This window comes from Nicotiana sylvestris, chromosome 5 (assembly GCF_000393655.2).
Source record: "Nicotiana sylvestris chromosome 5, ASM39365v2, whole genome shotgun sequence".
Lineage (NCBI taxonomy): Eukaryota > Viridiplantae > Streptophyta > Magnoliopsida > Solanales > Solanaceae > Nicotiana > Nicotiana sylvestris.
In genome coordinates this window covers 170,312,645-170,384,733 of record NC_091061.1, presented here as the reverse complement: position 1 = coordinate 170,384,733, position 72,089 = coordinate 170,312,645, and the positions used below count along the sequence as shown (strand labels likewise).

Here is a 72,089-nt window from a genome sequence, read left to right as displayed (position 1 = left end):
TGTTGTGGTCGAATCTTATGGAGATTGCCTACGTATCATGACCCCGCATGAATCAGACCTTGCGTAGTTCGGACAATAAAAGATAAACAATACTAAACACACATTTTTTTTTAAAAAAAAAAAAAAAAAATTTGAACAAACTGGGTTTCAAGGATTTAAAGATTACCCACAAGCTTGAAAATTAAACAACCTGCATGTTCTAATCGAAAGATTGGTAGACTTAAAAACAAAATTCCAGCTCCCTTTCTCTGTTCGACAAATGCAACCAAATGGCTATTTTTTGCAAATGTGGCCCCTTCCAATTTTCACATGAATTTGAGGCCGGGGAGGATTATTTTGACACTTTAAAACTTGTCCATTCTTTTACGAAAATAACCTTTCGACAACTGAAAGATACTCTAAGGCTATTTCGGCAAGAACGGTTTAAGACGCGGCCGAAGCTGGCTCGGCTTATTATGACAAAATTCAAACGGTATTCACCTGACCGTCGACTCCTTTTTTCAAATTATAATAAAAACTTTGTATTGCAAACACGGCCTTTCGACGTCTCGGGGACGAAGCTTTTTAAGGCTGTGTGGGTCCATATCTCAAAATGACCCAAAGGTGGCTGTTTATGCCAAGTCAGCCTTCCGGCGTCCCTTTCGGGAACATTCGGCTATTTATGACAAAACAGCATCACCTGACTTATTTATAACTCTTTTTCATCGTTTTTCAAATTAGAAAAGTCAATATTGCAAACACGGCCTTTCAACGTCTCGGGGACGAAGATTTTTAGGCTGTGGGGGTCAACTGGACCAAGTCTTAAAAATGACCCAAAAGTGGCTGTTTATGCAAAGTCAGCCTTCCGGCGTCCCTTTCGGGAACATTCGGCTATGTCTTGATAAAACAGCGTCACCCGACTTCTTTATGAAATTTGACATGTATTTTTTTTTATTATTATTTGTTTGTTTTTGGCTTTTTAGCAAAACGGTGGGGTTGGACCCGATGAGGGTTGCCTACGTATCTCACATCCGGTGAGAATCAAACCCGCGTAGTTCGGGCAAATAAACTGTTTTTGAGAGGACCCTTTTCCATTTTCTATATTTTATTTTTTTTTATTATTATTTTCACAACAATCAAATAGACTATTATTCTATTATTTTCATTTATAACAAACAAACGAATTAACGAAAAACATAAAACATTCCTTCTTTTTGAGAAGGTAGGGTTGGACCCGATGAGGGTTGCCTACGTATCTCACATCCGGTGAGAATCAAACCCGCATAGTTCGGTCAATCAAGGATAAGTAGATGAACTAACTTTTTTTTGAATTTGAAAGAACTACTTTAAAAGAAGAAAGGAAGTATATTTTTTTTATTTTTGATTGATTTTCTTTTTAAAAGAAACACTTCTAAGATATATTTTTGAATTTCATTTGCTTTTTTTTTATTCTAAAGAAGAAGAAGAAAATATTTTTTGGAATTTTACCTTTAATAAAAGAAATGCTTCTAAAATGTTTTTTTTTCTGAATTTTCTAAAGAAGAATCAAAATATTTTCGGATTTTTATTTATCTATTTTATCTTTTTGAATTTTGAACTTTCTTTTGATTTTTTTTTTTGGATTATATATATACTTATTTTTGGAACAAATAATAAAACTCTTTTTATTTTTATTTCTGGCATTTTCGTAGACAAACAAAATAAAATAAAATAAAACATTTTTTTTAAAAAAAAAAAAAAAACTCTTTTTCATTTTCATTTAATGGCAAAACAAACTATTTTCTTTAATATTTTTTTAAAAAACAGACAGAACAATGGTGATTTTTTTTTATTTTTCCTTTGCTTTTAATATAACAAACTAACAAGACATTTTTTCATTTTTAAAATTTCGGCTGAGTTTCGACTCTACTCGGACTTCTATGCTGTTATTTTCTCCTCTTTTTCACGATTTATTTTTAATCTGTGGAAAATAATGAAAATATACAAAATCTTTTTGAATTTTCATGCTTTGTTTTATTTGTAATTTTTTTTATTTATTTATTATTTCTTTCAAAAATGTGGCATGGGAGACATAACGATTTCCAAGACTTCTTGGATTCCGCAAATGCTCCCCATGCGCTTTTCCCAACATATGAAGCGTGGGGGACATATGGGAATTCCAAGACTTCTTGGATTCCACAAATGTTCCCCATGTGTTTTCCCAAAAAGCAAGCGTGGGGGACATAGGGAATTCCAAGGCTTCTTGGATTCCACAAATGTTCCCCATGCTTTGATTAAAATAACATCATGCTGGAAATGACCCAATGACCCATACGCCCTTGACTAAATACAACATGTAGCACATAGGATGCCGAAAGATTGTCTATTATTTTCAGGTTGCTTGTCCTAGACGGACCCAACCCCTGTGTTGAGTCCCCTAAGTCAAATGCACATGATGCAAATAAACGTTCCTACTAGGGATCCGGCATGTGGCTTTGTTATACTAGGTTCAAAAACCTGGGTCGGTGTTCTAGACAGTGTACCCGAGCGGACAACTCGAGCTGAGGAAGGAGCTCCTTTCCGGGAACCAAAAGGCCAGCCGGCTTAGAAACTTTCCGAGCCTCTTTTATTTAGGGTATGACACTAACAGAATAGGGAGTCTCAACCAGTAAGCACATCCCCGGAGGTAAGAAGAGAAAGGTTTCGGCACAGTTTATATACAGTTCAAATAATATCAAAGCGGTAAAAGCAGCATTTAGCACATTAGGCTCAAAACATGTAATAATCAGATAATAAATAAAGCCAAATAATAACAATTATTCTAAGCTCGAATTCTTAACCCTGAACCAGTGGTTCTGGGTTATATCATCCCCAGCGGAGTCGCCAGAGCTGTCACACCTCCTTTTTCCGCGCCCGCGGGGGCACAGGGGAGTTTTTTCCAATTAAAGGACAATCGAAACGGGATTTATTTATTTATTTCAGAGTCGCCACTTGGGAGATTTAGGGTGTCCCAAGTCACCAATTTTAATCCCGAAGCGAGGAAAATGATGACTCCATATTACAGTCTGCGTACCAGAAATCCGGATAAGGAATTCTGTTAACCCGGGAGAAGGTGTTAGGCATTCCCGAGTTCCGTGGTTCTAGCACGGTCGCTCAACTGTTATATTCGGCTTGATTATCTGATTTTATACAAGTCTGAACTTATGTGCAAAATTTAACTTTTAACCGCTTTTATCATTTACTGTTTTTATCAAGAATTGCAACGTTGTGAAAATGTATCTCGAACCGCGTTACAATCAATGTACCCGCGGTCGTCGACACACTTTGACTCCGTTGAGATTTGGATTTGGGTCACATCAATGTGCACCCGAGTTTAAGGAAATTAAATTGTTAAAGGCGCACCTAAAGCGACTAGCGTATTTATTTTGGGTAGGACCGTGGAATTTTACTAAATGGTCCATCCCGAAGTCTAAATAATTTTTTAAAGCAAATATTTACTGAGGGCCCCGCAATTGTATTTTATTTGGCGAGGCTCATCTCATTCTTATTTTAAAAGGATATCCTATAGCAACTACGTTTCTTGTCGTGTTCGTCTCTATCAATTGAAAACGATAGATAGTCCTAATTAATTACATGCTTGCAAGTTGTTTGTAATGGAATTCGGAAATGCTTAACAACAAGTCGGGACCGAAGCTGCGTGCACAGTCGGCCAAACAAATAATCCTGGGCCCAAATCCAGCCCACGCGCGGTTGGCCAGACCTGGGCCACTGCTCGCTCGATGCGGGCCTGCCTGATCTGTCCTCGACCTGGGCTCGACCCTTGTGAGGTTGAGGCCGTGAACTTGTTCTGGGTTCTATTGGCGTGGTTTGCCAATTATAGGAGGACAATTTATCAAAAGGACACAAAATTAACTAACATGGATAGTTCTATGTATTTAAAGACATGCTAACCTTATAAAACCTAAGATACAACCTACTGCATTGGGGACCCTTTTATCTATCAGCCTACATATACAAACTAACATTCAATCACCATATATTGATATCTACTGGGCACACAGGCTACCTTCAGTATCTAAACAAGAATGTAAACTATTATACATTAAATGAGGTTCAATATAACAGTCTATGTACGAAATAAACAACTTCAGCTCTTCTCTTTTATATTCATGCTTAAACTCTCAAGTTACATTGGCACTGTTAATCGCGTACCTGGTATAGCAAAGCAGAAGAAGAAGGAGAATTGTCAGCTGAGGGGTATGCGGCAAATACAACAACAGCAGATAAACAGCAATAACACAGCAACAATCCAACAACCACAAATGTTTTCCACAGCCCACAAACAACCAGCAATATTTCCCAGAACAAAGAAAACCAGCAAATAGTCGAGCACCAAATGAGCAATCCCAGGAAAGAGTGATGAAACAACAGCAATACCAGAGTATTCAATGCAGCAACACCAACAGTTCAACAATCACAAGCAGCTCAGTCAATGCAAACCACAGAACTTGGCCGAGACAGCTTGACCAATATGAACTCTTATACAACTTTTCAGACAGTGTTTGGTTACAGTGTTTACTGGAAATTAACTTATGTTTTCAGTCTTTTTCTTTAAACTCACAAGACCTCTCCTCAGACTAAAAAATTTCCAGCCTTTTGTTTTATCTTTTTCTGAAGACTAAAAGTCCAGCCTAAGACTCAAAACTCCCGCCCTGTTTAAGTTATCAAATGGCCTATTTATAAGCCAAATGACTCAGTGCAGCTAGGCTGCCCTCATGCTGCAACTTGCAGCCTGCCCATACTCTGTTAAAGCCATGCCTAAGCATCTTTTGTGCCAGCCCCTTTTGTTCCCCACGCCTGGTCTTTTGTTTAATCAAGAGTTATGGGCATCATTTTGTTATTCATTTCAAGCCCCATACTCTTATGTCTTGCTCCCCATTGGTATTAGTTTAATCCTAAATTAGTACCCTACTTGTCAGCTCATTTAAACTAATCATTTTTGTTCTTTTCAAACCCCAGACTACCCCTGCTAAACCCTGGTTATCACTGTCTTGGCCCTTTGCAGCATCAGGGCATTTTTGAACTGATGAAAGTTCAAATTCAAGACTGCCTAGACTGAACCTTTTCAGTCAGTTTCACAATGCAAACAAACCATTTCAAACAATGCTGGGGCATTCAGTCAATAGCAAGGTTCAATTAGTCATGCGACATTATTAGCTCATTCGACTCATTAGTTATAGAAAACTGATCGACGACATTTATCGAGTCGACTATACTAATCATAACAGGTAATAATCAGTCGTTCAAATAAACAACACATACAGGGACCTAAAGGGCATCAGACAGTTTTTGTTCAATTACTAGGGCTATATGAATTAATTCGCTTGACGACTACTCTAATCGAACATGTACATCACAGAATACATTCAAATCATACACAGAAAACAATTGACCAAATAAAAGGTCTTTACAGAGATGAAAGAAGTCCGAATGAAAAATAACAAAATAACAAACAAACACAAAGAGATATGCTGACAACTTATTTAGAAATAAAACAAAAGAAAGGAAAACTTACCAAAATGTTTAAATCAAACAGACCCAAATCTGATTCAACTTCGAACTTCTGAGGCCGAACAAACTTTAATCAGGGTGTTCTCACATGAGAACACCTTGATTAAGGTCTATTAGACCTCAAACCCATGTCCAAACCGGCCGGATTCCCCAGGTGCATGTGTTCTAAAGTCTGGATTTCCAGATCTGATTTTTAGGGAGTTGTGGGTAGATTCGGACCAAACCAAGTTTGGTTTGGTCACGAGGAAGGTCAGGGGAGTGTCTGGTATGAAGATGGGATGGTTTGGCATAGATCCGGGTTCGACTCAAATCTTCAAATGAAGATTCGAGACGAACGAAAGTGATTCGAGGCTCGTGGTTAGTGGATTCGTGTTCAGGTCAGTGAGGTGGTCCTAGGGTGTTCAGGAGGCGGTCATCGGCGTTCATGCCGCCGGCTTTTGGTGGAAGGGAAACTAGGGCGGCGTTAGGGTTTGGGGGTTTCAGGGTTCGGGGAAGGAGATGACTGAAGGGTGGGGTTGGTATAGGGGGCGTGGGGTGAAGGGTTGAGTTTATATATGGGGAGTCTGATTGGATCTGAGCCGTTAGATCAGATGATCTCAACGGCTTGGATCTGAGGATGAGACATGAGACGGGGTCGTTTGGTAGTTAAACGGGGTCGTTTGGTTTAAGTGAGGGGTTGGGTCAGGCTGGTTATTTGGGTCGGGTTTGAACATGGGTCGCTGAAAGAGGTCCTGAACCGTTGGATCGGCTGGGACGGACGGCTCAGATTGATTTGCCTGAAACGACGTCGTTTCAGGAGGTGCCTGGGCAGCCGGTTTTGGACTGGACCTGATCGAATTGGTTTGGGCCTGTTTTTGTCTTATTTTTTTGGGCCCAACCGATTTTCTTCCCTTTTTTCTTTTTTTTGTTTTTTCTAGTTTCATTTTTTCAAAAATAAAATAATGAAATTAAAACTAAACAACAATGGAACATTTTAACACAATTAACACCAAATATTCAAGTAAGTTAACTAAAAGCCTAGAACGAAGGACGCACACATATATATATTATTTTTTGAATTTTCTTTTACTGACACATATTTTTGTATTTTTGTTTGATGATGACTAGATGCAAAATGGACAGACCCACAAATGACCAACAACACATGTTACGGAAAGATCGAAAAATTGTACAGCGAAACCATTTGTCACTATTGTTATTTTCTTTTGGAGCGATCGTCCGTGAGGCAAAAATCACGTGCTTACAGTCGTTAATACATTCCGACTCCGTTGAGATTTGGATTTGGGTCACATAAATGCGCACCCGAATTTAAGAATGTAATTTAATTAAATCGCGCCTAAAGAGTATAACACGTTATTATCTTTGGGGGAAAGCCGTGAAATCCGCTAAACGGACCCTCCCAAATTCTAAGTATTTAATATATACATTTACGAGGGCCCCGCGATTTGTGCATTTTATTTGGCAAGGCTCGTCTCATTTATTTTTAAGGCTATCCTAAAGCGACTACATTTCTATTAAATTCGTTTCTAAAATAAATGAGAGAAAATCCTAACCCGTTACAGGCTTAAAAGAGGCGTAACATATTAAATGATAGATTGAGACGAACGTTAATGGAAAGGAACATTACTAGGAATTATAAACAAAATCGAGAACGATAAAATAATATATTCGAACGTGATTAATTATCCTATAGCTAGATTAACTCCTCATAATTATATGAACAAACGAATAATTGTTCGCGACTATTAGCGCTGAAATTAACCTTAATTATTAATGTTTATTCGGGAGTTTATTAGATCTAAACGCCAAACCATCTTACCAAACTCATGCCTATTAGATTAGTGTTCTTAAAATTGTTGCGTTGTTTCGTGCTTCAAAATATGTAAAAACCTGTTAATCTTATTAATAGCCACTTCGTTTAAATGATGGGCCGATGTCAATATTAATTATTAATCTACCTTATTAAACATATGTTGAAACAAGGAATCCAATAAGAGCGTTGACATACATGGCTAACCCGTTGGTACTAACATAATACAATATGAAAATTTGTTTGGGATACGTTTTTCTTGAAATCAAATTGGACCGGATATAACAAGTTTGACAGTTCAAAGATCCAAACAGGAGTACATACAGATGCTTGCCATGATTCTACGTTATACCGTCATCACTAAATCAGACTAAATTGTCATGCACATGGAGATACGTCTGATCTAACAACATACTATTTAACAGTCCATATCAGTTAGGGTACGTTCCAATTCATACAGAATAAATGCAGTCAGAATGAGCTTAAACAAATACAGGCTAACTATCATTCAACCTATTGCTATATTTTGAACACAAGTACTATGAAGCAGGCGACGTTCATTTCTTTATTTTGACTTCAACTTCAAGCTTTCAACAACACATGGTTTCAGAAGTATGTACCTGGAAGTGCTTACAATTGAAGAAGAAGAAGGGTCAGTAGAGTAAAAGTGGCAAACGAACAACAACACAACAATTTTAACCGCACAAATACCCTAGAAATACACTCAAAGGCAGCCCGGAATGTTTTGTTAAAACCCAACAGCACAATCAACACCCGAAAGACTCAACTGAACTTGAACTTAAACCAAAGCTGAACTAATAGATCGCAGAAGAAGTTTATGCAAATTGAAATCAAACTGAGATGTCGACTTCAACTACTAAACTCGAAACTGAATCGAAAAATTCAATGGAATAGTCTTTCTGTTGTTTTGGTTGTCAACTATTTTAAAACTCTTTTAATTCTCAAGTAATATCTCTATTCTATCTCCTGTCCCCAGTTCTCCCTGCATTCTCTCTATATCCTCCCTTTGTTTTAACCTCTTGGTCTCCTTCAAAACTAGTTCTTCTCCTCCCTCGTTTTTAAACTCTTCGTTGTCTGCCCTCTCAGTTCTGAAAACCCCTCCCTTTTATAGCCCATAAAATGCCTTTTATTCCACAGCCTGTTAGAACCTAATAAAACTGACCTCCCCCATGTTCCCTTTTCTGTTTTTCCACTCACAATTTAAAAGAAAGGTATTCCCCCCATGAGATTCCTCCTGACAGCCCTCTTTTCATTGTTAAAATGGTTTATCCTTTATTAAATTAAGCAAGTATGGGCAGCATGAGTATGTCCTGACAGCACATGCTGTCCATTCTACTTTAGTTCATTAAAAAAACTACAATGCACATGCTGCCCAAGGTCTAAAATGAGTAAACATGCCAGCAATTTCATATCAATTCAAAACTAAAACTCTGGGATCTATATCAAACTGCAACTATAAACCAATCCTTAAATGATTTCTGATTTAACTAAAAGACTACAAGAAATTGTAGTCGATTCTCAGCTGATTCAACAATGCCTTAGTAAGAACTAAACAGCACGAGTCAGATTACTACCATTCCAAACTGAAACTAATTGACGACATATATCGAATCGACTACGCGAATTACAACACACACAATCAATAGCAAATGATCAGAATCCAACAGTATTAACAAGTGATTCAAATTGCACTGCCCACAACAAAGAGTTGCCCTGGAAACTAATTAATTGATCAAAACTTATTTCAATCGATTATATAGTTAAACGCATACACTCGTCAATAAATAGGGAAAAAATTTGACCAAATAAAAGGTCCGAGCAAGGTGGACAGAATAGTCGACACAAAAATAAAAACAAATCAACTGACATAAACAAACATCAACAGAAAACAACATGGAACTGACAAGAAAAAGGAAAAATACCTTAAGAAAATGAAAATCAGACGAACCCGTCTTGGATTCTGACTCGGACTTCTTTTGGGGTTGAACGGACTTTAATCGAAGTGTTCTCAATTGAGAACACTTCGATTAAGGTCTATTAGACCCCAACCCTTTCATTTAATTGGACAAAACCCTCAGATTCTGGATTTCTAGTGTTCTTGGGGCTGATTTGGGACTTGGAGTTTTCTGGTTAGATTCGAACCAAACCAAGCTTGGTTTGGTCACGAGGGAGGTCAGGGGGGTAACTGGTATGGATTTGGGGTGATTTGGCATAGTTTGGGGTTTGGCTCGAATCTTCAAATGAAGATTCAAGACGATGGGGGAGGATTCAAGACCAACGGTTTGCAGATCCGTGCACTAGGGGTGTTAGTCTGGTGGTCACCAGCATCGTTGCCGTCAGGTTTATGGTGAGGGAAAAGAGGGGCGGCGCTAGGGTTCTTGAGGGGGTTTGGGAAGGAGACGATGATAGGGAAGGGGGGTCTGGCTTAGGGGGGCGTGGGGGTAAGGGATTGGGTTTATATAGTTAGGGGGAAATTTAATCCAGGCCGTTAGATCATCAAAAATCAATGGCATGGATTGATCAGCTTAAATGGAAACGACGCTGTATGGATTAAGTGAGACCGGTGGGTCTCTGGGTGAGACGGGTCGGGTTAAAACGTGGGTATGGAGATGTGATCTTGGTCGTTGATCATTCTGAGATCAACGGCCCAGATCAAGCATGATCAAAACGACGTCGTCTGGACGTCCCTGGGGTCAGCTGATCTAGACCAGGCAAGACACTGCTTTGGGCCTGATTTGGGTCCAATTTGAATGGCCCATTTCTAATTTAGTCCACTTTCAAACTCTTTTCTTTTCTATTTTTAATTAAAAAAAATCCGAATTTACAAAAACTCCTAAAAATAAATTATGAAAAATATAAAATTAAAATTATATCACAAGACATTAATTGATTTTTAGTAATGATTAACACACAATATCGTATATTAATTAAAGAAAAATCAACCTTTAAACGATAGAATGACAAAATTACCAACGATAATATTTTTTGTGATTTTTTATTCATTCAAAACCAAATACGATTTGATTAATTCCTAATAGTAGAACGAGATCCTAAACTTACACGCGACATATATTTTTGTATTTTTAATTGATAAAACTAAACAAATCACATACAAAACTACAAATAACTATCAAAAAATGCCACGCAAAAGATTCTAAAATTGTACAACAAGACAATTTATTTTATTTTTCGATTTCTTTTGGAGTAATTGTCGTGTAAACAAAAATCACGTGCTCACAATTAGTACTTGATTATCTACCAATTTATTTTAAGGAAGAATTCTACACCTATAAATAGTGGTCATTTTACCTTTTGAATGTGTGAAAAGTATTGTAATGTGCACAAAAGGAGAATTATATTTGTAAAAGAAAACACAGTTGTGAGAAAGAATTCTAAATCTTCAACTTTTTACTAGAAAATAGAATTTTACTTTGTCGAAGGAAGATGTTTATTTAGGTGGAGTTTTCGACTCAACAACTTATTCCGATGTTGTTAGACTATTATATCTTGGGGAGACAAATCAAGAGAAATAGCGTTGGACCAGTAATCTGTAGTGGCTTGAATCTCCTTGAACGAGATATTTGCGCCTCGGCCCAAAGAAGATATTTAACTTTTCTTTATTATTTTTCAATCTGGAAACAGTCTCTCTGTCCCTCGGGGTAAGGGTAAGGTCTGCGTACATATTACCCTCCCTAGACCCCACTTGTGGGATTATACTGGGATGATGTTGTTGTTTTGTTATTTTTCAACAGTACTTATATTTCCGCCAACAAGATATACTTGGTCAAAAACTCCTACTTTGTCTTGCTTGTTCCAAACAATATCCCAATACCTATTTTCATCTCAAGTATTCAAATTAAGTGAATATTATGACTAAGAAAAAAGAAAAATGAAATATAAGAAGGTGCAAAAGAATAACCCTCTATTATCTTCTTCATTTTCTTCTTGCAATAAATTATCAATCCCACAGTATTGTACTCAAAGTGATCATTCCTCTGGTAAGAGAGAAAAACGGAAAAAGAAGGAATACCAGATTTGTATCCATTCAATTTTATTTGTTTTCATTTTATTCAGATACAATTTCTCCCTTTCTAGTTAATTATTGAGGAAAAGTAAAATATATTTCAAAAAATACTGCATTGGGAAAAGACTGCTCATGCAAAACAATTTCAAAAAAATAACTTAAATTAGGAACCAAGTAGTGAATCTGGAAATGATGGAACGGAGTAAGCTCTTGATTATTTAGCAGAAATTGAAGTGTTTTTTCTTAATTCTAGAAACTAAAAGAAAAAAAAAAGAAGAAAAATATGAAATGTCCATGGAATCCTTCAACTAGGAGTCAAGAGTATTAGAGAATAGATTTTTTCTGCTCTTTTCTAATGATACCCTCAGTCTTACCCCTCTCAAAGGTCTTTACCTAAACCTCAGTTTTACACTCTTCAAATTTAGCACATTACTAATACATAAAGGAAAGCCAAGCTCCTCCCTGTGTCTCTCTTGGAATTACATTTATTTCGAGGGTACTTTTGGAATTTCATTTTCTGCTTTGTAGACCTGTACTGCATGGTGCGGTGAAAGACTTGCAGTACTTTTTGCAAGTCTCAATTTGCCCTGCTTTTGCACTTTTTTACTATAAATGCACTTGTACATTTTCGTAAATCCATCATAAATGAGCATTCTTTCCAAGCCCAAAAAGGGTATAACTAGTTTTCGGACTGGTCATTCAAAAATAGTCAGCGTTTGCAAAGTCATTGAAAAATAGCCACTATTTTGCTGCAATACGGAAAGTTCCAGCATAATATACTGGAGATCGGTGCACCTGTGTATGAACTTCCCACATATTATGTTGGGACTCCAACACGCGAAAAGTTTCAGTATAATGTGCTCCAATTTCCAGTATATTATGTTGGACCGGTATATTATACTGGAACTCCAATATATTATACTGGAATTCCAACATAAGTATACTAGAACTATAGTATACTGGAGTTCCAGTATAAGTATACTGAAACTCCAGTATATTATACTAGAGTATTTTTCTGGATTTTGAACAGTGTTTTTATTCAGATTTATCTTTACATAAAAAGTGGTTAAATTTCGATTACTTTTAAAATTATGGCTATTTTTGAATGATCACTTATAAATCTGGCTATTTTTTAATTTCTCTCCGGCTGCTGCTGATGTCACATGAAAGTGACACGCTCTCAGAAGTCCAACTTACATTTTGGTACATGTGATATAAAAATATTTCTTCTTGAATATACAAAAAAGGAGGAAGCTTATTTTGTGAGACTTAAATTTGATCTTTCTTTTTTCTTGATAAATTAAAATTAATCTAATCTCCTGTTTTGCTTATGTGGTACCTTTTTAAATTTTATGATCTTAAATATACTATGATAATTTTATAACTATAAAAGTATATTATTAAGAGTAAAATAAGACATTTAAGATTTAAAATATTTCCATTTATAAAGTGTATCACTCCTTTTAAAATGTAGTAAGAATAAAAATAATAATATTTAAAATGAACCAATTGGATAAATAATTTGTGTTTCTCTTGAGTAGTGTAATATACTCACAGAAACAAAAGTGGTGATTTTGGTGATAGCCTATCTACACTAAATACATCGATTATCTATTTTTTATTTCTAAAGCAAATCATCATTATCTCAAGTTAATATATATTTATAAGGAACCAATAAAAATAAATTTGTCAGTGCATAAACTAACTATTAGCTAGCATTTATTTGATTGAAACTTGAAAAAAGAATTTTTTAAATTTGTGCGGAAAAATATTTTTTGGAAGTTGAAGTTGTGTTTGGACATGCATTTTATTTGAAGAAAAATTAAAGTTTTGTGAGTGAAAGAAAAAATTTCACTCAAAAACTACCCTAAACCAGTTTTTGGGAACTTGAAAAATTTTGATTTTTTTTTTCACAAAACATGATTATATTCCATAAACAAATAATATTTTCAAAAAAACATTGAAATAATGTAGCCAAAATTTATGGCCCAACGGGAGCTTAAAATAATCTAATTAGAATATACAATTCTTTATATAGGCAATTGGAATAAAAAGTTAGAAGAAAGTAAATTGTTCATTATTTTAAAAAGAGAATGGATAACTTGTGTAGTTGTTTTGAGAAACTATTATCGTAATATACAAGAATTACTTTTTATCTAACAATGAAATTTAACATTTCATATTCCAATAAAATTACGACGTTCTTATCTTATTAATGATTTAAGTGATCTTTTAGTAATAAAACAAAAATTACATTTCAATATTTAACAGAGAGGGGGAACTCTTTAACCTGGCAAAATATAGATAAGGAAATAATTTTGGGGGGGGGGGGGGGGATCGCGGTCTATGTTGAATATTTTTCTTAGATAGAATGAATGGAAAATGGATGTTTGTGTTGTGATTTTCGTAGTTGCAAGAATTTTTTTTCGAGAAGAGGTCCCCTCCTTCAATATCATGACTGGATCGATTAGGCCAAATCATGAGTGAATAGAAAAGTGAGACGGAGGGAAGGCACGCTACAACCAACATAACAACCAGCTTGAAAACGTTAGCTAGCTAGCCCCTTTAAAACTACAGCAGCAGAAGGATGAAAATGGATGAAAACATATTTGACACTCAGGAAATGATAAAAACAAATATCTAGCATAACAAAAACAAAATAGTGCTAAAAGGTTTTCTCCTAGGTTAAATGTTAACCTACATTCTAGATGGACTGTTGTCCAAAGAACGTATCTCTACTGAAATCGTGAAAAAATAGAACATCATTATCGTAAAAAGAGTATAATGCTGCTCTCCATGTTTGACGTAGGCATCTCAGCGATCACCACAGTCAAACTTTCCTATCCGAGAATACCACCTTGCGACAAAAAAAAAAAAGAGGAACTTTCAGGTCCCCATCCAATCAGAGGATTGTAAAAGCCTTGATTACACCCCTTAGAAGCCACGCAGAATGGGGTCTTCAGCCTAAAACCAACATATCAATAAAACACCATAGTTTGACAAGATTTAAGTCCAATTCAAAAGCTGTTGAAGATCAAAGCAGGGGACGTGATATAAATAACCTCTGTTGCAAAGGAGATTACCCGAACCATTTGGCATTTGAAGTCACGCCTCTCAAGCTAATGCAAGATGCAACCATTAGAAGTTTTGCCAAATGACTACCAAAGAACTAGCTTTCGATATGCTCCAAGCCCTTGAGTAACAAGGAATTTCATGGCATGTGCCGCTAAGCAGATCCATATGCATCTAATCATGACCGCGTCTGTGATCACTGATTCACAATAGGGTAAAGTATGTCATTGAAACACAGAATACAACCCTTCTGATAAAAGTCCAGAACAAATTAGTTGACATTTTGTAGATGCATAGAGAAGTCTGATAGCATGGTTTTGCTTCTTGTTTGTGTTGCGGAAGCCAAATGTATATAGTGTGAATAAGTCACAACTACTATACCAAAAATTATGACAGCCACCAAATAATAAATAAGACAATAAAACAACAATAAAGGGAACACCAGAATTTACGAGGTTCGGCTAATTTTGCCTACTCCTCGGACACAACCAATATTTTATTTCACTCCAAAAATACAAGTGAAATAATACTAAAGAGAGAAGATACAAATGCCTTAAACAGATGAGAAGGCAAATGAGAGGTGTGTTTAAATCCTAAACATTAAGCCTTCTTTTATAGGGGGAAAATCCCCCCAACTATTGCTAACCCACCGATGTGGGAAGCTGAAATATTTGACATTTCAACAAATCTCCACCTTGGCAAAAATTCCACGTCTTCAATTTTCTCTCTATAACAAATTTTGGTTGTGTCTTCATCTTCAATCTTCAGTGTTCAACAATGTTGATCAAATCCAAACAATGTTGAAACTTGACCGCAGTCACCACCTTTGTCAGCATATCAGCAGGATTCTCCGTAGTATGAATTTTCTTCACCGTGACTCCACCTTCTTCTATGATTTCTCGTACGAAATGATACCGAACATCAATGTGCTTCGTCCTTGCATGATAAACTTGGTTCTTCGCTAATTGAATAGCACTTTGACTATCACAAAAAATTGTGATACCTTTTTGTTCAACACCAAGCTCCTTTAGCAATCCTTGAAGCCAAATTGCCTCTTTCACAGCCTCTGTAATAGCCATGTACTCTGCCTCTGTTGTAGACAAAGCAACTGTTGACTGCAAAGTAGACTTCCAACTAACTGGTGCCTTTGCAAAAGTAAACACATAACCAGTAGTTGATCTTCGTTTGTCCATATCACCCGCAAAATCTGAGTCACAATATCCAATTACAGACTGATTGTCTTCCTGCTCAAAAACTAACCCGACATCTACAGTATTATGAATATACCGTAGAATCCACTTCACAGCTTGCCAATGCTCCTTCCCTGGATTGTGCATATATCTGCTAATAACTCCAACAGCTTGTGAAATGTCAGGCCTTGTGCAAACCATTGCATACATCAAGCTACCAACAGCATTTGCGTATGGTACCTTTGACATATACTCTCGTTCAGCTTCATCCATTGGCGACATAATAGTACTTAGCTTAAAATGGGAAGCAAGTGGAGTACTAACTGGCTTAGTCTTGTCATCTATGCCAAAACGTTGAAGTACTCTCTTCAAATATTCCTTTTGAGATAAACAGAGTTTCTTTGAACGTCTATCTCTAATTATCTCCATGCCAAGAATTTTCTTTGCCTCACCCAAATCCTTCATCTCGAACTCCTTCTTCAGTTGAATCTTCAACTTATCAATTTCTTCCGAATTCTTGGAAGCTATCAACATATCATCAACATATAGGAGAAGATATACAAAGGAACCATCTTTAAGCTTGTGCAAATACACACAATGATCGTATTTGCTTCTCTTGTACCCTTGCCGCAACATAAACTCGTCAAATCGCTTGTACCATTGTCTAGAAGATTGTTTCAATCCGTACAACGATTTTTCAAGTTTGCACACCATATTTTCTTTTCCAGCAACTTTGAATCCTTCTGGCTGAGTCATGTAGATTTCCTCCTCCAAGTTTCCATGTAAAAACACAGTTTTTACATCCATCTGAACTAGTTCCAAATCCAATTGTGCTACCAAAGCCAACATAATTCTAATGGAGGAATGTTTTACAACTGGAGAAAACACTTCATTGTAATCAATTCCCTCCTTTTGAGCATATCCTTTGGCCACCAATCTTGCTTTGTAGCGAACATCTACTTGGTTAGGAAATCCTTCCTTCTTTGCAAATACCCATTTGCACCCAATTGCTTTCTTTCCCTTCGGGAGATTGGCCAATCTCCATGTATGATTCTGATGAAGGGACTGTATTTCATCATTCATGGCAATCCTCCACTTATCTTCTTCTGAACTTTGGACAGCGTCTTTATAAGTGGTAGGAACATCATCAGCTACAATTGAGGTTGCACAAGCAACCGTCTCTATGAGACGAACAGGTTTCGTTATTGTTCTTTTTGGCCTGCTGGTTGCTATTGATTCAAGTTGTTGTTGAGGTTCCTGAGTTGGAATCTCCTCTACTGGCTCTCCTTCCAGAGGGTAATCTTCATTTGTTTCCTCCTCTGCTTCTTGTGTAGGAAAAATAAATTTTCCCTCAAACTCCACCTGCTTAGAAGCACCTTCATTTTGTTTGGTATCTTCTGTTACCTTATTTACCATAGCAAATTCATCAAAGGTAACATCCCTGCTGAATATTACTTTCTTTGTCATAGGACACCATAAGCGATATCCTTTGACTCCAGAAGTAATTCCCATAAAAATAGCCTTCTTTGCCCTTGGATCCAATTTTGACTCCGTCACATGATAATATGCAGTTGAGCCAAACACGTGCAAAGAGTTATAATCTACAGCAGGTTTTCCATACCATTTTTCAAATGGTGTCTTGCCATCAATAGCAGCAGATGGTAGACGATTAATTAGGTGGCAAGCATATGTAATTGCCTCAGCCCAAAATTCTTTGCCCAAGCCAGCATTGGACAACATACACCGTACCTTCTCCAGCAAAGTCCGGTTCATACGTTCTGCCACTCCATTCTGTTGTGGTGTATGTCTAATAGTGAAGTGTCGGACGATGCCATCATTTTGACAGACCTTATTGAAATGATCATTTTTGTATTCACCTCCATTATCTGTGCGAATACACTTGATCCTCCTGCCTGTTTGATTCTCCACCATCGTCTTCCATTTGAGAAAAATTCCCATCACTTCATCTTTGTTTTTCATTGTATGCACCCACACTCTTCGGGAAAAATCATCAACAAAGGTTACAAAATAGTGCTTCCCACCCAATGAAGGTGTTTTGGAAGGACCCCAAACATCAGAGTGTACATAATCCAAAATGCCTTTAGTATTATGGATCGTTGTACCAAATTTAACCCTTGTCTGTTTCCCTTTAACACAATGCTCACAAAACTCCAAGTTGCAAGCCTTTACTCCTTTTAACAATCCTTGATCTGATAGAGTTTTCAAGGATTTTCCTCCAGCATGTCCCAAGCGCATGTGCCATAGCTTGGTTGCTTCTGCCTCTTTGTCGTCACTGGATGTCACTGTCGCTGTCCCAATAACTGTACTGCCACGATAGCGGTACATATTATTATTCTTCCGATTAGCCTTCATTACCACTAGTGCACCGGAGCATACTCTCATCACTCCATTTTCTGCAATGATTTTGAACCCTTTTGATTCTAGGGCTCCCACAGAGATGAGATTCTTCTTCAAATCCGGTACATATCGAACATCTATCAATGTTCTGATCATTCCATCATGGTTCCTTAATCGTATTGAACCAATGCCATATGAGGTAAGAGGGCTGTTATCCGCTGTGTGGACGACTCCATATTCTCCTTCTTGAAATTCCACGAACCAGTCCCTGTTGGGACACATATGATAGCTACAAGCCGAGTCCATCAACCATATGTCTGATGATGTTGATGACTCTGTTGTAACTAATGAGAAGTCTGAATCATCACAATCAGCTACATTTGAATCCATAATGGCCTTTCCATTGTTATGTTTGGCCTTATTCTTCAACTTCGGACAGTCTTTCTTCCAGTGCCCTTTTTCTCGACAAAAGGCACATTCATCTTTGCTGGGTCTGGATCTTGACTTGGATCTTCCCTTCTTTGTCCTCGTTTGATTTTGAGGACGACCCCTCACAAATAGTGCTTCTCCTTCTCCGCCCTTCTGTTTTTCTCGCTTTCTTTGTTCATAGCTGTACAAAGCCGAACAAACTTCTCTAAGAGAAACTTCGTCATTTCCATGGAGTAGAGTAGTTTCAAGGTGCTCGTACTCATCAGGAAGTGACGCCAACAACATCAAGGCCAAGTCACCATCATCATAAGTTGTATCCATATTTTGCAAATCTGTGACCAACTTATTGAAACTGGTGATATGTTCATTCATCGTGGTACCAGGAACATAGGTGAAGTGAAACAATCTCTTCTTCATGTACAATTTATTTTGACTGTTTTTCTTCAAAAATTTATCCTCCAGTGCTTTCCATAATTTACTTGCAGAAGTTTCCTTTGTGTATGGATATTTCTGCTCTCTAGCAAGGTAGGATCGAATGGTACCGCAAGCAACACGGTTGAGAATCTTCCAATCTTCTTCTCCAATAACATCTGGTTTCTTTTCTTCAATGGCCAGATCTAGCCCTTGTTGAAAAAGGACATCTAGAACCTCGCCTTGCCACATCCCAAAATGCCCGGACCCGTCAAAAATTTCTACCGCAAATTTCGCATTTGACACAATTCTTGTCATAAGCGAAGATGCCAATGATGACGTATTGTTGACACTTGATGTAGATTCTTCTTGTTTATTGTCTCCCATATTTGACACAAATATTATTTAATAGCTGACGACACAAATCAAGATTATTTCCTTTCTGATGTAGAAGATCAGACTAAGCTGCAACCACAGAGCATACTCAGACAGAACCTTGACTCAGTTACCAAGATAAATCTTTTCTGATGTGGAAGATTAGACTATGCTGCAACCACAGAGCATACTTAGACAGTACCTTGGCTCTGATACCAATTGTTGCGGAAGCCAAATGTATATAGTGTGAATAAGTCACAACTACTATACCAAAAATTATGACAGCCACCAAATAATAAATAAGACAATAAAACAACAATAAAGGGAACACCAGAATTTACGAGGTTCGGCTAATTTTGCCTACTCCTCGGACACAACCAATATTTTATTTCACTCCAAAAATACAAGTGAAATAATACTAAAGAGAGAAGATACAAATGCCTTAAACAGATGAGAAGGCAAATGAGAGGTGTGTTTAAATCCTAAACATTAAGCCTTCTTTTATAGGGGGAAAATCCCCCCAACTATTGCTAACCCACCGATGTGGGAAGCTGGAATATTTGACATTTCAACAGTTTGCGAGGCCATAAGTCTCTGTTTATGCATATCACTCTTGATTTCAACAATAAAAACCAAGAAGCGAGATATCAACCTAAAACTCAACAGGAATATTAGTGATATTAGGGGACCAACCTACAGAACAACTATTAAAACCAAGATATGACCCATGTAGGACCCATTAAATACTAGAGTGATATTTAGGGACTAACCTACAGAACAACTCTATTGATATAACTCCAATGTGAATTCTAAATGTTCCATATCTCAACAGCTATCAATCTAAAACTCAAACGGTTAAGGCAGTGCCGTCGCTATTAAATGACTGGAACATTTGGCAGTGAGACAGCAAGTTAACTCCTAGTCAATATTCAAACCATTCTGGTTGCTCATTTCTTTTCCTCCATCTTCAACAATCCAGACCATTCTGTAGCCATGTGCATTCCAGGTTGTGCTTTATGTCCAGCCAAGCTTCACTGTAACTCACTCTGTTAATATTTGTTATTCTGATCAAAATCTCTAAATTCTTATAAGAATACGTAATACTATTTCTAAGATGCCAATGTTAGTTTGTGTATCCATCCAACTGATAAGTTAAGAAGAACACCAAAGCATTAACTCCTCAGTGGAAGAACAAAAACATCAACATCTCTAGGCTCTTATGGATCCTACCGACGAATACCTTCACAGCCAAAGTCATAAATCATGTATTTTCATCTTTAGGCCTTCACAGCCACAGAGACACAACCAATGACATTTAACCAAATTCAAGAAAAGATACTTAAAGTTACACAATGTCTAAACTAGCCGGCAGACCTATCACACCAAACTATCAATAGGGAGAAAAATTAGCTCTGGCCTCGAAAACTTAATACCTAAGGCCTCTCACTAATTCCCCAACCCTTGATTCATACTTCAATTGGGGCCCCAAATATTTTTTGTTTTTGAAAATGTAATGAAAATTAGATTATAGAATAGCGCCCAGAGAGTGCAGAGGATGAGTAGTACAACCATATTTAATATGCATCTTAGTACACTAGCTACATGTCCAAGGCTAAATCTCCAATGTCAGACGAATATCATAAACTGACAAGTAGTCTAGTACACAAACTTCAAATTTCAAAGTAATAAAGAACTTCTTACCCAGCAATGCCAGTGCATTAGATGACAAGACAAACATGTTAATGATGAAAACAACAGAAGAGGGAAATTCCCACACCTGTAAATATATAAAAACATTAGTACAAAAGTATTACTGTGAAACAAGAAAGTTTCCAAGTAATTGAAACAGTAAGGCCAAGTGACAGCAAGCAACATACCATCATGGCAATAAGAAAAATCTTGAAGTAACTAGAAAGAAGGATCGAAAGCAATATATGCTTACACCTGTCGATTTCAAATCCAAGTAAATAATAATAGTAAGTTTCAGCTCCAAAGATGAATATGCTAACTTGACAGCTGAGGAAATCATTTAGGCTAAAACCTCTGCTGCTCATAGGAACTTTTTTATCCAATTAAACTATTACAGGTAATCATACGCTCCTTAATGACTCTGTGTGAGCTAACCTGAAATAAAAAAGGAGCGTTGCAGTAGGCTGACTGGCAACATAAAACTAGTCATTCCACAAAAGGTCTTCATAATACATAACGAAATGGATAGTGAAGATTCATACAGCCGATATCTACTAGTTGGGGTTAAGAAATAGTAGTTGTCGGATCATCTGGTCCTTGGAGGCCAATTACCCTACCTTCTCTCTCTAGAAATATCTCAGCATCAAATCCAGCGTATTATTCTTCACCACCTAATCCTTGATTTCAAAATTTTGTCTGATTAACAGTAAAAAAGCAAGACGGGATTTATCAACTCTCTACTCAGTAAGAAAATTAGTGAATTCAAATCTTAGATAAAGAACCTTAGGCAGTCCTTGTCTGAAGGCTAATCAGCAGCTCACATATACTTATTGATTGAAATATCGTTCAATCAGCAGCTCACATATACTTATTGATTGAAATATCGTTCAATCAGCAGCTCACAGCTACTTACTGATTGTAGGAAATGTGTGTGTATATATATAGAGAGAGAGCGGTTAAAGCATAAACAACAGGAAATTCTGTCTAGAACGTTGTGTAGAACAATATATAAGTGAAATGGTGTCAAGCATTTTGGAACATCCGAGAAAAGAAACAGAGACATTTATTTTGGGCAAACAGAGTAATAAACAACAGAACAAATATAAACTAAATTATAAGATGAAGAAAAGCTTTACCTTGAATCTCCTATTTTTGCATTCAGAAACCTCCTTGTGCCAAATAGAATTATGCCAAGGAATATGAGATTCCCAAAGAAGACTCCCGTGAGCACCTAAAAACAGCAACCGTCACATTATGTTTGAAGCAAAGATCTAGAATCCACAGGGAAGTGGATAGGCGGTGAAATAAAACTTTAGAAACAAATCTCATGGTATGCACCTTTCCAGAAAGCCCCATAAATGAGGCAAAGCTTGCCGGCAAACTCCTCTCATCTGGAGTTGTGCATACCACCAACATTTGGTCTTTACTAGTTAAGTCCATTAAACAATGCATGTCTTAAAGATTGTCCTTTTAGGAACAGAGGTTTGTCATTGAATTCTATCACTGAACCGGAGTTCTGATTCTTAGTTCAATAAAGCCTAATAGCTTAATACGTTATCTCGAGATTAAAATCATGCACTCACAAGAAGAGAAAATATTTTTGTTGATAAAGAGAAGAGAAAACATTAAACACTTACAATTGAAAATTATCAACCGCAACGTCAAGGAGAAATACTTTAGAATTCAAATTTATATCTGATTTGTAATTGCAAATTGCTGGTTAGAGAAACTTACAAGAAAAAGCAAATAGTTAATTCTTCAAATTATCATGTAGTCAAAACCTAGCATGAAGTGTAACTAAACCATCAACTGTATGCTCACAGTGCAATATTGAACAATTACTTTTGGCAATACCTAGTTCACGAAGAAAGAGTAACCTTCCATATATGCACGGAAGTATATATATGTAATAATTTGTTGAAATGTTGGAATACAAAACATAGATAAATGCTCGATATCAGTGAAAATGAACTAGAGAATAGAAGGATACAAGCATCTAATATCAGGAAGCCCAGAGAAAATTTCCACAACAAGCCCTGCAAAAGAGGAACAAAAAACAAATAAAATCAAAGAAGAAAATGAGAACAACATCAGTTTGTAATTCCATGTCAACATACATTGCAAAAAAAGAAAACTAGAAATACACTATCACATACCTCATTATGCAAAGTCTCTCGAGAGAACCTATTGTAGAACAAGTGTCTGTAGGCTCTAATTTTATGCAAAATCAAGTCAATAACCAATATCTACATTCCAAACAAACAATTAGGAACTAAACCAAGACTGAAGTCTATAAATAGAATTCGCGTTCTCTCGCTCTCTCTTTTTCTTGTTCAATGTTTTTTTGTATAAGTTACCATAAGTTCACATTCAATGTACTCATCAGCAATTGCTTTGCAATTTCCCTGCACAAAGTAGAGCATCCATATCAATGTTACAAAAAGAACTATATTGGTTGGTATAATGGTTATATAAGTAGAGCATCCAAATCAATGTTACAAAAAGAACTATTTGGTTTGTACATTGGATATATACTCCAACAACTCCATCCCAAAAAAAATTTAATCCCTTCCTCCAAATTTATGTAAGTTCTTTGATGGGGCAGTGAGTTTAAGAAAGAACTAAATATTTTTTATACTTGCGGTCGAAAACAAGTTATACACATTTTTCTGGCTACAATTTGTATCTCATTGTGTAAAATAGGAAGGTTAAAATTAAATCATTTCTAAATATAAAAATGTCATTCTTGGGATAGACGGAATAGATTTTTTAAACATGTGTTTAAAACAAGCTAGACATTTCTGCAGCTATAAATCAATGTCATTATAGAAACTTTAACGTAAAATGTTTCTAAATATAGAAAAGTGTCATTCTTTAGGCAAAAAAGGAAAGAGAATAACGTACACATTTCATGAGGCGGATATTGCCAGGAGAGTACTGTATGTATAGAGTTGTGACTGAGAATCCACACTGAACACATCTAAAGCTGATCTCTTTTGCGCTTTCATTACCGTCTTTTATCTCCATTTTGCACAAAAATTTACTGCAGAAATAAAATAAGAAAATAAAAAAGTTATATATCGATTATCGAGGGTCAATTTCAACAGCTAAAGTTACTGAGGTTTTTGTCCAAACATATAATTACCTTGGCTGTCGGGGCTTGGGCCGACGACCGGCAACGGCGACGGATGGGCACTGGCCGATGACCGGCAACGGCGACGGATCTGGAGGTCAAGTATTGTTCTTTCTCAATTTTTTTGATCTTTTAAGATTTCTGTAACAATTCAAATACATTTTTTTAAATAAAATCTTTAGATTAATAATACATTAAGGGGAAAAAAAGTTATTAAAAAGAGTCAGGACGTCATCGTTTTGTCTCTAACCGAGGTAAATCTTGAACTCTAAACAATATTTCACTTATAATTTTTCGCAAAGGGAATTTAACCGAAACCAATTTATTTCTAAAGTCGAGAAATTTTAATTTGAGGAAGCTAGCTTAGAAAAGGGAGTGTTAAGAAAATTATAATGTCGTTATTTCATGTGAAAATGGCACGGGTTAACCAGTTTTCGGATCAGTAATTGAAAAATGGTCAGCGTTTGCAAAGTTATTGAAAAATAGCCACAATTTTGCTGCAACACGAAGTTCCAGCATAATAATACTAAAGATTGGTGCACCTGTGTATGAACTTCCAGCATATTATACTGGAACTCCAGCACACAGAAAGTTCTAGCATAATACACTGAAGATTGGAGCACTTGTGTATGAACTTCCAACATATTATGTTGGACCAGTATATTATATTGGACCAGTATATTATGTTGGAGTTCCAGTATATTATGCTAGAAATTCACATGTAAAAAATTCGAACTCCAATATATTATTTTGGAATATTTTTCGGATTTTAAACAGTATTTTTGTTCAGATTTATCTTTACATAAAAAGTGACTAAATTTTGGTTACTTTTAAAATTGTGGCTATTTTTAATTACCGCTTGTAAATCTGGCTATTTTTAAATTTCACCCTTATTTCATGAAAGGGATATGGGAAAAGTACAAAATGGTCTTATAAACTATAAGTCATTTTTTGACGGTCTAATTATGTAAAAACTATAATGTAATAATTATTACTATATCATATATAGTACTATAAAGAAAATTTGTGAATATTATATGATCAATCAATCAAATCCAGTAAAATCTCATAAGTGGGGTTCGAGGAGGCTAGTGTGGATGCAGATCTTATCCCTTCCTTTGGAAGGTAGAGAGGTTGCTTCTGAAAGAACCTTCGCTCGAGAGGAAGAATAGAAAATAATTAAATATCAACAAGAGAAGTCAAAAATTTGTGAATATTATACCATATATCTTAATATAAGATTATTTTCTAAGGATTACTTAATGTCATCTTTTCTTTTTCCTTTTTTTTTTTTCTTGTTTGCATATAGGTAGGTAATAAGGGAATTTATCCAACTCTTATTACTTCTTCAACCCATCAAATTTGCATTGCCCTGCAAAAGGCCTAAAAAATTATGCATGGTTTCCTTACAAGAAAAATTGGTCCTAATAATCAGCCTAATTAATTAATGTTTCCATTCATGCCACATGAAACAGAATAACCAATTCTTTTTTCCCTATACTCTACAATCTCTGAACTTTCTTAATTCCCCATATTTCCTTCTAAATTACAAAACTATAAATTCAATCCAGAAAATTACAACTCCACACAACAAAAGGAAAAACAAAAAGAGGAAAACTCAGAAATGACTAACAATCAGAATTTTATCGTTCTTTGTTTTCTTTTTACAATTCTTCTATCAAGCTTTACTCTTCTTGGAAGTGCAAGGAGATCATCAAATGAGTTTGAAATTGAAAAGGCAAAAACACTAGCACACGACGCCATAGCTCAAGGCATTCGCGAAGTTAAGGAAATAAAAATGTTCATAAACTCTCTGCTTAAGCTTAAAAGCTTAAGGTATTTACAAGCTACAAGTAATTCTCAAGTTTTTGGTTGTGTTGAAGGTGTAATGGAGAATATGGATGAGCTTAAGGATACACTTTATTTAGTAAAGCATCTTAAATCATCAGATAATTTCTTATTTGATGATTATTCACAGTCTATGGAACATGTGTTGAAGAAGACAAAAAAGAATGGGAAAATGTGTGTCAATGCTCTTAAAGATGTTGAAGATTTGGTTTTTGCTACTATGGTTAAGAGGAAACTCAAGGATTTATCTTTGATTGTTGATGATGTTGTCTACCGCCTTCATAAGATTAAAGCTGCTAGAAAAGCTTAATTAAGAATATCCTAAGAAAATGTACTCAGTATAACAACATAAACATACCCAATATATTCTCATGCACGTAGTATATGCAAAGGATATAATGTATATGCAGTGATAGTGTATACGAGTATTTACACTATCAATGCAATTTAACCCGCTATAACAGGTTATTGTTCTACTTTTCAAGCTACCATATCATACTTTATTATTATTATTATTTAATTACATAAAGATGAACATTACCTTGGAGTCAATTAATTACAGAAATTATAAGAAACTCATAAAATAAGAGCTATGATTTAATTATCGAATATTTAAAAAATGATTATTTAGTGCAAACTAATTCACTAGTAACTAGCATATAGATATTTCACATGCACTTCTCCCAACTGCGTTAATATACAACATTACTCAACTTACTAGGCTCTACTCCACATTTTGGAGTTCTGTCAACTTTTTTCAATAAAAATTCTATGATTGAATGCCTAAATAATACAACAGAACTGTCACTAACGTGATAGTGACAAACTTACTTTTATCAGGGACCTGCTCGCACTATAAATAGCATACAACAAAACTCTCTTTTCTCAGACTAGTAGAAATCAGCAAGAAAAAGAACTCGGCCATATTAAAATGCACTTAGACATTTAACTAGCACTATAAAGGAAGAGGATAACCCCGGAGGGATGTCGAGTCCACGCCTGATTCTCGCACCAATGCTATCCGCCCTGTACGAGCCACCTACAAGGGGGAAAAATGATGATGTGGATAAGAGGGTAACACTACTCAAAAGCAGGCTTTGAAGTACAGGTTCTTGTTCTAAATGCATCCTCTAGTTAATTATTTTACAAGATTCAACACTAAATCCATCTCCCTAATTTACTTCTTGTCCGTTAATTAAGATCTTACAGACCATGTTGGTAAATTTCCCAACAGTGCAGCAGAACACAACTCCAACTAGATGGTGGGACTCCTTATAACGCAAGGCTCAAGACTCAAAGAGTGCAAGTATCAAGGCTCCATATGGATGTGGAAAACCAAAAACCTAACGACTCCAGAACATCTAATAAAGTTAAGGCATTTGCCAAAGTAATCATTCACTCTTCATACTTCAGTGGTTAAGAATTATTTACATTTCATGACTTGATGTCTTCATTGGTATGCTGCAGATAATTCAAGATCATCACAGTACATTGATGTAGGGCCATCACGCCATATAATGTATGATTGTTCTACTTGTCAAATATTATCCAGGGAACAGTTTCCAGATCAGATGACTGTACGCTAGTGGTATCTTCTTGAAACTTTTTACGTCTGAAACATATCTTATTAATGTCTTTAGATTCGCATGCAAGAATCATATATCAACCATGTTGCATGACAAAGATAAATCAGGAGAAGTCCTGCTCAAAGAGCTTGGATGTCTCGGAATAAAAAATGTAGCTACAGACTCAAGGTTAACAATGGAAGTTTGAAGCTTGATGTTAACTTCATCTATTTCGCAGATAACTAAGTCACTAATACGGTTGTAGAAACAAACACATCACTAGAACAAGAGAAGCACAAGCATTACCATTGGAGCCTTTAAATGCACATACTTCACAACCTCAGATCACTTAGAACTGTACTTGAAGTTCGATTCTAAAACAGTCAACTTTTGGAACACAAAAAAGAAGAAGTTAAAAGTAAAAACTAGATGCAAGCTTTCTTTCTGGGGTTAAGGGCTAGCTCACTTGGTGAGCTTCCTGCCTTCCACATTTGAGGGGGGAGGGGTCAAACCCCATCAGTAGCATAACATCCCCTTCCTCTTCCCAGTTCCCCCCACCCCTGATGTAAATAAAATTTATAAATAATAAAAAAAGGATGCAAGTTTTCCGAATCTTTCTCAGGCTAACCAAGCCCGTAAAGTCAAATAATGTTCGGTTCATCCTTCTGGTTACAAGACACGTTCTAACTTCATGCGCTAAACTATGGATTGCTCTTCTCCAAGGAGCCGGAGGTTGGAGAGAAGGAAAGGAAGAAAAAAGGTTTAGAACATACAAACTCAGATTGTCCAAATGCAGGATACCACTTTCAAGATGCCGGCCTATATACGTTTACAAATCAAAATGCAGCTTAGAAAAACAAACCTCACAAATGCCATAAGGCTCCAGTAATCTTTGCAATGCCAGCAACTTGTTAAAGTCTCCAGTCAACTGCAAAAAGTGCACGCAATCAAATTCAGAGAGAAGTCAATGAGGAATCTGGGCAAATGGCACAGGTATTCACGAACAGTCCTTTTCATTATTTGCGAAGAACTTCTTTGTACATGTGAGCAAATATTACTAATATCTTTTCCAGAAGCACCAATTAAAAATAATATCTTTTACAAAAGCAATATGCATATATAGAACAAACTGACACCGCTTGAAAATAATACAAAAATAACTATCACAGTACTTGAAGTAGAGCCTTAAACTACAACATTCCCAGAGTTGAACCCATTTACAAGCGGAATCGTGACAATAGACCTACACCGCTTGTGCAAAATCTTAACTGCGCCACTGGTCAAGTATGTTAATAGAATGGCGTTAACATGTGTGCATTAATGATTAACTGATTGACTGACGTAAGAAATCGCTAGAACGAACATGATAAATAAAGATATAAATAATTGACAATTAAAAACTTAATCTTCTATAAGATGTGAGCATACCTACAACAAGTAACAGCACAAAAAGAGTTGAAAACACCACCAAAAAAAGAGATTTAAGTTTTAAACATGAATGTTACTTAACCCCAAAAAAAAAGTTTCACCTCCAATGCTACTGTATGATCAGACACATCAACAGGTTTAGCGCGGAAAATACTGGCAATATCAAGTACATCCCTCCTTGCTGTTGCATTGGCGGCTACTTTAATGAGCATTAGCTCCCGCTCCGCAAATGGTAAATGAGTTATATCTTGAACCTAAAAACACCAAGCACAATTGTATTATCCGTCTGATCTAACTCCAACGAACAATATTTAAGTACATATCTGTGAAGATTGAAATTTATTATAATAGCTCCAATAATGTGACAGCCATATTCCTAGAGTGGAAAAAAATCTCAGTCAAGCTGAAAATTTTCTTTTGCTCTATAAGCTTTATTTGCTCATTGAGAAGGTGTGGTTTTAATCACTATGACCTTAATGGTGAGGGAGAGGTGAAAGTACAATACTTGCTTGCTTTTAAGTTTTTGTGAAACTAAAACAGAGGTGGCAAAGCGCAAAGAGTCTGGAAGATGAACAAGGCTAAGCGCACTACCAGGAAGGTTGAACAAGCGCTAACTCTAAGAATAGGTGGGAAACTTTAAAAACAAAGACAAAACGATTATCAGATCGCTAGGCCAGATAAAGACCAGGATTCTCACTGGTCAAATTCACGGAAAACTAAATAATTCCTTAAACCAATTACAGTAACAAATACTAAAACTAGTTTGGCCCCCTCTTATAGTATATTGAGTTTCCATGGTAGGTAAACTTTTTCCCAAGAACCTATTCATCTCAAATCAGCTTGTAGCTAGCTCGTGAACATCTATCAGCTTGTACACTTACCTCATGAATATCTACCAACTTGTAGAATTGCTTGACCAATTTTCCTATAGTTTCATCAGTTCCAGGGATCACCGTTGTAATGCGTGAAAGCCCCTCTGATTCTGCAGGGCCAACAGCAAGACTCTGCAACATAATCATTGGAATGAAGCTCGGACGAAAAAATCAAGCAGAAAAGAAATTGTAAAGGAAACAGCAAGAATCAGTGGAAAAAACAACCTGAACGTTATATCCTCGTCGAGATATAACACCGGTTATCAGATTGAGGACCCCGGGAGCATTGTTGACAAGCATGACTATTGTGTGCGACCGAAGCCCACTCAACTGCAGTATCAAAATGATCATCAGATTTGTAGCATGTAGAGGGAATCAAGAGAAGTAGAGAACCACCAGAATAGCCTCCATAAGTTTCTTTTATCGGCTAAGACTAAAGTTCTTGACTTCTTCTTTTTTTGATAAGGTAGACTAGAGTTCTTGTCTAACAATGGCTCCACTTTGACTAATTAATACTTGCTTTAACAAATAGGTCCTGTGAATTCAGAATGTGGAATTTGGGAGGGATGTGCATGATTTTTTTTTAATCACCGTGTTTTTCCGACAATCTTTCTCAATTTTGGAAAGGAAAATTCAGCTTTTCATCTATTAGAAGGCTCAATAGTTCAGGGACTAAAATAGGATACACAGATACGGAGTAATGTAGGTTTCTCCATGGATCACAGAAATAAATAGATTGATCTTGAGAAGCAGATTGGGTCCTTACATCTCCATCATACAGATATCCCCAGTGGGCATCAAGTACTTGAACCGAGATATCATCACTGGATTCCACGGGATAAACATCACCCTATATTAATTTAAAAAAAAAAGGATTTGTAACTTTAGATTAAATGAAACACAGCAAGAAAATCAAATAGAAATTCACACATTGGCTAAAACTGAATGCAAATTCCGCTTATTGAGATTCAACACATTAACCCATCATAAATAAAGCAGAATCTGAGAGCCAGAAGAAATGCAAGACTTAGGTGGACTATGCCAAAAACCTCAACAGATTTACTGAGGCAAAAAACCTGGTGGAATTTGATCCCAATGTGCATATGGTGGATAGTTTGGAAGGAAAGGAATGCCAGGTGTTTTGAAGATAGAAGCAGTCCTATTCATAAGTTAAAGATGAACTGTATCTTGTTGTTTCATTTTTGGTGTAAAGAAAATTATGTGAATGATGAAGAATCGATTTTAGACATCATAGAATCCTTGTAAGAAGAACAAGGATAGGTTTTTGCTTCTTTTGGAATCTGTAAATGGTTACCAGCACAACCTTTGTGCTGGGTTTCTTTTTTTATAATACATAACTGTTACCTTTGTCAAAAAAAAAAATATGAATGACATCAGCTCACACAGCTAAGGACAACCATAATTTTTTTTCTTGATAACCTAATCTTATAATAGATTATGGGATGACCTCCTGAAATTTAACAAGTAAACTGAAACAAGTTTGAAATTTGTTTTGACAAGGCATCATGCCTTCATCATGAAAGAGAAAAGTAGAATCAAGAATGCACATCGTTCATTTGCAACCTGAAACTCAATGATTATGATCCAAGAATCTAAGGCCTCCAAATTCACTATCAGCAATGATAAGTGGTAATAAGAAGCCCAGTTCATACCCACACTTCTGCCTCTAGGAATTTCAAAAGACTTCGAAGTGAAAGATTAGATAATTGTATAACTTTTTTCTCGTTTTCCTTTTATTTAAATCCCAGCATTCTCACTGCGTAAATTGATTCTTCTAACATCACAAAGATTTAATTCGCGAAATGGAAATGCAATTTTTTTATAGATCCCATTACTTTTTTAGTTTTTTCCTTTTCTTGAAGGCTTAGGAAGAGAATAGCTTTCACACTGTACATATTGTTTTGTTTACACCACAAAATTTATTTTACAAATTGGAACTACTATGTTTTGAATCTTTCAGGAAGCTAAGTATAGGTGATGACTTAAGATCAACATTTAGTCAATGAAAATCACATCCAAAGGGAAAAGCCATGAGAAGTTGGGAATAGAAGCTAGAATCGGAAATCTTAATGAGCTAGTTGAATGAAATTAGACCCATAACATATAGCAAGATTCTACAAGTTTTCACAAGAAATTCATGGAACTCTCAAGCATGTCTACAACAATCAAGACCTGGTGTATATGTACCATCAGACACCAAAAATGCATGAAAATAACTTACAACCAGAAAGTGGGTTTGAGAACATTATATACCCTTGAATCATTGCTTGCTTCATTGGCAATTGATCGACTTTTGTTGCTCAGGATACCAACACTGGGAATTTTTTCCTCGAGATCTGGATAAGAAGCTGCAGAGAACCTCCAAAAAGGAGCATCCTCACCCATCATTTCACGTCTCAAAGCGATCTGTGGTGAATGGTGATAATGATCAATCAATAGATAACAGCATCACATCATTCCTAGTGCATTCTTCCTTTTATCTTTATAACTACTTGATTGCATTAAAGTGAGTCAGCCTCTATGCTAGAGTCTAGAAGTATTATACCAACATCTGACTTGTAGCAGATAAACTATGAAAACTGTGACTCCTCAAACTTTAGCTAATTATCCAATTTATTATCCCATTTATGGACGCAAACCTTAAACAGCACACATAACTTTGATCACCACAGCTGGTCTCCAAAAATAACTGGCTTAAACTCAAAGGATACTTATTAACCTGGAACTATGCAATCAAAGAACATGGTAACTAAAATCATCAAAACTATTTAGGCATATATGTAAATATTAGAATATATCAAACATGAAAATGTACCTTTCCAGTTCGGGCTAGTTCTTTGATCCCAAACTTGCTTAAATTTCTCAAAACGGCAGCCATTTTCCCTGGATCACCAGTTACCTAAGTCAACCACAAGACAACCAATCTGCTTGTTATATAAAATAGCACAAGAACATGATTAAAATGAAATTATGCATCACCACTCTAGATTATAAACACATCACTATACAAATTAAAGAAATAAACCTGCAGCAAAGTTGAACTCTTTGCAATGCTAATCTCGCTAAAGATCTTACTTAAATTAAAGACTTAACACTGAAGAATCAGATGTCAATGGCTAGCCAAAGTGTTACTAGCTTTCTTCCTCTACTTTTTTTTAATTAATTTTAACTAAGAATGTTAGAACAAATGGGTTTTGGGCAAAAATGGATTAGATGGATGAAATTTTGCATTTCTACTGTGAAATTCTCCATTCTCATAAATGGATGTCCTAAAGGTTATTTTCACTCACACAGAGGTCTCAGACAAGGTGATCCTTTATCTCCCTTTCTATTCATCATTGCCATGGAAGGTTTGAACAACATGATCAAAACGGCTAAAGTCAGTGGATGGGTTAAAGGCTTTGAGGTAAACAGGAGTGGGGCTAACAATCTAGAGATCACACATCTCCAATATGCTGATGATACTCTAGTCTTCTGTGATGCTGAAAAAGACCAACTTAGATTCTTAAGGATCATTTTGGTTTTATTTGAGGGAGTATCAGGATTACACATTAACTGGAGAAAAAGCAATATTTTTCCCATTAATGAAGTTAACAACATGGGGCAACTGACACAGATATTGGGAGGAGAAGTTGGGTCCCTACCAACTGTTTACCTTGGGATGCCTCTTGGTGCAAGATCCAAATCAAAAGAAATCTGGAATTCAGTCATAGAAAAGTGCGAGAAGAAGTTGTCAAGATGGAAATTGCAATACTTATCATTGGGGGGTAGGCTAGTTCTAATCAACTCAGTATTAGACTCTCTACCTACTTACATGATGTCTTTGTTCCCAATTCCAGCAGGCATTCTACAGAGATTGGACAAACTTCGAAGATCATTCCTTTGGCAAGGCAATAAGGAGAAAAAGGTCTTCCATTTAGTCAAATGGAAGACACTAATAATGGATAAAAAACAAGGTGGATTGGGGATAAGGAATTTGAAGAACCAAAGCAAGGCTCTTAGAATTAAATGGTTATGGAAGTACTCTAAAGAACCCCAATCTTTATGGGGCAAAGTGATCAAAGCAAAGTATGGTGAAGAAGACAACTGGGTGTCAAAAAAAGTCAGTACATCATATGGAGTAAGTGTGTGGAAATCCATCAGAGAACTTTGGCCTATAATGGAGAATCACTCCTCCATAAGAGTGAACAACGGAAGGAACACATCATTTTGGAATGATAATTGGTTAGGAATTGGAAGCTTAAAGGAAAGATACCCAGATATGTTCGGTTTAGCACAAAACCAGCATAGGACAGTAGCTGATATGAGGAGTCGTCAAGGATGGGAAATAGCTATAAGAAGACAGCTGAATGACTGGGAGATAACAAGATTAGTTGACCTTTACAAAGAGCTGGAGGCATTTACAGGATTACAGGAAGGGTTGGATTCAATTCAATATGGTGGAAGAGGCACAACAGAGGGGTTTTCCGAGTGAAGGATGCATACAAGATTTTGAATCATAATAATCAACAGGTAGACACATGGCCTTGGAAACATATATGGAAAACAAAGATTCCATACAAGGTAGCTTGCTTCACATGGCTACTAGCGAAGGAGGAGGTCTTAACCCAGGATAATCTCATAAAAAGGGGAATTTCTCTGTGTTCAAGATGTTTTCTGTGTGGGGAAAATGCAGAAACTGTCAACCATTTGTTTCTTCATTGCAAGATTACAGACCAACTATGGAAAATCTTTATTAGTCTTAGGGGTATTTCATGGTCAATGCCATACAGGATTAAAGATGTCCTTTATAGCTGGGAAGAAGCTGGAGCTGAAGCAACTAGCAGAGATAGATGGAGGACTGTTCCGGCTTGTATTTGGTGGACAGTCTGGAGGGAAAGGAACAATAGATGTTTTGAAGACAGAAGCAATCCTGTGCAGAAGATCAAACTCAATTGTATTCTTCTTTTTTGTTTTTGGTGCAAACAGATGTACACAGAAGATACATTGACAATCATAGACATACTAGGATCTTGCTAGGTCCCAAATTAGAACATCTACAAATTCTCTCAATGTAAATTTGGTTTTCAGTGCAACCTATGTACTGATATTTATAATATTTACAATAGTTACCAATTCAAAAAAAAAAAAAACATACTAGTCAAGCAACCGAGCAGATTGACAAGTATTTTGTTTTTTTTTTCTTCTAGATTCAGATTATCATGTCTTAATCCACTAAAATATGGGGAACTGTGGGTAAACAGCCATGATTGGCAGCACAGAAAAATGGCTGAAAAGCAAGCCATATGTATGGGTCAAAATCTGTCTTTAAAATATTTAAGCCAAGTTAATACTGGGGAAGCGTTCTCAGGTCGATGTTCGTCGAAAAGATCTAAGAAACGGCAAAGTCTGTGGTCGAGGAGTTAACAAGGGCTGAAGTCGAGAAGTCAACAAGGACCAAGGCCGAGGTCGAGTACTTTTGACAGAGTTGTAACGGCTAGTTTCAAGATAGGACATTAAAAGAGAATATTCTAGTAGATATTCTCTGCACTTGTATTGTTAGGGTTTTTAGGAACGCGTTCCCTATAAATAGAAAGAGACACAATTATAGGGGACATGTAATATTCATTTATAAGAATACACTTTGACTTGAGAAAGAGAATCAGATCTCATTGCTAGTATACAAACATGACCTTTTCACTAAGATTCTTGTCTACACTTTTTCACTAGATCCGAGAATAACTCAGATATTCAAAGGATTGTCCATCACTCATCATTTTCGGAAAGAACATTGACTGATTACATCCTTTCTTGGGTGACTCATTCATTCTATTTACTTAAATGTGATTTATTGTTATTCATTGATATTGAATGCTACATTATTGCCTTTGATTTATAGAATATTTATTGCATACTGCCGCCGTTATTCAAATACACCTACGTAATATTTGTTGCACTTTCGAGAACTCCATCTTAGGGAGTTAGCTAGGATTAACCCTCATTTATACAAATTTAATTAGTTAAACCAAGATCTATATTTTTTGGTCAAACACTATAGAAGATGGAAAAAAAACAAATAGCAAATGAACACGAACAAATAGCAAGTGAACACGGTTGCATAGTCGGTTAGCAAGGATTACATATTCAAAGAGAATAGGTATTTTAAAAAAAAGGAAATAAAGAATTAAAAATAAGTTCTTCTTTCATCCCATTTTAATTCATTAATTTTCATATAGTTCAATACTAAAAGTCTAAAATAGTGAATTGATTTTTCTATTAAGATTGGTTTACAATAGTTTGAAATACTAAAAGCTTGTTTGGATGGTTGTTACCTATTGTATTCGTCTTGTTACTTTAAATACAATGTTTGTCTTGATTGTTACTTAAATTTTATTGTATCGTATCGCTAAATTCATCGTTACGTAACGACAAAAAGTGTCATTTTATGGAACGACGGATTTGATGTGGTGGCATCGTTTCCTTGTTTTTTTCTCTCATTTTGCCCTTCCTTAAGATAATCATATCTTATCCTTTACCCTACTTTTTTATATAATAATTTTACTTAGTATCCTATTTTTTCTTAGTAATTTTGCAAGTTTATTCTTCATATTGTTAGTGCGTGACATCATGAAACGACGACAAATAATACAATTTATTAAAATGTTGTATTCATCAAACAATACAATACAATGTATTATAATACAATACGATACATTATGAAACGACCTGTAACAACAATCCAAACAACAATCCAAACAAGCTGTAAATTTTTATATTTATATTTAAGAATGGGGACAGACAGAGTATGTTGTTGTTGAATGGGGACAAACAAACATTGCATCAAACTTGAAATAACATAAGTTACCTTTTTTTTAATAAGTTGTAAAAAGTACTATTAGTTTACAGTATTAATTTGAGTTGTTTGGACGAAAATGTTTACCAAGAGTTCAGAGTTTTACGATAGACTTGAATAAAAAGTAGGCAAGCCAACTAAAAAGTGGCGGAGAGAGTGTGACTTGATTCCAATATGGAAGCATTGAAGACAACAGTGAACTCAGTCTTGTTTGATATTCCCTATTTTGCATGCTACACGACAACTAACAACATAAGTATATGCAAAACTTTATGTGAGAGATGAATCTAAGATCTTTAATGGTGTTGTGCGATTAAGTTTCTAAACAATCACTGATCAAGTACACATCAGAACCAAAGGCACGAGTTATATCATAAACACTTCAAATGACATGTAAAAGCAGGGAAAGAAGAGTGGACTCACCTCGATAGTCAAAAAGTGCTCTGATATATCCACAATTTTTCCTCTGAAGATGTCCACCAACCACATGATCTGAATAACAAAGTAAAACATAAAGAGCTAATACATAGACTAAGAAAGAAAATAATGGCATGCCACCAATCCATATCTTAAACAATTTACGCACTGTTCATTCTATATACATTGTAACTGAAAGATTGAAAGGCTGAAGACCAAGGAACCTTGACAAGTTCTTTTCTATGCAATCAAATTACTGCCTAAAAGGAAAAGGACCCCGTTTTCTGTTTTACAATGGATCTTCATGGAATTAGATCCTTCTTTACTTAATAAATTTCCAGCACCTTTAAAAAATTGATATGAAGGATTTCCAGCTTTTATTTTCCCATTTGATCAGTTTAGTTACTTCAGCGCATAAACAGGCTTAGTTATATTGTTTCACGCAGATAGAGTATTAATATGCTAGCTGCAGTATGTCAGAGATGTAAATTTGGATAAAGTTACATCCATGACAATTTGGCCCCTAACGATCAATCAATAGGAAGATTGTTCCAACTCATTGATTTAGAAATATTGCTGATATAGGAACAAAGTTAAACGCGAAAAGTGAGAGGTGTCTTGTATACTTCAGCTTTTGTGCTTGCATCTGCATTCAGCTTTATGAGCATCAATTCTCGTTCTACTTGTGGTTCTCTTGACAGATCCTCTACCTGAAATATCATACCAATACAAATTAGGAAGTGTGATTTTTTTTATGACAACAGCCAATACTAGCTGAATACAGGGTTGATATAATTTTGTTTCATTGCGGAAGAATTTATGGATATACCTCGATTCAATGCTTATGCACGGGAAGTTGACAACAAGTCATTTGCCGGTTAAAATAATGCATATCCAGGTACTACTTTAACTATTCCATGGATTTCCCAGGAGAGGACATTGAAGAATTAGAAACCAATGACAATTACTAATCATTCTCATGCTTTGCATGTCAAAGGCAAAGGAAAATAAATGCGCAAACCTACTGCTATATTAAAAATCACAGCTTCCTCTACAAAATACCTCAGAGAGATTTTGCAAATGATGATTGCTTACAAGTATAGCAATCATAAATGCTTTTAGAGAAATATAACACACAAGCAGGAAGATGTTATGCGAGTTAACAGGGGATCTGATTGACAAAAAATGTAGAAACGGGTATCTGACGTGTGCGGCTAGTCATGCCATAGGCACAAACACACAACTGCACCCACTAGAGCCTATAGAAGCTATCAAATTGGTAACCTTCCTACTATAAAGATATCCAGGAAACCCAGAGAGAAATACTATTAAGAAGCTGAGCAACGAAATACAGCCTGATATTTCAGAAAATTAAACTAACCTTCAAGACATTCACAAGCTTGTTGAGCTGCTCTACAACTTGTTGCAAGACCTTCTCAGTTCCAGAGACAACTATGGTAAAGAGAGCTTTATCCTTGTTCAAACCAACAGCAAGTGACTCAATATTGTAACCCCTTCGAGCAAAAACTCCAGCAATTCTGTTTATTATACCACTTTCATCCCCAACAAATACTGAAATGGTGTGACATTTTACCCTGGTAATAAATAAACGGTGAATTGCAACTCCACGAGGCGCAGACATATAAACAAGCTCTATATAACTCATGGTGAATCAAAAAGTAAAGAAGATTATTTCTTTGATCAGTCAATCAAAATGTAAAGAAGGTGGCGTACTAGTTTTCCGAACAAATAACCAAATCTGGTTGATTGTAACACTTGCAAATCAATCCTGGATCTGCCATGATATCCATGCACATGGAAACCCTCTTCCAGTTTGAGTTAAGTTAATAAAGAACAAATACAGGGGGAAGGGAATAACCTATATAAAGAGTCCTAGACGAATGTGATGTGAAGAAAAAGCTCATTAATCATTATATATTCAGAACCAGAGGATTTTATCCTTCTGTGAAATCAGTTGGTTAAAAAGCTGGTTTTCGGATAAAGAAATCTGCTACCCAGCAATATAGCACCTTTTCATGGCTTAATATTCCGTCAGAATCACGAGACTAAGAGTCAAAATTTTCTTCTTTTTTTTTTATGATGGTGGTGTCAGGGTCAGCTTAAGCACACCCCGACTATTCCACCGAGTACCTGCTACCTCCCACAAGCACTGGTACCAAGTAACTTTGCCCACCAATGTAGGCGGATGGGGAGTCAAAAGTTTAATCAATCAAGAACCAGTCATGCATGCATGGAACATCAAATGGACTCGTGAAAATAGAGATAGGTAGAGAGAAATGGCAAAATAATTGGAATCTTATCTACTTTTACTTATCAAAAGCGGAAAAAAGCTTAATAATCCACATTTAAAAAAATAATCCTTTTTCTTTTTTGTCTTTTTCCCCTAAACTAGCGTCACCATCAAAGCGATGATAAACAAACTTATCTCCTCATTTTATTTCAAATTGACAAATAGTTACTAATCTATCAAAAAACACGTTAATGATTAATCTTAAACAATCGCATTCATTAATCAATTGTCAGAACACACATCTATACAAGCAAAAATAAAAGGTAATTAAATAGAGCTATATCCCGAATGGAAAATGATCAGTCGATAGAATGAGCAAAGAACAACCTTTTTGAAGCACACAATATTTGTATGTTGCGCTATTCCGGTAGTACATTAACACAAAATATTTGCAATCCCTCGTACTAATCTCCAAACAACTCAACAATCACAAAAATTACCAAATCTCAACTTCTCATGCACCTAATAATGAACTAAATATACTAATTGTAGCTTACCGAGAGGTAGAAGGCGACGGAGGAAGTGGCGGAGCCATACGTGTCACGGAAACAGCGCCATTATCAGTGCTACCACTTCCACTACTACTCGCCGCAGTATTTGCCGTAGTTATAACCGGCGAATGCTTTTTAAGACCGAAACTGAAATTCCGGCGACCGAGTTTAGACGGAAGAGTTGGTTTACTTAATGCTGGTAGGAAACTTTTCTTACTCAGCCCCGTCGCTGTCGCCGCCGCCGCCATGGTTGTTTTGCTAAAACTTAGCTGCAGCTTCACAGTGAAATGAAAAGAAAGGATGAATGAAGAATTTGTAATTTGCGAATTTTCTATTATTATTTTTCCTACTATTAATAAGGCACAGTTTAAGGAGCTCGAGTCAACATGGCTGCTTGTGGCCTAATGACGAAAAAACCAGAATCTTAGTTTAAATGCCAATTATATGCTGACTTTGTAACCTGGGCCCATAGGGTATTTAGGTAATTATATTAAAGGAAGCTACTTTATTTGTACCCGTTAATTTAAAGCTTCTACCACCTGGCACTAGATGCTTTATGCTGGGCCCATAAAAATGATGAGTCTACAACAACTTTTCTTTTGAGTTGATAAAATTTTATATTTGGAAAACTGATGCAATATACAGTTCCTTCATTAAACTTTTGGGTTTTTCATTTATATTTGGAAAGCCTTTTCAATTCTATCCCTAGCCTTTTTGAATTTGTATTTTCTCCGTTTTAATTTTGATTTAATTTATCTCTTAGAGAAAAGAAGATGGACAATTATTTTAAGGTTAATTGAGCTTACTTGGTTTGACTAAATCAATAAAATATTTGAACTTAATTTTTATTTTCTTGGAAAATTTCTTGTGCAAAGTGGAGGATAACGCTAAGACTTTATTTTCTTTTGCTATTAGAATTGATCCTATTTGAAAATCTACACTAATTATTTGGTACTTTAGAATGTCATAAGAAATTTCAACATACAACACAAAAAGAAGAAAAGAACTTTACAAATATTTCAGGAATGGTTTAGATTGTATTGCCAATAATAGGTAGCTCACCTTATGCTTATGTGATGTATTTTTCATATTTTGAGTATGTTAGTGGAGTATCCTTTCTTATAAATCATGAGTTAACAAAATTACTTCTTGAAGAGCAGGTTGTATAATGACTAACATAATAATTTATCATCGCTTATAAATGGTTGTTGAGAAAATTAAGTTGAAGTAGATAAAAGACGAACTACTATTTTTTCTTTCTTTCATAGAGTATCAAGTATTTTGGACATAGCAAGAAATGCCATGTGTATCATATTTGATTATGGAATTATTAGTAAACTTTATCTTAAATGAAATAATTCGCTTCTTTGACAAGTTATGATTGTGTATATTTTTCTCCAATGCATGACATCTTTATACAGTAGTTATTCGGGAGCACCCATAGCTTTGACTGTAGTGAGAAGCCCTTGTGAAAAAAAATTAATTAGTGCATTATAAAAATAATATTATTTCTACGGAAGAACCAAATAATATTTTTATTAGTGTACTTATAAATTCAGGTATCACCTTACATTTAAATGTAAGTTGTGGTTATTATTATCGTGTTGTTGAAATATGTTATTTACTATTCTTTGTATATATAGCAGAAATGGGAAACTCAATATGAAATTGATAAGAAGAATCACATAATCTGGACTGTGAAAATATTTTTGTTCTATCAATTTAACATCTCAATTTTCCATCTTAAATAATTTGATTTAGAGCCCGTTTGGCTTAGATGATAAGCATTAGGTGCTGAAAAGCACTTTTAAGTATTGAAGCTCATTTAAAAAATAAGCAGTTATGTGTTTGGATAAAAGTGCTAAAATTAATAATAAGCAACTGAAGAACTAGGTATACGAAGAGTTTTATTTAAAAAGAATTATTTTAGGGATAGAATAGTAAATTTTTTGGTCAAATCTAAATTGCTTATAAGCTGAAATTTGATAAGTTGAGGGAGACCAACTTATGGCTTTTGGCTTATTTTTTTACTTATAAGCACTTTTAATCCTACCAAACGCGTAGATAAACCAAAAAGTGCTTATAAGCCAGTTTGACCAGTTTATAAGCTTAGTCAAACACCCTCTTAACAATAATTCCATAATGTGGAGTGCAATTGAAATTCTTGGTTATCTAATTTTTTTTATTTCTCAGCAAATACGTAAAATTGATAAGTAAAAAAAGAATCTAAAAAATTACTAAAATGAAGTACATACAAATTAAATTAAAGATTTATGATGAGTTTGGGCCTACAACTTCATATGCACTCAATATGATCATATTAAAATGGAGGTAGTATTCACTATTATTTGGGGTTACTCAAAAGGGCGATATTAATTGAGATAATTAATAAGGAAACACATGTAATTGAAGTTGTTTATATGCCACGAAAATCACATACTCCTCCGGTCTTAATTTAATTTTTGTTTGTTTTCATATATTATGAAATTCACCTTTTAGCATTAATTAACAATATGACCATAAACCTTAATTTATTCATTAAAAATATAACAAATACTTTTAGGATTTTTATTCCAAGGCCAACTTAAAAAAAAATTAATCCCTTCTTGATATCTGAAAAATCAAATATTGTGGACTATAAAAAAGATCAAAAAAATCAATTAATGTGAACATGAGGAAGTATTAATTAGTGTGCCAAACTTTATATTTTCACAAAAAAACGTAAATTAGTTCAAGTTTTGGATTAGGCCCGTGCTAAGTACGGGCTAACGGTCACTAGTACTATATAAAAGTCGATCAAGGGCATCAAAGATATTGTTGGAAGAGGAGGTCGATCAAGGGCATCATGGTCATTTCAAAGATATTGTTGTATTGTTTGCTAGTATAATAGGCTCAAAAGCTTAGTTGTGTGTTGTTAACGACAGATAAAACCAAAAGTAAAATGGCCCTATGCTATTGAGTTCTCAGGTGGACCCACTTCCCATTTAACCTTCACTGTCTTTGTCTTCTTTAAATGCACTATTTAATTATTGTTACTCTCCAATTTATTTGAAAACAGATTACTTCTCCCCTTCACTTTTTAAAAAACTATATGAACTTTTAACTAGAAAAATTATATTCTTGATAATTTCATAAACTAAAAGTATACTATGGTAACATACATTAATATCTAACAATTCTATTATCTCCTTTCATTTTTCTTTTTACATTTATTGACTATTTCAGGTAAAGAAGATTTTACAAAAAAGAATTGACGATAATTTATATAGATTTATTCTTATATTGTTATCAATTGATATCATTTTATAAAGGTTTTGATTAAATTGCAATTTCTAATTGAAATACTTTATAAAATTAGCAAAAAACTATTTAAGAATAAAATATTAAAATTTGTTCAAATTGTATTAAAAGGATTTCCACTCTAAAACATTATTCCCTCCGTGTTCAATAGAAATCAACATTATATAAATTTTAAAATACATAAATATACAATTAACTATTTTTAAAAAGTCTCAACAAAGAATTATGGTGAAGTGAGTTGTATTACACCCTAAATAGTATCTCAGTCAAATCAAATGAAGAAAAAAAACGATAATGCTTCAATTTAAGGTAAATTTGATTAGTATTTAGAGAGATCGAGAAAATATTTCATTAAACTAGAATAAAATACAAAATTTATTGTTAAAAATTCTTAATAATTAAAAATTACGATTATTATTTTAAAGAACAAAAAGAATCCCTTTTTGTCAACTATTTGGGAAAAAATTAATATGTTTTATTATTCAATTTTTTATTAGCATAAAAAATAAAGTAATACATTAACACAATTGAAAACAATAAAAGAGCAAAATTATATATAATTCAATTTAAAAAATGAAAAAATACATCACGACTTATTTTTCAACTGACTTTTTAATCATTTTAAGTTTGGTGGTGCAAAATTTTTCTAAAGTAAAAAAGTGTAGAACCTACATAGAAATACTCTAAATTATACTTGAAGTTTTGTTTATTTTTTGTATAATAAAGTGTAGGGGTGAACATAAAATCCGAAAAATCGAATTCCGAACCGAACCAAATTAATTTGGTATTTCGATTTCGATTTTTTTGGTATTTCAGTTTATTTCGATACAAAAATTTTGATATTTCAGTAATTCAGTACGGTATACAGTATTGGATTTTTAATATTTCGGTATACCGAAATAGTTTACTAAGAAAAGACCATCTTTCACTTCTTAACTTTTTATTTTGTTCACTGCTCCTTTTCTATTAGTAAGTCTTTTGAGTTTTCCCAAGTACTTTTTCTCCTAGTATACTATTTTTTAAGCAATGATAAAAAGTTAGTTATTCTAACCCTACCCTTTGACTTGGGTTTGGAATTTGAACTTTCTATAAATCTCCTTTTCCTTTCTATAAATATACCCTTAACCAAAAGAAAGAGTCAAAATGGTGTCCTTAAGTTTAACTTACTTTTATGCTTGTTCTGTTGTTTATTGTCATAACCTTAAAGGTTTCAATTACTTATATTGATGAAGGTACATAATTTTTTTCTTTCTCCAGTCATCAATATATTTTATGTTTTACTAAATCAACAGATTAGTTCCTTCTTTTTCCTTTGAAAACCTAATTAAAAGTTAACTACTCTTTTGCAGCTAAGCAAACTTTTGTTGTGGTCCATAAAGCAAAAAATGGTTTAAACCGAAATCATACCGAAATTGTACCGAACCAAAATAAAAAATACTGAACCGTACCGAAATATTTTGATATGGTATTTGGTATACACAATTGATAAACCAAATACCAAATCGAAATTCTTAAATACCAAACCGAAATACCGAATGTCCACCCTAATAAAGTATCAGTCTTCGACAAGTATTACAAAGTGATTGGTATAGTAATACGATTTGAGAAAGTTCACATAACACAAAAGATAAATAACACAAGTAATAGTGATTTTATACGTTGTTACAGAAAAGCCTATTATCTTTTCTTCTTTCCCTAAAGGCAAACAAAATGTGTGTTTAGTAATAAACCAAGAAATATTAAAAGAAAAAAGAGCGGGCCCGTGAAATGCACGGGTACATCATCTTGTTATTTTATATAAGAGAAAATGTTAAATTTGGTAGCTTATGTTTGGAAAAGTTCAAAATTATCCCTTACGTATAACTTTGAGCAATTTTGGTTCTCTCAGTTCACTAATAGTTAACACTTTTGATCCCGTCAAATATTACAAATCTAAAATGGTAATGAAAGAAAAGATTTAATCAGGAATATGAGGAAAATCCTGTCAATTCCTAAAAATTATAACACAAATAACGGTGTAAAACACTAAAAATAAAGAAGAATAGTAGAAATAATGCCTCAAAAAAACTGCAACACACTTTAAAAATATATCAAAAATAACAAAAAGTGTATCTCAAAACATGAGTTCATATTAAATCTTTTCTTTCATAGTTCCCATTAGATCTATCAAAAATAATTTGGTAAATATCTTAATGAAAATTAAAAGTGCTCACTTTTAATAAATTTAAAGAATTAAAATTGCTGCAAAATACATTTAAGGATCATTTTGAACATAATCCGGAATATAAGTGATCATTTTTGTCATTTTTCCTTATCATATGCCAATAAAACAGTGACAGGGGATTTACTAATGTCACTGTGAAATAATTGAAGGCCACCGATAACCTGACTGACACGTGTCCGTGTTGTGGATTTTAAGATGGAAAAGTCTTAAAAAGAGGGTGAATGGAAAATGGAGAAAAAATGAAATTTTTGAGTAAAATTTAAAGTTTCTCTCTCTTGAAACATTATCCCATATTGGAAGAGGAAAAGGATTTTGGTGGGTATATATACAATTGCTCTTCTTGTAGCTCTTAAAGAGTTAAGAAGAAAGCAAGTCTCGCGTCGTCGTCGCTCAGCTCGGCTTCAGCTTCGATTGATTGATTAATTTTTTGGACCAAATTTATTTGTTAATAGTAAATATTAACGTAATATTATCCGTATTTGTAACGGATATGTTCCAATCCGTGGATTTGTTCCAACAGGCTAATGCGTCTCCCACCATTGCCAAATGCTTGCTCCATAATAGCAAGTGATTGCTCCATTAGTTAGCAGCCTGATGCTCTATCCACTATGGTCAAGTGCTCCACTAAATGAGTGGCAGCGGGTCCGTGTTTAGCAGCTAACTGCATTATAAATAGATGGTGCAAGCAACTTGTTGAAGACACACAGAAAGTAATCGTTCCTCTTCAGTTTACACAACTACTGATATCCTCTTCAGTAAGAACTCAACATCGACTATAAATTGCATTTCTTCCTCTTAGAATTTCCATTCGACTTTTGAGTTCTCCTCCTTTGTTGTGCATTATTTTAAAACTACAAACAAAGCAACCGTAAGTGTGATTTGCTACCGAACTTTGCGTTCGCTGAAACATTGGGGTTTGAAGTACCGCTACACCAGTGTGTAATTTGTTCTATCCTGGGAGGAAATAATCCATAACCTTGGGTACTAGGAGGGGATTAAATTCCTTAAGGAAACACTGTGAATTAAGTGGGCTCGAATTAATTACTGCTTCGTTTATATTTACGTTTATACGCTAACTTTCTTTTCTCCAGAATTATAACTTATAAATACAGCAAGTAAGAAGATACCGAAAACCAACAGTCCGTAATTGGGGTAAGGTCTGGTGATTAATAGCCCGTTTGGCCAAGCTTTTAAAATTAGCTTATTTTGAGAAGTGTTTTTCTCAAAAGTACTTTTAAAAAAAGTGTTTTTGGTGAGAAGCAGTTTGTGTTTGGCTAATTAATTAGAAAAACACTTTTGAGCAGTAATTATTATTTGGCCAAGCTTTTGAAAACTGCTTCTAAGTGTATTTTTCTCAAAAGTGTTTCTCAGAGAAGTAGAAGTGCTTTTGGAGATAAACATTTTTTTTTTGCTTTTTCAAAGCTGCTTCTGCTTCTCCTCAAAAGCACTTTTTTTCCTTCCAAAAATTTGGCCAAACACCTTAATTTTTGACTAAAAGTACTTTTAACCAAAAAAAATATTTTTCGCAAAAAAAAAAAACATGGCTAAATAGGCTATAAATAACGTTGGGAAAAAGAGCAGTCGTAGTGTAGGGGAAGCACGGCTATAATGGTATGGACCGCAATTAATAAATACCACTGTTAAATAAAGGGGTGCGGGGAACGGGTCCCATCAATTGACTGCCATACGGCGGCATTCACAACAAACTGAAACATATTCTTTTACTTTTGAAAGCCGACACTTGTATTATTTATTTCTTAAATATTACGGTTCAGTATTTTCGGTATTCGATTTTTTAAAATATAATATCAATACCGTACCTAATTAAATTCGGTATGATTCGATTTTTCTCTTTTCAATTTTAGTTTATTCGATTTGGTAACTTCGGTTTAAATACTAACTAGTGCATAGAATCATAGAATATAATATTGAGTGCGGAACCAAAATATTGTTAATTTTTACTAAAAATACTCAAATAAGTGTAAAAAAAAAGTTACCAAAGTATATATAACGCCACTAATAGTGGCGCTATACAGTAACCGTTAACTGTACCGTTACTGTATAGCGCCACTATTAGTGGCGTTATACTGACAAACTTACATAGCGCCATTAATAGTGGCGCTATATGCCTTATACCTGAAGACATAGCGCCATTAATAGTGGCGCTATACCCCTTAATACAAATCCCCCATCTTCTTCTTCTTCGTTCCATCTCCGTCTTCCATCTCCCTCTTTTCACTTCTGGTCCCCCCCCCCCACACACACACACCACCGATCTGCCCCCATTTTTAAATAAAAAAAAAATTTGGGTCCCCCATCACACAAAAGTTTAATATTTGTGGTCCCATTGTCGAGTAGAGCTTCGTGTTATTGTGGATTCACTCTTCCGGAGTCAAAATTTCGATCTATCTACATTTCAAAAATTCTAAATCGAGGTATTTCGATTTATTTTAAGTTGAAACTTTTATAACAATGCATATTACTTGATTTGTATGTGTTCTATTTCGGTTTGTGTTTATTTTTTCCGAAACTAGCATGTTAAATTTTATCCGGATTTAATTTTAGTGTTGTATAAAAATATGTAAATTAGTCTAAAAATGTGTTTGTTAATATCCTCATGTATATTTATGTGTTTTTATGCCGTTTAGTTTAGATTATTTTTTAGCGTAGTAAAATGTATACTTTATTAGCGTAGTAAAACGTAGACCTTTTTAGCGTAGTAAAACGTAGACCCCTTTAGCGTAGTAAAATGTAGAGCCTTGTAGCGTAGTATTGTGTAGTAATTGTTTAATTATCTTATATTCTAGCACGAAACCCATAGGACATTTTATACGGTCGTGGCCTGTTTGCGAGCATATACCACATTTGCGTGCATATACGATATCACTAACATCCATTTGGTTCCGTATACGCGTTCTCTTCTGCACCTGTCTTTTACGCAAATAGGACTTGTTACACACCATTTTAAATGGTTCTGGGGGCCAGTAATGCTCAGAACCCACTGGTTGCAGCTGACCACTATATGTGTTTAGGTATTTGGAAACACTATATTGTTGATCAATATAGTTGGTCTCCGCATAACCAACACGTTGAAAACACTTGATGGCATGTGAACAAGGCATGTGGTAGATTGACCATTTCCCACATGAGCATAACCTTGTGGATTCATTTACAGTATGTACATTATTACCCCGATTATTATGGATAGCGGTGCGAACTTCAAAAATACCTCGTTCGTTATCATATTGCAAAAAGGAATGCCAATGTGCTCGCCGTCTGTATTTCTCTAATCTCTTCATAGGCACTGGCATAAATTCAACACCCCTTTCCATCAATTCCGTTGCAGCTGCAGACCGTTGTACAAATCTCTCCGCCATCTGCTTGAACGACATACACACCATGGTTGTGACGGGCAATCCTCTTGCCGACTTTAATAACCCGTTGAAGGATTCTGACACGTTTGTAGTAAGAATTGTAAGCACGTGATTTTTGACCCTCCCCGAGAATTTTCACATTTTTAGCGTGAATATGTGAAATTGGGTCTAATATAGCCATTTTAACTATTTTTACTTTATTTCGTTGCAAAAAGAAAAAATCACAAAAAATACATATATAAATTTTAGTTTATGCATTTCTCATAAACGTGGAAAAAATACAAAAATTGTACTTTATTTTGGTACTTTATATAAATTCAAAAATTACAAAAATATATAGTTCTATTAATGTTTGCAGTCATTATAATTTTGAAAAATACAAAAAAAAAATATATTACTTCATATTTTTGTCTTTATTAAAAAAAACAAAATTTACAAAAAAATAGTTTTATTAATATTCTATAGTCATTTTAACTTTGAAAAAAACAAAAAATATTACTTCATATTTTATCTTAATATTTAAAAAAAAAAAAAAAATTACAAAAATAGTTTTATTAATATTTTGTAGCTATTTTAAATCTTGAAAAATATTTAAAAAAGATATAGTTTTGTTTAAATACTAGTCTTATTTTTGGTAGTTATTTTGCTTACATAGGACTAGTTAAGCAACGTGTTCCTATTTCTCGGGTCCGGGCAAAAGAATAATATTCGGGTTCAAACTACCCGGTTTTAGGCCTAATTTTCGGACCTAGCCCATAATAAACCGTGTCCAGGACACATGGGGAACCCCACCACGCGTGGGGGACACAAACCTTGAACCCCACCACGCGTGGGGCTCATTTTTATGGGCATTGTGTATCAAATACACGGACGAAGGCCAACGGACGGGGGGGGGGGGGGGGGGGTTTAAAAATTTTTTTTGAAGAGGGACTGTGGATCGTCTTCTTCCTTCTTTAGGAAAACCGGACTCCCTCACGACCGAACCCTAACGTCCCCGCGTCCAAACCCACCGGCAACCACCCTCCTCCTACCAGCCCAACTCCATTCCCTACTGCCTCACGACCACCCGACCAACTCCCCCATTGCCCATAACCACCACCACAAACAGCTCCTACCAGCCCCCTCCATCACCCGAACAACGCCCAGCTCCTCCAAACCACCACCATCGTCGTTACCATCTCCGCCATCGTCAACAAACACCCAAAACCCTACTGTGTCGTCAACTGAACCAGTCACACCCCCTCGACATTACCCGCAGCCAGCAAACCACCCAAACACCACCTCCCTCGACACAGCCCAAACGACCCCTCACTCCCCAGCAGTGAATCGAACCAAGCGTCCTTCACTCCCTCATCGTCTCACATAGCCACGACCACTCCTCCTCCTCCTAGCTAGCTCCGTTTCGTCCAGCTCCCCCTCTCGTCGTCCCTCCCGTCCTTCACTCCCTCATCCGAGTCGACAATCAAACAACCAGTGAACACCATCGGAAAAACCAGTGGTTTCGCCATCGAACAGTAGCTGTGACTGCGCTGCTGCCTCGCGCCACCAGCTCCCTCCATAGCTGCTCCTCCCTCACATCCAAACAACCCCTTTGCTTCATATCCACGTACCAACTGCTGCGTCAAAAAATATACAGCAGCCACCAACAATCTTGGGCGTTGACAGTTTTGGGGTCCAAGCTTTCCATCGAGGTCGTCTTTGGTTCGTCGAGGTGTTTGTCCGAGGTTTCGTCGTTGTTCCGTGTTCAGTGAGGTCTGGCTTGAATTCCGTCGGGGTCGTGTTTGTCGTCCTGAGTTTACCGAGGTTCAAAGGTTAGTAAACCTCAAGTATTAGATAAAGAAATGCTACGTTAAATGTTCGAAGATGCAATATAAAAATTCGCATAATAATTCTCTGCCCATATTTCACTGTATGCGTTTTGCTTCATTTTTATGTTATGTTATTCTTGTTTATTTGATGTCATCTAATTAAGTTGGATTAGTTGTTCTATGACACAAGTTTGATGTTAATCGGTTCGCCCTTCCTTTTGCTTAGGTCCTTCGGACAAAATTAGTATTAGTACATGCTGTTACTACTCCCGAAACCTTCATTCGCTAAACTCCTTTTATTAAACTTCTAACAAGTTATGAGACTCTGGTCGTAAAGAAGCTGTAAGGTTTAGTATGGTTAAAGGCATAAAAATAGCATCCTTTTTTTTTAAATAAATAATAATAATAAAAATAAAAATAATAAATAAATAAATAAATAAAAAGAAAAACGAGACAAGCTTCGCCAAAAAATAAAAATGTACAGATTGCGGCCCTCATAAAAATATATGCATTAAATACTTAGATTCCGGGTCGGGCCGTTTAGCGAATTTCACGGCCCTACCCCAAAATAATAATGCGCTAGTTGCTTCAGGCGCGCCTTTAATAATTTAATTTTCCTAAACTCGGGTGCACATTTATGTGACCCAAATCTAAATCTCAACGGAATCGAAATGTGTCTCTACTCACGGGTATATTGATTATGGCGTGGCCCGAGATGCATTTCCATGACGTTGTAAATTCCTTTTAATAATAAATGAGACGAGCCTCGACAAACAAAAATGTAGAAGCTGCGGGGCCCTCTAAATGTATATATATTAAAAATACTTAGAATCCGGGACATGCCGTTTAGCAAATTTTACGGCCTTCCCCAAAATAACAATACGTTAGTTGCTTTAGGCGCGTCTTAATAATTTATTTTTCTTAATTCGGGTGCACATTTATGTGACCCAAATCCAAATCTCAACCGAGTCGAGATATGTCAATAACCACGGGTGCATTGATGTAACGTGGTTCGAGATATATTTTCACGACGTTGCAATTCTCGTAAAAATAATAATAAAAGCGGTCAAGAGTTTAAAACTTGCACATAGGTTTAACATGTACAAAATCAGATAATCAAGCCAAATATAACAGTTGAGCGACCGTGCTAGAACCACGGAACTCGGGAATGCCTAACACCTTCTCCCGGGTTAACAGAATTCCTTATCCAGATTTCTGGTACGCAGACTATAATATGGAGTCATTCGTTTCCTCGATTCGGGATTAAAATTGGTGACTTGGGACACCATAAACCTCCCAAGTGGCGACTCTGAAATAAATAAATAAATCCCGTTTCGATTGTCCTTTAATTGGAAAAAACTCACCTGCGCCCCTCGCAGGTGCGGAAAAAGGAGGTGTGACAGCTCTGGCGACTCTGCTGGGGATTTAAATGACCCAGAACCACTGGTTCAGGGTTAGAAATTCGAGCTTAGATAAATTGTTATATTTGGTTTTATCTGATTTTTACATGTTTGAGCCTAATGTGCTAAATGCTACTTTTACCGCTTTGATATTATTTGAACTGTATATAAACTGTGCCGAAACCCTTCTCTTCTTACCTCTGGGGATGTGCTTACTGGTTGAGACTCCCTATTCTGTTAGTGTCGTACCCTAAATAAAAGAGGCTCGGAAAGTTTCTAAGCCGGCTGGCCTTTTGGTTCCCGGAAAGGAGCTCCTTCCTCAACTCGAGTTGTCCGCTCGGGTACACTGTCTAGAACACCGACCCAGGTCTTTGAACATAGAATAAAGCCACATGCCGGATCCCTAGTAGGAACGTTTATTTGCATCATGTGCATTTGACTTAGGGGACTCAACATAGGGGTTGGGTCCGTCTAGGACAAGCAACCTGAAAATAATAGACCATCTTTCGGCATCCTATGTGCTACATGTTGTATTTAGTCAAGGGCGAATGGGTCATTTGGTCATTTCCAGCATGGTGTTATTTTAATCAAAGCATGGGGAACATTTGTGGAATCCAAGAAGCCTTGGAATTCCCCTATGTCCCCCACGCTTCATTTTTGAAAAGCATATGGGGAACATTTGCGGAATCCAAGAAGTCTTGAAATTCCCTATGTCCCCCATGCCACATTTTTGAAAATATAATAAATATAAAAAATAAAATATATATGTATATATATAGAAAGAAGCATTGGAAATTCAAAAAAGGGATTGTGTATGGTTTCATCATCCACAAATTAGAAAATAGTGGAAAAGAGGAGAAAATAACAGTGTAGAGATATGGCTACTTATTGTTAGAAAAAAGAAACCAATGTCCGAGTAGTATTGAAACTCTGCCGAAATTTTGAGAAAATGAAAAAAAATGTCTTATTAGTTTGTTATATTAAAAGCAAAGGAAAAATAGAAAAAAAAATCATCTTTGTTCTGTCTTGTTTTTTCAAAAATATTGAAAAGAAAATAGTTTGTTTTGCCATTAAATGAAAATGAAAAAGAGTCTGGTTTTTAAAATGTTTATTTTATTTTATTTTGCTTGTCTATGAAAATGCCAAATAAAAAAAATATAAAAAATATATTATTAGTTTGTTTATTTTGCTTGATTTTATTATTTGTTCCAAAATAAATATATATATAATCCAAAAAAAAATTCAAAAGAAAATTCAAAGTTCAAAAAATATTTTTTTTAAGCATTTCTTTTATTAAAGGTAAAATTCCAAAAAAAAAACATTTTCTTTTTTCTTCAGAATAAGAAAAACAAATGAAAAAACGAAAAATTATTATCTTCCTTTTGAAATTCTCAAAATTCGAGTCAAAAGAAAAGGAATTCTTAGAAGTCGTTCTTTCAAAAAATAATAATATATATATATATATATATATATATATATATATATATATATATATATATATATATATATAGTTTATTTACTCCCTTCTCGTTTGCCCGAACTACGCGGGTTTGATTCTCACCGGATGTGAGATACGTAGGCAACCCTCATCGGGTCCAACCCCACCTTTTGCTAAAAAAGCCAAAAAACAAATAATAATAATAAAAAAAAACATGTCAAGATTTTTTTTGCATAAATAAGTCGGGTGATGTCCAACTTCCCCTTTTACGAAAAAATAGCAAAAATATATATGTCAAATTTCATAAAGAAGTCGGGTGACGCTGTTTTATCAAGACATAGCCGAATGTTCCCGAAAGGGACGCCGGAAGGCTGACTTGGCATAAACAGCCACCTTTGGGTCATTTTGAGATATGGACCCACACAGCCTTAAAAAGCTTCGTCCCCGAGACGCTGAAGGGCCGTGTTTTGCAACACCAAGTTTTTATTATAATTTGAAAAAAAGAGTCGACGGTCAGGTGAATACCGTTTGAATTTTGTCATAATAAGCCGAGCCAGCTTCGGCCGCGTCTTAAACCGTTCTTGCCGAAATAGCCTTAGAGTATCTTTCAGTTGTCGAAAGGTTATTTTCGTAAAAGAATGGACAAGTTTTAAAGTGTCAAAATAATCCTCCCCGGCCTCAAAATTCATGTGAAATTTGGAAGGGGCCACATTTGCAAAAAATAACCATTTGGTTGCATTTGTCGAACAGAGAAAGGGAGCTGGAATTTTGTTTTTGAGTCTACCAATCTTTTGATTAGAACATGCGGGTTGTTTGATTTTCAAGTTTGTGGGTAATCTTTAAATCTTTGAAACCCAGTTTGTTTTAAATTTTAAAAAAAAAAATGTGTTTAGTATTGTTTATCTTTTATTGGTCCGAACTACGCAAGGTCTGATTCACGCGGGGACGTGATACGTAGGCAATCCACATAAGATTCGACCGCCAGTAATAAAGAAAAAGAAAATACAAATAGAATAAAATACAGGGGTTCCCAAAGTACTTCAAAAGGCAAATAAGCAAGCTGGGATGACGCATGTTGTTTGAAGCAAAGCATGTTAGAAACGGTTAACTGCCTAGGGGCATTGCATCCTCAATGTGTTGTTATCAAATCTGTTACACTCTAAACGCTAACAAGTTTGTTGTTTTCCGAATCTCAAACAGTTAGTTGTTAAAGAATTCTGGCAACACACCCTTACCAAACTAGATCCAAAGGACCGATAACAACAAGCATGACTACTTCAGAGAATAGTACCGAGGAAGAAAGGCCGATGAGCCAGTTGTTAAAGGAAGCGATGGGAAAGATAGAAAGGATGGGACTAGATATGAATGCAATGCAGCTAGCTCTAGCCAAAGCACAAAAGAGCCCTGAGCCATTGGGGCACATGCCGGAATACCCTCACTCCGGCCCTTCAACAAGCCTCCCAAATCCCCGTTACCATCAAGAAAGAAGCCCTCATGATTCCCAGGCTCCACCACCCCATCAACCTCTCCCCACACCCGATATTCCCACTTTTGTGGGACCCACACCAGCCCCCTTGCACAGAACGACCAGTGAGCCATTGTTTCAGGCTCACGATACGCAATACTATCCCCCTGAGCCTACATTCCATGCCCTCGAACCACATGCTTACAATCCACACTTGGAGGTACCGGCAGAGATCGAAAAGCCGGTTAAAGCCCCTGAACAGGATGAGGTATTGAGAAAGTTCAAAAGCCTGGAGCAGTCCTTCAGGAACTTGCACGGATTGGGCAATCAAGTCAGCGTAGCATACAAAGATCTGTGCCCTTTCCCAGACGTCCAACTCCCGGCTGGGTTCAAGATGCCTAAGTTTGATTTATATGAAGGGCACGGTGATCCCATGGCACATTTGCGGGGATTCTGTAGCAAAATGAGAGGGGCAGGCGGCAAGGATGAGCTGCTAATAGCTTATTTCGGCCAGAGTCTGAGCGGATCTGCACTAGAATGGTATACCAGGCAGGATTCCAGTAGGTGGTATACTTGGGATGATCTGGCGCAGGCTTTCGCAGGTCATTTCCAGTACAATCTCGAGATAGTCCCTGACCGTCTCACATTGCTGAGGACTGGAAAGAAGCCTGGGGAAAGTTTTCGTGAGTTTGGTTTCCGCTGGAGAGAACAAGCGGCCAGAGTTGATCCTCCCATGAAAGAGGGAGAAATGGTGGACTACTTCTTGCAAACACTTGATCCAACTTACTTTGGTCACTTGGTGACAACGGTTGGGAAATCCTTCAATGAAGTGGTAAAGATAGGGGTCATGATAGAGGAAGGCCTAAGGTCTGACAAAATCCTAAATTACTCAGCGCTCAAGGCGACGACCCAGGCTATTCAAAGTGGCGCGGGAGGTGCGCTCGAGGTCGCATCAGTCGAAGCAGGTACTGGGTCCAAATTCAGAGGTCCTTCCCCTCACTACCAGCTCAGGCTCAGTCATCCAAATTATCCACACACTTCATACAATCTTCCACAACCCTACTACCCACCATCAGATCCACTCTTTTCAGACCATCATGCCCAAGCCTGCCCCCGAGCTCCATATAATCCACCTCAGTATTATCCTCCGAACAAGGTCCGGTCGCGGGGTCAACCATCAGGTCACCCTCGCTGGCGATAGCAAGCACCATGTAATGCATTCTTGCCTTCACAATGTTTTCAAGCACCCAACGACCCTAGAAAACAGGGGCATGGGGGAAAACAAAGGCAAGGAAACAATTTCACGCCAATTGGGGAGTCCTACGCAAGTTTGTTTGAAAAGCTAAAGCTTTCAGGACTGATTGAGCCGCTCCTTGGCTATACTCCAGACCCATATGCAAAAGGATTTGATCCTGCTGTACGATGCATGTATCACTCTAATGTCCAAGGACATAGCATTGAAGACTGTCGTTCTTTGAAAAAGGAAATCGAAAGAATGATTCAGGAAGGGGCAATTGTGATCGACGACAGTGACAGGGAGCAGGCGAATCATCTTGAGAACTTGTTGATTGATGTTGATAATACTGAAGTTGGGGATGGTCTTGGCAATGTTGATATAGAGCTCAATGGCTAAAATGTCATGCTTTGCAGTTGGAAGATACTCCATTTTGGGTCAGCCGGAGATGCCGTGCTTGGATAGTTGGAAAGACACTCCATTTTGGGTCAACCGGAGAGGATCTTTGATGGTCTATTTTGTTGTCATTTCCGTTGTTCGGATTATTAGGATTGTAATTCGGATTTGTTTTGTGTCAATATCTTTCCGCTTATCTTTCCGTTTTGTCATAGCGGTTTGTTTAAGTTTTGTCCAAGTTGTTTAGGATTTTATTCCGGTTTGCTTTGTTTTTAAAACCATTTGTTCAGTCCAATGCAAAAAATTCAGTCTTGGATTATTCCCAGTCATCTTTCTGTTTAGTCATTTTATCATTTTTATTCAACGCCGATTCTAGTGACATGACATGCGTGCACAGTTTGGGCCTAGCATTTAAAGTTAATCATAAAACCCCGAAAAGGTGATCAGACCATTTAAAGGAAATAAGAACGGTTTGAGATTATTCAGAGCCCGAGTCATGTGGAACTAGGGGCAAGTGAAACACAGAGAAAAACCGTTAAAAGCAAGATTCGCCAAATTGGCATGAGGGCCGTTCAAGATAATGAGGGTGAGAGTGTCACCCAACTGTGCTTTTGAAATGACAAGGAAAAATAAAATGTTTAACATAATTATCAAGTCCAGCACCATCGGAAGAGACTATAAATCTATTGTTTAATTGTGTTGTTTGCACTTGGCATGTTTTTAAAGACTGGAATGATGAAGGCATGTTGTTTTGCTACCTAAACACTTTATTCTTCGTTACCCCTTTTGAGCCTTATTTATTTTCTTTCATACCCCTCATTCGGAATCAGTAGCAACGAAAAAAAAAAGGGAAAGAAAGAAAACAACAAAACGAAAAAAAAGAGAAAAAAAGAGAAAAAGAAAAGAAAGGAAAATGATAACAAAGAAAAAAAAGTCAAATGAAACAGAGGAATTGGGGACTACGTTTGACCTGATTCCTCAAAGAGGATACGTAGGCGCTTCACGGCTCGGTCATAGTTTTGAAAAAATGAAAAAAAAAATCAATTAAGATATCCCCAAGCAAGAAACTGGGGCAAAGGTTGCGTTTGTTGTAAATAAATCTAATTCCGAAGGTTGTAACTAATAACCCAAAATTAATGCATTTTTGAGCCTTTTATACCCTTTCTTTCTAGCCTATCCAAAACCCACATTACGGTCCAAAGAAAGACCTTCTGATCAGTCTTCAAAAGATGCCAAGTCAGACAAATGAAGAGTCTTACCGGCGAACATAACACTCTGTTCCACAGTAGAAAGGACTCTAATCCCCAACAGAAAGAGTCATATCGGCAGCACTCCAAATCCCCAAGCTGGAAAGTGATATAAAACGAGAGAGTCTTATTGGTGAAAACCTTCACATGCACCATAAGGCGATGAAAGATGAGAGAAGAACCCAAAAATGAGAGAGACTTGATAGTGAAAACCCTTCGGGCACTACAAGTCGAATAAGATTGAGAATCAGATGGGGAATCGCCAATTGAAGATCTTGAAAGATGATTGACGGCGGAGGATAGGCCACATGTGCGTGTCATGACCATTAGAGTTGGTATCTGCGTTTGATAGGTTTTTATTTATAGTCTCTTTTGTTAAAAGGTCATCTTTTTCCTTTTATCCTTTTATTCTGTTCCCTTTTATCTTTTTTTTTCCTTTCATAGAAAATCCCCAATAGAGTCTGTTTGGTCAGAACAAGTGTGAATTGACTTCAAAATAGGCCATCAGCTTTCCAAAATGAGATCTGACTAGTACATCCAAGTGGTATAGTCAGCAGGGAACAAACGCGAGGCCATTGTCAAAAGATATCCCCAGCAAAAGGGAATTGACAGAAGGATTGACAAGCGTCAAGAGGGATACCGTTGCCTTTATCAAAAGTTATAAACCTCAAGGCCAAGGCCCATAAACAAAGCAAGGAGAGCAGTGAGCATATTTGGGAAATTCATGCTAGACTAAAAGGTCGGGGAAATACCAGTTTCCGAGCTATGTCACAAAAGAAGAGGGATATCCCCAGCAGGAAGGGATTATCCCCAGCAAATAATATCATCCCCAACAAGTTGTGGAGCGCAGAGCAAGGAAGGAGAAAGGGAAAGCCCTCCCAGTAGGAGTATCACAACCAACCACCATGTTTTAAACTAACAAATTTTGTTTGATTTGAAACAGGTAAAGGAAATGGCATTGATACAGAAACGCATGCCACAAGGGATATTATCAAACTGGGGCAGAAAATTTTCCTTCCATTTAGAAAATTTTCTGGAAGTCGGGTACCCCCAGCTGATAACATTTTACCCCCAACAGGTAAGTAAATAATCCCCACCAAGTTTTCCAGATAAGACATTTTCAAGTCTTAAGGGTATATTGGGTTCATCCGCCCTCAAATAAGATATGTCGGGTTCATCCGCCCTCAAATAGGATATGTCGGGTTCATCCGCCCTCAAATAGGATATGTCGGGTTCATCCGCCCTCAAATAGGATATGTCGGGTTCATCCGCCCTCAAATAGGATATGTCGGGTTCATCCGCCCTCAAATAGGATCTGTCGGGTTCATCCGCCCTCAAATAGGATATGTCGGGTTCATCCGCCCTCAAATAGGATATGTCGGGTTCATCCGCCCTCAAATAGGATCTGTCGGGTTCATCCGCCCTCAAATAGGATATGTTGGGTTCATCCGCCCTCAAATAGGATATGTTGGGTTCATCCGCCCTCAAATAGGATATGTCGGGTTCATCCGCCCTCAAACAGGATATGTTGGGTTCATCCGCCCTCAAATAGGATATGTTGGGTTCATCCGCCCTCAAATAGGATATGTCGGGTTCATCCGCCCTCAAACAGGATATGTTGGGTTCATCCGCCCTCAAATAGGATATGTTGGGTTCATCCGCCCTCAAATAGGATATGTCGGGTTCATCCGCCCTCAAATAGGATATGTCGGGTTCATCCGCCCTCAAATAGGATATGTTGGGTTCATCCGCCCTCAAATAGGATATGTTGGGTTCATCCGCCCTCAAATAGGATATGTCGGGTTCATCCGCCCTCAAATAGGATATGTTGGGTTCATCCGCCCTCAAATAGGATATGTCGGGTTCATCCGCCCTCAAATAGGATATGTTGGGTTCATCCGCCCTCAAATAGGATATGTCGGGTTCATCCGCCCTCAAATAGGATATGTCGGGTTCATCCGCCCTCAAATAGGATATGTTGGGTTCATCCGCCCTCAAATAGGATATGTCGGGTTCATCCGCCCTCAAATAGGATATGTCGGGTTCATCCGCCCTCAAATAGGATATGTCGGGTTCATCCGCCCTCAAATAGGATATGTCGGGTTCATCCGCCCTCAAATAGGAATGTGGGGTTCATCCGCCCTCAAATAGGATATGTCGGGTTCATCCGCCCTCAAATAGGATATGTCGGGTTCATCCGCCCTCAAATAGGATATGTTGGGTTCATCCGCCCTCAAATAGGATATGTCGGGTTCATCCGCCCTCAAATAGGATATGTTGGGTTCATCCGCCCTCAAATAGGATATGTCGGGTTCATCCGCCCTCAAATAGGATATGTCGGGTTCATCCGCCCTCAAATAGGATATGTTGGGTTCATCCGCCCTCAAATAGGATATGTCGGGTTCATCCGCCCTCAAATAGGATATGTTGGGTTCATCCGCCCTCAAATAGGATATGTTGGGTTCATCCGCCCTCAAATAGGATATGTTGGGTTCATCCGCCCTCAAATAGGATATGTTGGGTTCAGTCTTTATATTTCCAGAGTTGAAGTTGGGAGCCCGCCCAGATAACAGAGGCATACATTTAGTCTTTTTATTTTTCAAGTGTTGAAGTTGGGAGCCCGCCCATAATAACAGAGGAATACATTCAGTCTTTAATTTCAAGTGTTGAAATTGGGAGCCCGCCCAGATAATAGAGGCATACATTCAGTCTTTACTTTTAAGTGTTGAAGTTGGGAGCCCGCCCATAACAACAGAGGCATACATTTAGTCTTTTTACTTTTAAGTGTTCAAATTGGGAGCCCGCCCAGATAATAGAGGCATACATTCAGTCTTTACGTTTCAAGTATTGAAGTTGGGAGCCCACCCAGATAACAGAGGCATACATTCCACGTCTTTACCCATAAGAGATGTATTTCCTCCTAAAATTTATTTTTACCCATAGGAGATGCATTTCCTCCTAAAGTTAAGTTTTACCAATAGGAGACGCACTTCCTAAGATAAGTTTTACCAATAGGAGACGCACTTCCTAAGATAAGTTTTACCAATAGGAGACGCACTTCCTAAGATAAATTGTACCAATAGGAGACGCACTTCCTAAGTTAAGTTTCACCGATAGGAGACGCACTTCCTAAGTTCAGTTCTACCAATAGGAGACGCACTTCCTAGATCCATTGTACCAATAGGAGACGCACTTCCTAAAGTTCAGTTTTACAATAGGAGACGCACTTCCTAAGTTCATTGTACCCATAGGAGACGCACTTCCTAAGTTTATTTCACCCAATAGGAGACGCACTTCCTAAGTTCAGGTACCAATAGGAGACGCACATCCTAAGATCAGTTTCACCAATAGGAGACGCACTTCCTAAGGAGACGCACTTCCTAAGATAAGTTTCACCGATAGGAGACGCACTTCCTAAGTTCAGTTTTACCATAGGAGACGCACTTCCTAAGTTCAGTTTTACCATAGGAGACACACTTCCTAAAAAGTTTTACCATAGGAGACGCACTTCCTAAGTTCAGTTCTACCAATAGGAGACGCACTTCCTAAGATAAGTTTCACCAGTAGGAGACGCACATCCTAAGTTTAGTTTCACCAATAGGAGACGCACTTCCTAAGGAGACGCACATCCTAAGTTAAATTTCACCAATAGGAGACGCACTTCCTAAGTAAGTTTTACCGATAGGAGACGCACTTCCTAAGGACAGTTTTTCCCAATAGGAGACGCACTTCCTAAGTTTATTGTATCCAATAGGAGACGCACTTCCTTAAGTTTAGTTTTGCCCATAGGAGACACACTTCCTAAGTTTACTTTTACCCCATAGGAGACGCACTTCCTAAAATATTTTCATTCATAGGAGACGCACTTCCTAGTTTAAAATCATTAAGGTTTCACCCATAGGAGACGCACTTCCTAAGACTATTTTACTCATAGGAGACACACTTCCTAGTCTGGTTCACTCAGGTTATACTTTTGCTTTAGGAGACGCACTCCCGAGTTTGGCTTTTTAGATAATATTTTATTTCAGGAGACGCACTTCCGGAATTGAGATTTCACCCTTAGGAGACGCACTTCCTAGTTTAGCTCATTCCGATTCAACCATAGAAGACACACCTTCTAGTTTGAGTCATTGAGGTTTTTATTTTAGCAGACACATTTGCAAGCAAGAGTTTTGGTTTTACTCGTAGGAGACGCACATCCTAGCCTCGTCTTTAGTTTACTCTCATCATTGCATCAGTAGGGTAAGTGGGTTACAATTTTGCTAACGACTCACAAATCTTCCTAGTACAAACTGGGTTATGAAAGTTTGTTTGTTTGTTTGTTTTGGTTGTCAGGGACCCGCCTGTAGAACAGAGTTTGTGGTATGTCGAAGATCGAAGAAGTCAGGAGTCCGCCTGTAGAACAGAGGAACATTTTTCAAGATCAAGCAGTGACCCACTGGAAAGCAGAAGGTTACAACAGAAATCCCCAGCATTCAATCCAAGTTAGAAATAGTATAAGCTCGCCTCAAGAATGCGAGTCAATAGTCTGGGATGATCAACAGAAGCTGGTCACAAAAACAAAAACAAGAAAAGAAAAAAAAAAGAAAAAAAGAGAAAAAAAAAGAAGAAAAAAGAACCCAAATTACGGAAGTGGAGAACAAATATGGTCTGCTCAAGAACTAGCACCTACAACTAGCAAGTATCAAGGTTCAAATCCAAAGTCTGTATGAAGCACCATTCAAGACTCAAGACCAAGTTTCAGAAGACTTAAAGATAGGAATCCTTGTAACAAGTAGCTGATAGGTTTAGTTAGTCTTTTTCAGTTTTCATTTTGTTGTAATGACAGGACCGCGGACCGGAACCTCAACGGAACGGCACCTCGATCGGCTCTTCACCTCGGTACACTTCACTATCTCTCTCATTCCCGAACTACACGTGGCCTGATTCCTGTATAACCAAGGATATGTAGGCAGCTCAGATACCAGGGCTCGGTCACATTCCCTCCCTTTCCTTAAGTGTAGTCCGTCCAAGTAATGGTCGGGTCAAAAACACGTCTAGTCGTTCTTTGTCGGAAAACTCTTCGTGTTTCCAGTCAAAGAGGGGCAGCTGTAAGCACGTGATTTTTGACCCTCCCCGAGAATTTTCACATTTTTAGCGTGAATATGTGAAATTGGGTCTAATATAGCCATTTTAACTATTTTTACTTTATTTCGTTGCAAAAAGAAAAAATCACAAAAAATACATATATAAATTTTAGTTTATGCATTTCTCATAAACGTGGAAAAAATACAAAAATTGTACTTTATTTTGGTACTTTATATAAATTCAAAAATTACAAAAATATATAGTTCTATTAATGTTTGCAGTCATTATAATTTTGAAAAATACAAAAAAAAAATATATTACTTCATATTTTTGTCTTTATTAAAAAAAACGAAAATTACAAAAAAATAGTTTTATTAATATTCTATAGTCATTTTAACTTTGAAAAATACAAAAAATATTACTTCATATTTTATCTTAATATTTAAAAAAAAACGAAAATTACAAAAATAGTTTTATTAATATTTTGTAGCTATTTTAAATCTTGAAAAATATTTAAAAAAGATATAGTTTTGTTTAAATACTAGTCTTATTTTTGGTAGTTATTTTGCTTACATAGGACTAGTTAAGCAACGTGTTCCTATTTCTCGGGTCCGGGCAAAAGAATAATATTCGGGTTCAAACTACCCGGTTTTAGGCCTAATTTCGGACCTAGCCCATAATAAACCGTGTCCAGGACACATGGGGAACCCCACCACGCGTGGGGGACACAAACCTTGAACCCCACCACGCGTGGGGCTCATTTTTATGGGCATTGTGTATCAAATACACGGACGAAGGCCAACGGACGGGGGGGGGGGGGTTTAAAAATTTTTTTTGAAGAGGGACTCTGGATCGTCTTCTTCCTCCTTTAGGAAAACCGGACTCCCTCACGACCGAACCCTAACGTCCCCGCGTCCAAACCCACCGGCAACCACCCTCCTCCTACCAGCCCAACTCCATTCCCTACTGCCTCACGACCACCCGACCAACTCCCCCATTGCCCATAACCACCACCACAAACAGCTCCTACCAGCCCCCTCCATCACCCGAACAACGACCAGCTCCTCCAAACCACCACCATCGTCGTTACCATCTCCGCCATCGTCAACAAACACCCAAAACCCTACTGCGTCGTCAACTGAACCAGTCACACCCCCTCGACATTACCCGCAGCCAGCAAACCACCCAAACACCACCTCCCTCGACACAGCCCAAACGACCCCTCGCTCCCCAGCAGTGAATCGAACCAAGCGTCCTTCACTCCCTCATCGTCTCACACAGCCACGACCACTCCTCCTCCTCCTAACTAGCTCCGTTTCGTCCAGCTCCCCCTCTCGTCGTCCCTCCCGTCCTTCACTCCCTCATCCGAGTCGACAATCAAACAACCAGTGAACACCATCGGAAAAACCAGTGGTTTCGCCATCGAACAGTAGCTGTGACTGCGCTGCTGCCTCGCGCCACCAGCTCCCTCCATAGCTGCTCCTCCCTCACATCCAAACGACCCCTTTGCTTCATATCCACGTACCAACTGCTGCGTCAAAAAATATACAGCAACCACCAACAATCTTGGGCGTTGACAGTTTTGGGGTCCAAGCTTTCCATCGAGGTCGTCTTTGGTTCGTCGAGGTGTTTGTCCGAGGTTTCGTCGTTGTTCCGCGTCCAGTGAGGTCTGGCTTGAATTCCGTCGGGGTCGTGTTTGTCGTCCTGAGTTTGCCGAGGTTCAAAGGTTAGTAAACCTCAAGTATTAGATAAGGAAATGCTACGTTAAATGTTCGAAGATGCAATATAAAAATTCGCATAATAATTCTCTGCCCATATTTCACTGTATGCGTTTTGCTTCATTTTTATGTTATGTTATTCTTGTTTATTTGATGTCATTTAATTAAGTTGGATTAGTTGTTCTATGACACAAGTTTGATGTTAATCGGTTCGCCCTTCCTTTTGCTTAGGTCCTTCGGACAAAATTAGTATTAGTACATGCTGTTACTACTCCCGAAACCTTCATTCGCTAAACTCCTTTTATTAAACTTCTAACAAGTTATGAGACTCTGGTCGTAAAGAAGCTGTAAGGTTTAGTATGGTTAATGGCATAAAAATAACATCCTTTTTTTTTAAAAAAAAATAAATAATAAAAAAATAATAATAAAATAATAAATAAATAAATAAATAAAAAGAAAAACGAGACAAGCTTCGCCAAAAAATAAAAATGTACAGATTGCGGAGCCCTCATAAAAATATATGCATTAAATACTTAGATTCCGGGTCGGGCCGTTTAGCGAATTTCACGGCCCTACCCCAAAATAATAATGCGCTAGTTGCTTCAGGCGCGCCTTTAATAATTTAATTTTCCTAAACTCGGGTGCACATTTATGTGACCCAAATCTAAATCTCAACGGAATCGAAATGTGTCTCTACTCACGGGTATATTGATTATGGCGTGGCCCGAGATGCATTTCCATGACGTTGTAAATTCCTTTTAATAATAAATGAGACGAGCCTCGACAAACAAAAATGTAGAAGCTGCGGGGCCCTCTAAATGTATATATATTAAAAATACTTAGAATCCGGGACATGCCGTTTAGCAAATTTTACGGCCTTCCCCAAAATAACAATACGTTAGTTGCTTTAGGCGCGTCTTAATAATTTATTTTTCTTAATTCGGGTGCACATTTATGTGACCCAAATCCAAATCTCAACCGAGTCGAGATATGTCAATAACCACGGGTGCATTGATGTAACGTGGTTCGAGATATATTTTCACGACGTTGCAATTCTCGTAAAAATAATAATAAAAGCGGTCAAGAGTTTAAAACTTGCACATAGGTTTAACATGTACAAAATCAGATAATCAAGCCAAATATAACAGTTGAGCGACCGTGCTAGAACCACGGAACTCGGGAATGCCTAACACCTTCTCCCGGGTTAACAGAATTCCTTATCCAGATTTCTGGTACGCAGACTATAATATGGAGTCATTCGTTTCCTCGATTCGGGATTAAAATTGGTGACTTGGGACACCATAAACCTCCCAAGTGGCGACTCTGAAATACATACGCACCATGGCTGTGACGGGCAATCCTCTTGCCGACTTTAATAACCCGTTGAAGGATTCTGACACGTTTGTAGTAAGAATTCCCCAGCGTCTGCCACCATCTGCATGCAACGTCCACTTTTCAGGATCATGTCGCATTAACCAACGATATGCTGCATCGTCTTCTTGCCTGATAGAATCCATATGCCTCCGGAATTTATGTTGTTGGTGGTCTGTTGCTGTCATCCACATCAAATCATATAGATATTTTTAGGGATGTGCCTTCTTGAAATTGGCCTTAAAGTGCCTCACACAATAACGGTGGTATGCATAAGGTTCTTGCCAGGCAGGAAGGTTCTCCACAGAACTTAATATACCCCCGTGCCGATCAGATATTAGACAAATACCGGAACGATGTTTGACAACGTGCTCTTTCAAGTGGTTCAAAAACATTGTCCACGTCTCTGTGCTTTCATTTGCACAAATAGCAAACGCTAGAGGAAATATCTGTCCATTTGCATCCACAGTCACGGCTATCAATAGCTTGATATCGTACTTTCCATAGACATGAGTTCCGTCTATGGATATTACGGGCCGGCAATACGGAAAACCATCAATTGCTGGATTAAACGCCCAAAACACGTAATTGAATATATATTCTGGTTTACCTGGACTCTGCTCAAGCTTCCATTCAATAACTGTTCCGGGGTTAAAGTGCTGCAGTGCAGCCATGTAGCTAGGAAGATCTGCAAATGACTTATCCCAGTTACCATAGACTATTTCAAACGCTCTTTTGCGCCCAAGATATGCCTTTCTTTTAGTAATTGTGTGGCCATATTCCTGGTAGACTGCTGTAATGCACTCTTTGATTTTATACCTTATGGACGCTTCGATGTGCGGAATAAGTACAAGAGATATCAAGTCAATATCCAAGTTGAAGTGATTCCCGTTGAAAGTGTCCATTTCGCATGTGTGGGTGGGAATGTATTTACCCACTTTCCACATACCTGTTTTCTTCTTCGACGCACGCAACATCCAATTACATGGCCAAAACCACCTGCGGCAAATAGCCTTGTATACCATCGGACTTGACTCCGATACCTGCATCTCACGACACTCTTTAACATTGTGCATTTTACAAGCCCTGCTTACGCGTGCTTTATTCAGGAAAAAGCATCCCCTTTGCAAGCACCGTTGGTCTAGACTCATCCCACATTGCTGTCCGGATTTCATCAAAATCCCGTGTGAGAGCTTCCACATCCGGCACAGCTGGCAAGTTATCAATATAAGGAATCTCCCTTGAATGAAACAACACTTCAGACTAGTTCACTTTTCGTCTATGGGGGGGCTCTCTTCAAATCCGGTCCTTCCTCCTCGTCCTCTTCATCACCATCCTCACGAGCAAATAGTGTCTCGTCTCCCGATTCATCGGCATTGTTATCGTAATCGTTGTTCTCTTCCTCACTCTGTTCATCTGCCAGATCCTGATGTAATACGTCGTTTTCGGACAATTGAGTGAGTACGGGTAGTTCAACATGCTCGTTTTCACTGCAAATTTCAACAAAAATATAAGCTGCTAAATTAATAAATGCTTTATATATGGTGTAGCTTTTCACTTACAAGTTATAATGTGATGACATTCCATGATGGACGTTTTCAGTTAGGTGATGACTACCGGATGGGTCACTTGTAAAATTTATATCCGGCCGGTACCCCCTATTAAATAAATGAGCGTTAAAATTTATTCAATACGCAAAAATATACATATTAACACAAATGAAAATTGAAGTTTACCACTCTTCTTGTGAATTATGGAAAGCAGGGTATAAATTATTTTCTCGCTGCTCATTCGCCGACGGTGATAAATTTAAATCAAGAAAAATTCTTTCATCTGGAACATGTCCGGCAAAAACTGATCCAGAATAACCACCCGATGACTGGGGGTTATCTCTACTACGCACAACCTCATTTTTTGGAACGTCTTCGACCTTCACGTACATCTCCAACATTGTGATTACAAGAAATTCCCGGCATTCGTCCGGAGTCCTCAAGAAATCACTCAAAGTGTCATCATCGTCGATGTTAAACTCTGAGTAAAAAGCAACCCCTTGCGGCGTAACGGAATACGGATATCTTCCGGTTACTTTGAGTATCACTGAACGTTTTCTCACACTCATTTTTTTGCATAACAACGATATCAATGTTTCGTACTCAATTGAAAGTGGCAATTTAACATTACACTTAGCAGGTAAACTGTAGCCCACAGAGTTATTCTCCATCACAACCTCACCCCCCCAATATAATGATACTCTTATTCTTCGTTCTTCAGACATAATGAAAAAATGCTGGAGAATTTAACAACAATAGAAACCAACAAGAGTTAAAAAAATTTTTTGAATGAAGTTGGGGCGATTCTACGATGTTTATATAGAAAATGGCTAGCCGGGTAATTTTTTTTTTTGTATATAGCGCCACAAAAAGTGGCTTTATACACATTTAAAAATATCTTGTTACTTACTTAGAGTTAATTTATGAACTTGGAGAATAAAGGAACGTAAAAGTTTAGATTTTTATATTTATGTTATAACTAATAATATGTGTATTGTGTAATATAATATATATTTTGGTACGGTATCGGTATTTCAGTATTTCATTTTAAAATCCAAATACCACACCTAATACCAATATTTTTTAAAACTCAAACCAAATACCATACCGAATACCAAAATATCGAATACCAAATACCACAATTTTCGATTTCGGTACGGTAATTCGATATTTACCAAATCATACACCACCCTACTTGTACATATTTTAGGGGAGATAATTAATATGGGATCATTTCGTTTACAAAGAAGTTATGCTACAATTATAATGTGAAGATTATAATAATGGGAAAAATAACAAAATTATATTAGATATATTTTTTGTATGTATTTCGTTTATCGGATTAAAAGTGAACAAATGAGATTTAGGTAAACTTTTATTTTTAATTATAGGAACTTGTTTAATTAATGAAATTTACATTATGATCCCTCTTTAAATCAAAGTACAAGTTTAATGATTGGTGATTAATTTAACGAAGCCTTTCCAAAACAATGTAAAACATTGGCTATTTTTCTTTTCTTTTTGGCAAATGAATATTTCAGTATTTAAGAAATATCACAAATAGAATAAGTTATGTTTGTTTTATTGTGGTACTAATATTTAAACACAATAATAAATTAAAATTTTGAAAACTCTATTACTACAAAGTAACGTCTGAATAAGTAAATTAATTTGAGCTAGCATAAAAAATTACAGACTTTTTTGTTGCCTGTAAAACTATAACAAGTGATGCAATTTACAAATCACATAAAATTTAAAACTTGCATAACACTAACTTATTAGAAGGAACCACTTATTTCCAAACGATAAAGTTTCCATATATTTTCTTGCGCGAGTAAGTAAACGCTTAATAAGAACCATTTAAAGAAACAGATTCATGTTAAATTACTAATGAAGAAAGTTTCAAAATTAATAAAGATTTACATTAAATACAATTAGAAATGTCAGCACGAGCACGACCTAACAAAACAGAATCTTGGCTTTGATTAAAGAGAATTTTTATAAAGTATAAAAGGTATCTATATGATGTAATATTTTAAAATGGTATTTATTTAAATAAATAGGGTACTAAGGTTTTTTATAAGGTGTAAAAATTCCTTGATTAAAGGCCCAGGATGTTATCTTGCAAGAAGAAAGATAAAAAATGTATAGCGGACGGTACCCTTTTTCTTTTATAATCATGGCAAGCTCGCAAGAATAATCGTATTTCTTGAGGTACATGTTACATGGTAGATTGAATCATCGATTAATTTTACGAGGTACTTATTACTTTTCACTAACACATTAAAGAGCGGATTGAATCATTTTGCGAGGTACTTGTTACCTCTCACAAACACAAATAAAAAAATTATTTGATGCGTTTATTTTTGTTGAGATTTAAACCTGAGACCTCACCGTTCTCATCTCATTATATTTACTACCAAGCCACCCTTAAGTGCCGATTGGTACTCTTTAGTATTTTCTTATCTTAAACATAAGAACATGACCCTACCTCATTCCCTTCACAATTTCGTGTCAGTTGCATGATTTTTTATGATTTATTCTTCCAACAGAACAAAGTTTTATCCACATAGTGAATAATTCCGGAATTAAATTAAAAAAACCCTTTTAACTTAGTGGTAAAGTTTGGCAAGGTTAGAGTTGGTGATAGTTGGAAGAGTATTGTCATATATGTGATTGCGTCAATGCTCTTCGAGCCGTGCTGGATAGTCACCTATCACACAGCTCTCAAAACCAACATGTGGTGTATCTTGGGAGATTCTCGTCGAGCTGAGACTTCACCCGTTCTTCTTCAATAAAGCCTAGCCCAACTATTATATTGATTACGCCAAACATAGCTTTAGAGGCTCGCCTAGACAAAGGTAAATGGGCTTTTAGGAATTGGCAAGATAAGTATTTTTCTATAATCTTCTACCATTTGGCTAGTAATGGGTGAGTTTTTGGATGGAGTTAAAGAAGAAAGGAAGGTTATGAAATCAAACACAATTACTTTTTAAGATGGCTTAACTTTTGCAATGCCCAATCAGATTAACAGTAATTTTACCGGAAAATATATTTTATGGTATTGCAAGACCTGGATATGAGTATGAACCAAGACTGATGTTGAAAGAAACTTCAGACAAAACTTGTCTTAAGTTTGAAATATATATATATATATATATATATATATATATATAAAGTTAGGCTTTGACAAGTGAAATGCTAAAGTTTGGCTAAATGCATGTCGGAAGTTTGGTTTTGGCGAGCCAAACTTCAAACGTATATGTGAGAAGTTTGCTTGCACAAACAATAATACAATACCAAACTTTAGGTAAAATTTATATCTTCATATGCAGATATTATAACTTTAGACGCATATATTTGAAGTTGAGTCTAAGTTGACTAAACTAAGAAAAATATTAAAGATTCGGTTATGTCTTAAATAGGGTTCCAAAATTGGTAGCTTGACCAGTTGGTTGAAGAGGAAAACCGGATCATGATCTTCCTCAAATGAGCTTTTTACACGGTTTAGCATTTCTTCGGAATTATTTTTAAAAATGGCTTGACATTTTGTTTATTAAATAGCAATTCTTTTTACAAATTAAGCACGCAAATAATGAGTAAACATAATGCACAAATCATGTGTGATGACGCGATAGGTCATTTATAGTTTTACTCTTTATTTTTTTATTCCGAGACCCCGAATAGCTCTTTTTAGCCTTCCTCGATTTGCATGCGCAAACCGTGTTCTTTTTCCGAAAGCTTTTAGAAAAATGATTAAAAACATGAAATCGTGCCTTAAAACTATTTGAGTTGACCTCGGTCAATTTTTTGAACAAACATACATCAATGTTTTGATAGTCCCGATGGGTCTGTATCACAATTTGGGACTTGGGCGTATGCCCAGAATCGAATTCGGAAGTCCCTAACTTGAATTAACGTAATTTGTTGAAACTAGAAATCTAAAGGTTTAAAGAATTCCTAAGTTTGACCGTAAGTTGACTTTGTTGCTACCGGGTTCGGATTTTGATTCCGGAACTTGGTATAGTTTTTTTAAGTATTTATGACTTGTCTGCAAAATTTGGTGCAAAACGGAGTTTATTTGATGTCGGATACTTAAACACGACTTAGTAGTTCTAGGAATTATTTTGGTGTTTTGATCTCGCGAGCGAGTTCGTGTTTACATAATTGGTTTGGAGCCTCGAGGGATCGGATGAGTTTCAGACGCATTTCGGAGAGTTCAGGAGATATCAAATTTTTGCTGGTGCTCAGGTCTCGCATTTGCAAGACATTGGTCGCATTTGCGATGATTAGGAGTGGGCATTCGGTCGGTTCGGTTTGGTTTGAAGAAATTCGGTTCGGTTAATCGGTTTTCGATTTTGTAAAAGTAGTAACCGAAACCGAACTGAAATAAGTTCGGTTCAATTCGGTTTTTCTAATTTCGGTTCGCTTATTTCGGTTTGAATATTATCATATCGGACTCCTTCTATGTAATAATACGACCGGTGAATTTGTTGATTTTTCTCAAAACTTCGAAATTGTTGGAAATATTGTGTTTATAGAAAAAAAATAGATTAAACTTTGCACACTATTATGGATCATAAAATTCAAACATAGTGTAAATTACAACTCTGTGTGAAATTCTTCCGGTATCTATCACATATGCTATGGAAGTTTTAATAGAGGGAAAGT

General features: G+C 36.5%; 2 protein-coding genes and 2 long non-coding RNA genes across 7 annotated transcripts; 2 read left to right on the top strand and 2 right to left on the bottom strand.

The window, feature by feature from the left end:
* Window positions 1-14,008: 14,008 nt before the first annotated feature.
* LOC104236389 (protein ARV 2) lies at window positions 14,009-24,291 on the bottom strand. Of its 4 annotated transcripts, none has more exons than XR_011399962.1 (12): window positions 24,272-24,290; window positions 24,054-24,182; window positions 23,813-23,951; window positions 23,266-23,313; window positions 23,065-23,154; window positions 22,899-22,944; window positions 22,247-22,329; window positions 22,045-22,139; window positions 21,097-21,163; window positions 20,921-20,996; window positions 14,468-14,655; window positions 14,009-14,241 (listed from the first exon to the last, which is right to left on the bottom strand). XR_011399962.1 is itself a non-coding variant. In XM_070145652.1 (11 exons), exons 3-11 carry the CDS (start codon window positions 23,933-23,935, stop codon window positions 14,543-14,545), a joined length of 741 nt encoding a protein of 246 aa, XP_070001753.1. In that variant the 5' UTR covers window positions 23,936-23,951; window positions 24,054-24,182; window positions 24,272-24,290; the 3' UTR covers window positions 14,009-14,542. The 4 variants fall into 4 exon arrangements, 2 of the variants coding, with proteins under 2 accessions (XP_070001753.1, XP_009788607.1); XR_011399961.1 differs by having other exon boundaries at window positions 14,009-14,348; window positions 24,272-24,289; XM_070145652.1 differs by having other exon boundaries at window positions 14,009-14,655.
* A 2,177-nt stretch (window positions 24,292-26,468) lies between these two features.
* On the bottom strand, window positions 26,469-40,145 carry LOC104236392 (acetolactate synthase small subunit 2, chloroplastic). The gene is made up of 12 exons (XM_070145651.1): window positions 39,833-40,145; window positions 38,406-38,619; window positions 37,651-37,734; window positions 37,031-37,099; window positions 32,591-32,674; window positions 32,029-32,181; window positions 30,521-30,604; window positions 29,980-30,084; window positions 29,764-29,886; window positions 28,984-29,136; window positions 28,317-28,382; window positions 26,469-26,928 (listed from the first exon to the last, which is right to left on the bottom strand). The coding sequence occupies exons 1-12, from the start codon at window positions 40,072-40,074 to the stop codon at window positions 26,845-26,847; spliced, it is 1,461 nt and encodes a 486-aa protein (XP_070001752.1). The 5' UTR covers window positions 40,075-40,145; the 3' UTR covers window positions 26,469-26,844.
* Window positions 26,879-27,477, top strand: LOC104236391 (uncharacterized). The gene is made up of 3 exons (XR_011399960.1): window positions 26,879-26,997; window positions 27,124-27,276; window positions 27,357-27,477. It is a non-coding gene; the product is annotated as an uncharacterized lncRNA (long non-coding RNA).
* Window positions 28,359-30,361, top strand: LOC138868205 (uncharacterized). Its single transcript, XR_011399959.1, has 2 exons — window positions 28,359-28,447; window positions 29,871-30,361. It is a non-coding gene; the product is annotated as an uncharacterized lncRNA (long non-coding RNA).
* Window positions 40,146-72,089: the final 31,944 nt, after the last annotated feature.

Bases quoted from the DNA above. Each gene is read 5' to 3' on its own strand.
- LOC104236389 (XM_070145652.1), bottom strand. From the start codon at position 23,935: ATGGAGATAAAAGACGGTAATGAAAGCGCAAAAGAGATCAGCTTTAGA. The intron at 23,314-23,812 runs GTACGTTATTCT...TACTTTGTGCAG, and splicing joins ATATCCGCCTCATGAAATGT to GGAAATTGCAAAGCAATTGC. The intron at 22,140-22,246 runs GTGCATACCATG...TGCTGTTTTTAG, and splicing joins TTATGGGGCTTTCTGGAAAG to GTGCTCACGGGAGTCTTCTT.
- LOC104236392 (XM_070145651.1), bottom strand. From the start codon at position 40,074: ATGGCGGCGGCGGCGACAGCGACGGGGCTGAGTAAGAAAAGTTTCCTA. The intron at 30,605-32,028 runs GTATATAATGTT...AAATTAATATAG, and splicing joins AAGCAAGCAATGATTCAAGG to GGTGATGTTTATCCCGTGGA. The intron at 29,887-29,979 runs GTTGTTTTTTCC...ATTATGTTGCAG, and splicing joins GACGAGGATATAACGTTCAG to AGTCTTGCTGTTGGCCCTGC.